At 45.1% G+C, this 72089-nt stretch overlaps 1 pseudogene; it reads left to right on the top strand.

Annotated features, from left to right (window-relative positions):
• Positions 1 to 28765: 28765 nt before the first annotated feature.
• Positions 28766 to 64948, top strand: LOC130206668 (uncharacterized; annotated as a pseudogene).
• Positions 64949 to 72089: the final 7141 nt, after the last annotated feature.

Below are 72089 nucleotides of genomic sequence, written 5' to 3'. Positions count from 1 at the left end.
ACACTCTACCTGCACCATCAGGGCCTGTGAAGCTAGACACACTCTACCTGCATCAGGGCCTGTGAAGCTAGACACACTCTACCTGCACCATCAGGGCCTGTGAAGCTAGACACACTCTACCTGCACCAGGGCCTGTGAAGCTAGACACACTCTACCTGCATCAGGGCCTGTGAAGCTAGACACACTCTACCTGCACCAGGGCCTGTGAACGGCTCTTCAGCATCGCAGGACTCGTCTTCAGCCCCAGAAGAGCGACACTGAAATCTGTCCATTTTGAAAATCAACTTCTTTTGAAGATGAACAATACATTTTTTACTTTAAAGTGATGATTCTGGTTGTTACTTTTGGTTCTGCTTTTTTCTGTGTTAATCGTGTTTTTATATTTTAGTAATTTCATAGTATTCATATTTTGCTAAGTTCATCCTAGCTCATACTCCTTGTTCATGGCGGCCACAGCACCCAAACAAATAAACTTCATAATTCTAAAAATTCTGACCCTTTGTTTTTTTTATTAACAGCATTTACTTTTACTTTTACTTTCAATACTTAAGTACATTTAATATCAGAAAATTACTTTTGATACTTAAGTACAAAAAAAATCAGATACTTTAATACTTTTACTCAAGTACTATTCTCATAGGTGACTTTTACTTTTACTTGAGTAATTTTCCAGTCAAGTATCTTTACTTTTACTCAAGTATGACTTTTGGGTACTTTATACACCACTGGGCAGAACATACACACTAAAGTGCAGCCCAGCAAGAGTGTGGTGCCGTGATGAGAGGTTTGGCTGAGGCTTCACACAGGCTCTGGTTAGATCCGGTCTGGTCCTGAGACACAAACCCTCCTCTAAATGTCTCAGGAACCTTGTCATCAGTCTCTCTGAGCGCCGCACTGTAATAAGTGCCAACGCCGTCCCCTCCCTTACATCCAGTTTGCTGCCACCACTCCCAGGTCAATACGCACTGATGATGGTGGTGCCGAGGAAAAGCTGCAGTGGTTTGTGAGCGTGCATGTGTGTGTGTGTGTGTGTGTGTGTGTGTATGTGGGGGAGTAGTGTGTGTGAGAGAGAGAATTGGGTCGAAGCCTCCAAATCATCAGCCTTCCACACCCTCTCCCGGACTCTGTTTCTCTTCTCCACTCTTTGAATGGAAATCAGAGGAAGCGGCTGAATGAACAATGACTTTATACAGTAGTTTTGTTTTTTTAAATAGCTCGTAAATCGACATGAGACATAAGAGTAATATGTTTTGCGTGGTAAGGGGATTTGAGTTTCCATTCTAAATTGACTAAATGAGACTTGGGTATTGTTTTTTTTCCTCATTTTTCATTGTTCCTTTGTACCTTTAGTTCTTATTCAAACTTAAATTAAACTTTATTCAAACCCCATATGCCCTAGTATCCAACCCATTATTCTAATTCTCGCATATGGTCTGTAGGTGTGGTGTCAGACACACCATGAAGTCTGGGGTTCTTCAACCAGACTAAAACCTGTTAAAGCATGTGCACAGATATACATATTAACATGGACAACAACAATGTTTGATGAAACTGGTTTCCATGCCTTTCATAAGATGAACAAAGAATTGCAGCCCACAGTTCCGTATTATTATTGCACTGAGCCTGTTGATGATATACAGTAGTTTAATTGATGGTGTGGTGTATTTTCATGTGTGAAAACACACGAACGCACACACACAGACACCTACCCCCCCCCCCCCTACACACACACACGCACACACAGACAAGAGTTATAAACAGTATGTTGTCTTTGATGTGAAAAATATAAATAACATAGCAGTGTCATTCTGTGGCTTTAAAACAGTAAACCAAAGAAGAAGAAAAAACAATCAAAAAAGTGCACGTGCGCGTGCGTGCTGCACGTAAAGCCGGTTTTTGGATCGTCCCAGAGCAGCTGTTACGCGCGCAGATATCTCCGGTGGGGAAGGGTGGATTTTAAAGGGGACATATTATGAAAATTACACTTTTTTAGTGCTTCTATACGTTAATTTGGGTATCTGGCATGTCTCCCAACACAAAAACGCTGGGAAAAAACAACTCATGCGGCTTGTTGTGGTTCCTCTATGTCAGATACAATATGCTTGAGTGCGTCCAAAGGGATCACCACCAACGTCTACGTAGATTTTGAAGCACGCCCATGTAGGGAGTCTGGCTACATGGCCTTGGACCGCCCCCCACCACAACTTTGCAGGTAAAGTTTATTTGAAAGTTGTGTTCATATTACAGACATGAGTCATCAAATAAGTCATAAGTCATCAAATACAACGATTTAATAACTAAACAAGGTTTAAACGCTAATTAATGGAGGTAAAAACGTTACCCCCGCCCCTGCTTGGTCACTTACTGTTGTCAGATAACACTTTAGTTTACAGATGGAACTTTACTCATGTAGCATTTATATCTTTATGGCGTTCCCGTTACTTGCATTTACACAAACACTTTCACAAACAGTAACTTACATAAACACACTATATTTGCTACATACTCATACATGCACAAACTATTCACGTACTCGAATCTCTAGCACCACTATGCTCTCAAAACCGCTAACAAGACTGTGAGACCTTAGCCAATGTACAAACAAACAAAAATGTAGAAGTGACATTCAGAAACGTCCTGTTGGGCCCTAACTTCTCGAACTTGTTCGGGAGCCTCTTCTTGTTCAGGGTCTGACTCTGGTTCAAAACGATATGGTTGCACGACGCTATCTTCTTCTGCAGTAGCCATATTTCTACAAAGGTATTGGCTAGCTGGGCAGGCAGCAGCTAGGCGAGCGCATCTCGTGGAGGAGGGGGAGGGGGGAGCTGGCTCATTCACATTTAAAGGAACAGGCACTCAAAACAGGTAAATCTGTGGGGAGGTGTTTTTGACAGGGTAAAAAGGGTGCTGTTTGAAATGATTATTGTGGTATTTTGACCAAAATATGTTACAAACATTTCATTAAGACCCCAAGGAACCATATCAACTTGTGGAAAAATGGGCATACGATGGGTCCTTTAAAGAACGACATGTCTTTGGAATCCTTAGAGCCAATACAATCGACTGGTACCAAGAAAGACACGATTGACAGCACTGTGAGCCAATAGGAAACAGAAAGGCGTCGCCATATTTGGAATGTAAAATCCGATTAGCTGAAATTGAACTTCCTGACACACCATGAACAGCTGACTATGATGCTTCCCCAAAAGTCCGCCTGGTTTTTAAAGGAACATACACACACACGGCGTTTCTCAATTCAAAGTATACGAGTACAGACTTGTGTTCTTTTGGAGTCTGGACTTGGGAGTCTTGTCTTGGGAGTCCAGACTCCGGAGGACGAGAGAACGGGAGGACGGCCTTTCTGCGATTGGAACAGCAGCTTACTTGATGACGTCACCACATCAGCTGTTCTTGCTCCTGAGTTTACTCTAATTATTCACTGTAAATTATTTTTTACAGTCAAATAAACAAAACATCCTAAAATTACATTCCGTGACTCAACAACAGTAGTATTTATAAAAAGTCATCTGTCAGTTGTTTATTTTCTCCTCCGCTATTGTTTCCGGTTGCTGGTGAAATGCATTCTGGGATATCTGCTGGTCAAAGTACGCACAAGTCTCCTCTGATGCATCCTCCGGAAAGTGGGAGGATCAAGTCACATCCGGGCATTTTGATCTTGCTTTGCGAGAAGCGAACTTTGAATTAGAACATGTACTCGGGCTGAGGCCACGTTTACACATAGCCGGGTATTTACAGAAACGAATATTTCTGCCCCTCCGTTTTCAAAAATAACGTCGTACACACAAGGTCGTTTTCAAAAAAGTTTCTGTTTATATGAACCCACATAAATCGCCCGGGCGCCGTCATAACTATGCCAAACCTGTAGTCGGCAGTGTAACAAGAAGGATAAAGACATGCAAACCAATCAGAATTCTCAAGACCCGAGACCTCCGAGGAGTGTCCTCATGTCAAGGAGGAAATAACTCGGGCGCACCTGACAACGAAAATGAAGGCAGTCGACACTGGACGTAGGAGCCAGTGTTGCCAGGTCCGCGGTTTTCCCGCAGAATTGGGCTACTTTTGAAGTGTTGCCGCGGGTTGAATTTTTTGTCCGCTGGTTCGGGTAGACCTATTTTGCATGCAAATTACATGAATATCTTTAAATAAAAATCCATATTTTAAATGAAATAATTTATTTATACACAAATCCTACCAAACTGACTCCAGATCAGCACGTACACACATGGACATTGGACACGTCCACATACACACACTTTAAAAGCAGTGTATATGGTTTGGCACGGGCATATTTTGAGTTCTGATATTGGGCTGGTTTTGTCAGACCTGGCAACCCTGGTAGGAGCGGCCAAACTAACTGTAAACATAGGACGCTCACATGACGTGAAGCATTTTTAGTCGCATACTGTGACGTTTGACAACATAAAACTCCGTTTGACCTAGTTCACACGCAAACACAAAAACAGAGTTTTCAGAAATCTCCACTTTGGCCGGAGTTTTTAGAAATGATCGTTTTCCGTGATAAAACCTCCGTTTTTGTGTAAATGAAAGGCCAAAACGCATGAAAATATATGCGTTTTCCCATCGTGTAAACGGGGTCTGAGACTGATGACCTTTCACGAGTCACGAGGACACGAGGAGAGGAAAGTACGCACAAGTACACATATTGAGAAACGCCGACACTGAAGCCATGCCAGCTGGAATGCAGGGCAGAGAAACGTTTTTTATTCTTCTCAAGCACAAACGTAAGTTGAATTTGCTGGCTGTAAAGCTATGAAGCGATTACTATTTCTGTGTCCTTTGGCTCATATGTCAAGATTCAAGATTCAAGATTCAAGATGTTTTATTTGTCACATACACACACAGGGTGTGCAGTGAAATGAAAGTGGCAATGCTCAGCAGGAATGTGCAAGGGCAACAAGTACACACTATTTACAATAAAAAACAACACAATATTTACAGTAAGTGTGTGTGTGTGTGTGTGTGTGTGTGTGTGTGTGTGTGTGTGCCTAAGAGGGCAGTTGTGTGGGTCTATGTGGGGGTCCTGGTGAGGTCGGAGTTCACAGTCCTGATGGCCTGAGGAAAGAAACTCCGTCTCAGTCTCTCTGTTCTTGCAGCGTGACTACGGAGGCGCCTGCCTGACCGCAGCAGCTGAAACAGTCTGTTGTTGGGGTGGTGAGGATCCTTCATGATCCTGCCGGCTCTGGTTCTGCACCTCCTGGTGTACAAGTCCTGCAGGGTGGGAGTGTAGTTCAATAGTGCGTTCAGCCGAACGCACTACTCTCTGCAGAGCCTTCCTGTCCTGAGCGGAGCAGTTGCCAAACCAGGCTGTGATGCTTCCTGTCAGGACGCCTCTACAGCTCCAGAGTAGAAGGACTGAAGGATCCTCTGGGAAACTTTAAATTTCCTCAGCTGCCTGAGGTGGTAGAGGCGCTGCCTTGCCTTTCTCACCAGAGTGTCTGTGTTTGTTGACCATGTCAGATCCTCGGTGATGTGGACTCCCAGGTATTTATACCCGCTCACCCTCTCCACAGTAGTCCCGTTAATCCCCAGTGGTGAGTACGTCCTCTGTTGTTGTACCCTCCTAAAGTCCACAATCAGCTCCTTAGTTTTGGTGACATTCATGATGAGGCTGTTGTCCTGGCACCAGAGTGACAGATCAGCAACTTCCTCCAGGTAGGCCTTCTCGTCGTTGTCGGAGATCAGGCCCACCACCACTGTGTCATCCGCAAACTTGATGATGGTGTTGGATGGTGTTTTTGGATTTGGCTCTCGACGAAGGCGGTCGCAATTTTCTCCCCCTCTCCTCCCCATGACCTTCCCTTCCCTGCTTGGCTTCTCTCGTCATGTCTTGTCTGTCTCTATACTGGAGAGACTCTCTACGCATCGCTCTTCGAACTAAAAACCATGGACGTAATCAACTGGTCCTTAAACGCAATTGACACCATCTTCTCGACGAGAAGCTCGGGTTCGGGGGAACCTGCCTGTCCTGCTGGGACGAATGTTGCTGGATACACGATGGACGCGTGGCAGTGGCGGGTCTTGTGCTTAGCACCACTCCCCGTGGACGACCGACAAGACATCTACCTATTCGGAACTATGATTACAGGATTTCTGCTGTTTGGATTTGGCGCTGCCCTGGCTTATCGGAAAATTAAGGAAACGGTGACAGCCGTTAAAAGCCCCTAAGGCTGCCCGACATGATTGACGCGTTGGGCAGAGTTGTTGGCACTCAGACTTTGGCATTAAACCGTCAGAATGACAACATCGTGGAGAAGCTGACGGCTCTGCAAATGAAATTGGATCGATTTGAAATCCTATTGGCAAACGGGAGGAAATTGGAGGAATAGTGGGTGCGCAAAATTGAATTGCAGCTACTGGAAGACCAAACAATCCCAATCTTATCTGCTTTCGGCTCCCTCTACCAGGACGGGCCTTGGCCTTGTCCAAGGCCGTGACTGGAACAACAACTCCCCCGAAGATCACTGAAGCGAGACTCTCTCATTCCCTTCCCCCTATCCACAGACACCTGTGGTTGTTTTCTCCCCAGGACCCTTCAAGGCCATCTCCATGGCAACGACCATCTTGTGGACTGAGAACTTTGTCTGTTGTGGACTGGGGGAGGACGATACACCGGCCACTCACACACGAACTTCAACAAATTGAAATGCGCTCACTACCCGCCACTACCATCCCACGCCTTCGCCTGCTTTGCCCCAGGGTGACAGGACGGGTCTGCGTCCGCGCCGTGACGGCGAAGGACCGGCTGGCTGCTTGTCGGTGCTGGTTATCTTCTGCCCCAATGACGGGCTATCGCCCAGTCTTTGGATTACCTCCCTCCCCTTCCTACTCGTTGCAAGTCATGTCTAAGATGTATGTGCTTATGTGCAATGGTGTTTTTGTTTCTCCTGCTCCCACACTGTACCCTCTAGGGCATAGTCGGGGTGGCTTTTCTTTCTCGCCTCTCTTCCCTCATGTTATGCTGTCATCTTCATCCACCCTTTCCTAGATGGCGCCATGACGGCGCCGGTGTCTTGGTGCGCGATTCTTGCACCTTCCGCCAAAAAAAGTTCCTCGTTTGTTTGTGAAAACATTCTTTGGCAATAAACCTGTTTCTGATTCTGATTCTGATTTCTGATTCTGAGCTGAACCTGGCCACACAGTCATGTGTGTACAGGGAGTACAGTAGGGGGCTGAGGACGCAACCCTGGGGGGATCCTGTGTTCAGGGTGAGGGATTTGGAGGTGTGTCTGCCCACCCTGACCACCTGTGGCCTGGCGGTCAGGAAGTCCAGGATCCAAGCACACAGGGGGGTGTTCAGTCCCAGCTCAATCAGCTTGCCAGCCAGTCTGGAGGGGACTATGGTGTTGAAAGCTGAACTATAATCAATGAACAGCAGTCTCACATAGCCCCCCTTCTGGCTGTCCAGATGAGAGAGTGTGGTGTGCAGTACCTGGGAGACAGCATCATCTGTGGATCTGTTTGGGCGATAAGCAAACTGCAGCGGGTCCATGGAGGAAGGGAGGAAGGCGCAGATGTAGTCCTTTATCAGCCTCTCAGCATTTCATGACCACCGAGGTGAGGGCCACCGGTCGGTAGTCATTCATACATGCTGGAGAAGCATTCTTGGGCACAGGGACAATAGTGGATCTCTTGAAGCAGGCGGGGACCACGGACTCAGCCAGGAGAGGTTGAATATTGTGGTGAACACTGGAGCTAGCTGGTTAGCACAGGTCTTCAGTACTCGCCCAGATATGCCATCTGGACCTGCAGCTTTCCTGGTGTTCACCCTCAACAGAGCCCTCCTCACACTGTGCTCGGTCACAGAGAGTGTGTGTTCATCCCCAGCGGTAGAACTCACCTCGGCTACGCTAACGGTGTTGTTGTTAGCCGGCGAGCTAGCGCTGTTGTTGCTAGCCTCAAACCGTGCATAAAATGAGTTCAGGTCGTCCGCTAGGGATGCGTCGGCACTCACCATTGCGCGGGGTCTGCTCTGGTAGTCTGTGATAGTCCGTAGCCCCTGCCATAGGCGCCTGGTGTCGCGCTGCTCCATCTGTGATTCCACTCTGTCTCGGTACTTCCTCTTGGCTTCCTTCACCGCCCTCCTCAGTCCATAGACCGCTGCCTTGTACTCGTCCATGTTGCCGGATACAAGACCGGAGTTATAGGCAGCAGTGCGGGCGTTCACAGCTTCACGGATGGATCTATCAACCCACGGCTTTTGGTTAGGAAAGACCCTAACTTTTACCGTGGGGACGATGGTGTCCGTTAAGCGTTGCTATGAGGCTCATTGCTACTTCCAAAACTCGCTGACGTCACTGGAACTGGATTGGATCATGTCCCAGTCGACGACACGCAGAGCGCCCTGTAGCTCAGCCTCTGATTGGTCAGACCACCGCTTCACGTTCCTCGTCACTACCGCTTCCCGCGATCTTTTGCGGTATCCGGAAGCAGAAAAATGGCGGCATGGTCTGATTTTCGAATGGAGGAGAGAGACAGCCTTGTAGCCTCTCTTGAATGGCGTATAGCAGTGGTCCAACGTTCTTTCCTCTGGTAGCACACGTAATGTGCTGGTGAAAGTTCGGCATGACTTTTTAGGTTCGCCTATTAAAGTCCCCAGCCACCACCACAGCCGCGTCGGGGTACTTGTTCTGATGCCGACATAACACATCATGTAGGTCCGATAGTGCTACGCCGGTGTCCGCTTGTGGTGGAATGTAGACGGCTGTGGTGATGACCGAGCTGAACTCCCTGGGAAGGTAGAATGGACGGCATGAGATCGTCAGATGTTCCAGGTTCGGCGAGCAGGAACGAGAAAGAGTCTTAATGTTCTTGGGGTCGCACCACATGTTGTTCGTCATGAAGCAGACCCCTCCACCCTTAGATTTACCAGACTCTTCCGTTCTGTCTGCACGGAAAACAGAGAAGGACTCGGTTGGGCATATGACTCGATCCGGCACCAGCGGGGTCAGCCAAGTTTCCGTCAGACAAAAGATATTACAATCCCTCATGTCCCGTTGGAATCTGATTCTTGCCCTAACATCATCCATCTTATTTTCCAGAGACTGGACGTTAGCAAGAAGGATGCTGGGCAGAGGTGGGCGGTGGGCTTGAACTCTCAGTCTGTTCCGAATTCCGCTCCGTTTCCCTCGATGTTTTCGTCGTCTCCCCGTAGTAGCGGCTCCACTGTTGTTGATGTGGTTCGCTCGTACGATCTCTGCCGGCCACGCTGGATCGATGGAAAAAGTGGACAAAAACCCTTGTTTTGCGCAAAAGTTTATGTCCAAAAGTGTGCTGTGGTCGTATGCTGTTAGTGCCGATGTGTTTGTGGCAAAGAAAACATTAAAAATAAACACAAAAACTAAAAGAGCGCACAATCTCCGCGGAGCTACCTCGACGGCGTCTGGACACAGCCGCGCCATCACAAAAGCGGCCCGTGATACTTTGGTGCGGCCCGTGATACTTTGGTGCAGAACGATTCTGTAAAGATATTTAGAATCTGTGTGAAGTCATCTTGCATTCTAACATCTCATTTTTTATGATTGCACAAAGCTACATGTCGCAAGCTCCGGAAACGTTCTGAGTGGGCCGACACCTGACAAAATTATGATTATGATATTTGTATTTTTTATTTCAGTTGGTGTTTGAGCTGTGTTGAAATGGCTCACTGATACTTGTAGCCCAAGTTTTTTTGTTTTTGTTGATGTACAACAGGGCTATTCAACTTCAGTAGCAAGTGGGCCGAATAAGAAAATCACGGGGGGTGTGAGGGCCACACAGAATATTGATCAAATAATGGCTACAAATTAAAAACAGTAATGTATAGTTCCACAGGTAAACAGTCACACACGAAAATGCGTCGGTATTGTGTGGCAAAAGTGTTGCGAACAAGCATCACTTATAAACATGTTTCAAAGTGTAAATATCCGCTCAAGGTAACCAGTTGTTTCAGGTCCCTTCAACCAAACTGTTCCCATGAAAACATAAGAAATGTGACTTAATGGATCAATATATAAATGACTTGGGATGAAACTAATATCTGGTGGCGCAGCGCACAGACTGCATGTCTTTGAGTGCAGACTCCTTTTGCGTGAAAGGGATCGAAACCAGGTGGGGCGATCTTTTTATTTTTATTTTTTCTAAAATGTATTTCTTCCTCCGTGGCTGTGATGCACTGCTCACTTATACAATCGTAATCGCCGAAATGGATATGAACGGTGGCTTGAAGATCTCCAGCAATATGTTTGTCAATGTGTGACGAATCTGGTGAGCGAGACAGAGCCCCGCTGCAGATGTGAAGAGAACACAATGCACGCACGCGTCGGGAAACCAGTAGGTTTGAAAACCAGTAGGGGTATAACACCGGCAACCAACACGGGTGCGTAACATAAAGATGTAACCATACAAGTTTGCTTGAGGCAACAGTGAAACTCAATGGCTCTGGGTTAGATGTCTCAATGCATAAAAGAGGCGTGTCCGTCAGTTTTATTTTTTCTTACCAAGCTATACTGATTTGCAGGCAGTCTTGCGGGCCATAGTTAAACTCAAACGGGCCGCATCCGGCCCGCGGGCCACTAGTTGAATAGGCCTGATGTACAACATCAATATTTTTGCTCATGTTTATTATAATGTTATAAACGGTTTATAACACAATATCATAAACGCACCCAATTGGGTGCGTTGGGGCTAAGTTATAATTTTGTGAAATCAAACTCCAATCTATATCGTATTTATGGGAGGCACTGTTTTGTGCAACACCCATTCAATGTATATACATTCTGTAATTACCCCTCTATATGGCGCTGTTAGTGTCTGCCATTTCTGTGCATGATTGTAATTGCTTTCTTATTCAATTCAATTCAATTCAATTCAATTCAGTTTATTTGTATAGCCCAATTTCACAAATTACAAATTTGTCTCGGAGTGCTTTACAATCTGTACACATAGACATCCCTGCCCCAAAACCTCACATCGGACCAGGAAAAACTCCCAAATAACAATAAGATCATAAACAGGAAATTATGCATGCATATAACCCAGCGTTACTATGTGCAATTTAATTTTATTGTATTTGTTTCAAAAACATGCATTAAGGAGAGGAAGTTGTAAGTGGTGTATAAAAAGAAAAAGTAGAATTTTGAAAGGCGTGGGGGGAGATATACTCCCAGCTGCTCCTCAGACAGACTTGTGTTCAATGCCAAATGAGAGCTTCATGTTTCATGAGATATTCAACATGAATTCATATCAAAGGATTAATGACAACATTCCCTGACCACGACGTCGGCATCATGTGAGACATCGTCGTGCTGTTTGCCCACATACAACACCAACGTGAGATCTGAGCCGCTGGTTAAAAGCGCGGCTGACTTTAACCCTCTGACGCAAACAAACCCAGTCATATTGGAGGATTATCTGCTCTTAAGAACGAAAGTTTCTGCCCAATTCATCAGCATTAAAACAAAGCTCTTGTAACAAGGGTTGCCGTTTAAAATGACATCTTGCAGAGAGCTGAGAAGGAGAGGAAAAGGGTCGTCGACAATGTTACGCTTTCAAATCATCAGTGATTTAACAGATGCAAACATTTGGATGAGGTTAATAATAAGCCCTAAATTGAGGGGAGATCCTGACAAGAGTAAGTGATGCCCCTATGTTTCACAAGTATATCAAATTGTCCGGGTAAGCGAAGCCCGTAGAGCGCTCGCAGCCATTTTGGCTCCAGGACGATGCCTGGTTTCCCTGTGCTCACTGAGCCGCCGTGCGGCTTTAAATGCAACTGCCTGACACAGGTTCATAGGGGAAGCCTGCCAGGAGCTGCAACTCTTCCGCACAGACTTCATTCCAGTGGGAACTGGAGACGAGACCATCAATTATTTTTATTCTGGGAGATTTAGGTTTCTTGGAGTTCGAATAAAGGAGGGGGAGGAGTTGGCTGGAGCAGCTAAATATAAATCTATGAAAGTATGCACTCTGTTCCACTGCAGCAAGGAGATTCCTCTTTTTCTGTTTCTTATTCGCTTCTCTCATCATGTCTCCTGGTTGATTATTTTCTTATAGTCTTCAATAGTAGCACTAATGGCATGTGAGAGTTAGGTAACTCAATCAAGTTTGTCTGCTTTTTTGGCCCACAAACTCAGAGCTAGCTGCGTGAACTATTTTTCATCCCCAAGACGCTGATGTGTCATGTCTGGGGAGGGCATATTTTCTAACTACAGTTTCGGGACAAACCAGGATGTCCCTGGAATAGACCAGAGCAGCCTCAAGGCGAGGATGGATGGACAGAGGGAGGAAGAGATGGCCGAAAGAGAGGAGCGTTTACGATTAGTTTCGCGGTCACACCGTCAGTAAAATGGGAAAAGGGCCGCTCTGTCAAGCCAAGACGTTCGTTCGGTTAAGCCATGGTTCAGTCCCGTTCGAGGGACTTCCTGCAATCGGTGAGCCAAGAAGAAGAGGGGGACAACATCTCAGGAAGGGAGGGATGGAATCAGCGTGGTGCTGCCAGCTGTCCACCATCACCTACAACCCCCACCCGCTGTCAGTCCCTGACCCATGCCTGGTGCCACTGTGCAGTTTCCACCTAAGCAAAGACACTCCAGCTAGTACTTAAGACCAAGAGACCATTTTTTTTCCTTATTCATCCATCTATGAATGCAGTTAAGAAAACACCAGTCAGAGTGAGGGTGCCAATGCTGACACATAAATGAATGAATTTCAAAAATCTGAACCGCTTTCTGTAAAACGTCGAGAGACTTCTCTCGAGACGTTATGCAAGCGACCTTGTGCTCATGAATCCTGACAGTCGACGCATGATGCAATGACTAAAGTGGCGCCTTCATTTTTTTCCATAGCTGCTGGAAACTGACGAGCTCGGGGGGGCATGTGGAGTAGAATATGGAGCTGGTTATTATAAAATGTTGCTACAGTACAATATAATAATAATAATAATCATTTATTTTATATAGCGCTTCTCAAGTCACCCGAAGTCGCTTTACAGAGTCCAGAGTCCAGTAGTCATACACACACAGTCATACCGGTGGTGGTAAGCTACATCAGTAGCCACAGCTGCCCTGGGGCAGACTGACGGAAGCGTGGCTGCCAATCAGCGCCTACGCCCCTTCGACCACCACCAACATTCATTCACATCCATACGACCGGGGTGAGGCTGCGGTGCATGTCTTTATGATGTTTTATATTTAATAGGTTTATATTTGAACGTGTTCAGTATGTATTAGAAGGGCGGAATGAAAACGGCTATAAAATGTTCTTAATTAATATCCTGATTTTCATAATAAAATACAAGGAAGTTTAATTCCGCAACAAAAGTTTGTGGTTTAGGCTTTGGAACAGATTGTGGATTTTAATCAAAATTGGTACGTTTGTTACATACATACACGCTATGTAACATACGTAACAAAACTATGTCACAAACAGCGGCCACCTGGGGAAAAGTCCAGAGTTTGCATCCACCCAGTCATCTTCCCTCTTTATACTATCTCACTAGCTGTGGCCATCTAACTATGATTCAGATGGGTTAACATCGGAGTTAGTTAGTAGTCTCATACATACGCTAAAGTGTACGTGCACAGAATTACTTATGTTTGTGAGTTTGTTGCGTGCACATTGAAAGTAGCAGCTATTCTTATCATTTTATTTTGGGGGGCCAGGGGGTCTGGAGATAAAGCCTCTCTACCATGGGGTGTTGCTGAGCTTCTACAGACCTACAGTATCAGCGAACATTCTGCTTCCAATCGTCTTCATCCACTTCAAGCTCCTTCATATTCTCTCTCATGCTAGGCACTCCAGACTCCTCCTGCTTCTCTATCTCATCCACCTTCCCTCCTCTCTATTTTTTACTCTCAACCCTATCTAGCACTCTGCTCTTTGTCCTCGCCTTCCAGCCTTTGTGCCCCACACTTCGTGCATCCCAGAATCCACTGTGGCCTCAACCATGCGACTTTGGCAGTGAGATTGATGCACAAAATGTTGTTTTGCTCTCAATGTTGTTTATGACAAGTTACAATCACACCAGCAGCCAGTCGTGTGGAACTTCCTTCCTTCCAGTCCTGCTCTTCAGCTTATCATTTACTGCCACCTCCAAATTAGCACTTGAACCCCAGACATGACAGATGGGGTATTATGAGTGGGAACAATACCAAAAGGAAGGGTTTGCATGGATATGTCATTGGAATAGAAAATGATTTATCGGTGGGGCAGACCATATCCTGGAAGGCCATTTCGGGCCCAGAACTTAGTACATACTGAAGCAGCTGCGTGTGGCTTCTGAACCAAAGGAATGATTAAACTAAAGGAGTAGACAGAATTCTCCAGAAGCGTCGCCTCATCCCGGCAGAACCGGGGCTACGAGGCCTGTCGTCTGCAACAATGCCAGAAGGAGATGATAGGTCGCAGTAAAACCAGTCCAAAGCGTCTAATTTAGGAGCCCTGGATGGCTCACAATATACTGAGAGGGTAAAGAGAATAGCTCCCGACATGGAAACTGTCTGGGGGGAGTCAGAGCCAGTTAAAACAAACATGACAATAATTGCAGATGCCTCTCTGTTGGACAGATATAATTGGTGTTTGCGTGGCGACTGTGAAAGTGTTTGAGTGGCACTGCAGCGGGCTGTCATATCTTGCTGTCAGTAAAGATGCTGTCGTACCTGCATAAGTGTTGTGTTATCGGGAGGTCTCAAGCCTCCCCTTGTGCGCCTTAAACCTACCATGCCAATTAGCTGAGCCTCCGTTTGAGGAATGGCGAGGATGCTGCCCGGCCCTGTGATGCTTTCCACTTCCTGTTTGCGCTCCCTGGCTTGTCCTTTGCTCGCCTCGCTCAGGCACATCTGGGGAACACATTCAAGGTAGCCCTGCTGCCACCGAGCAAACCGAACGGTAAGTAGCAACACACACCAGAGGCAGAAGGAAAAGCTCGTTGCTCTTCTTGTGCTCGTCTGCGAGCGTTGCATTCCCTGCAGTGTTCAGGGCTATTATTCCAGGGACCATTGACCTGTGGTCATGGCTGATAGAGAGGTCAGAGATGAGAGTGATAGGAAGATGAGATTAGGGGGAAAAAGTGGAAGGCCAGGTCAAACCAGGGGGACCAGTGGCCCTGGGGACGAAGCGAGGAGAGCTCTTAACAAGACTGCCATAGGGGGGTAAGGGCATTGTTCCTAACTAGACTGGCAGCAGGGACGAGTCAGCTCCCAAAGGACATGAGTGCACACACTACAGCTGATAGTGCAGCTTCACTAGCCGAGTCCTTATTAATTTAGATGATCCAGGAGAATCAATTCCGGCTCAGGGCTTCCTATATTATAAATGTGATTGTATTACAATCCCTCAAGGAATTTATTTTCTTGAAGAAATTCAAATTCAAACGAGTGCTGTGCGAGATCTTCAAGCCCCTGTGATTATGGAGGGCTGGGAAGAACACTCGCCAAATTCACCAGTCACTGCTGTTTTCCACATTAAAATAATTCAATTCAGAGCTCTCTTTTGAAATGGCGGGAAATACTTTGTTTCGCTGAGCTGTCTTCTTCAAACTGCCCACGCAACATGTCTTATATCTGACACAAGACCACTTTTTTACTTCGGACCAAGTATAGTGTTTAGGGTTTTGATCATACGCTTTATACTAGTTCCACTGTGACATCTCCTATTGGTTGGTGGACTGCTGCTTTGAGCCCAAAACACAATGTGAATGGGTTAAAGTTGTAATATTAAAACAGGGACAACTCCGGAGGAAGCAACCTGTCAATCACAAGGTGGCCACACCCTAAAGTATTCACTCAGTGGTATGATTCAGTTTTGAAGAAGACTTGAAACTAGAGATTTAGACCATAAACTCATGTGTATAATGTTTACTGAGGGAATAAATCAGTGGAGATGACGAGTCAATTATCATAGACTTCTATACAACCAACCTTCTCTTTGCAACCGGAGGAGTCGCCACCTGATGGCTAGTAGAAAGAATGCAAGTTAAAGGCACTTTGACATTGGCTTCACATTTTCAGAATCAGAGGTTGCTGCCTGCTTTCCACCAGAGATGGCAGTGAAATATTGCTTTTCAGATGATGATCTTGTTACTCCAATGAAAAAAAGGGGTCAACCAAAGGGGGTCCACTGAACGTATTTGTACCAGAGCCCCCTAGTCTGTGGATTCGGTCCTGTTGAAACGTATCACAAAATTGAATGTTGTAAATATTTGTTTGTACATTTATTATTGCAGTCCATTATATCATAAGACTAACATAATCATATCATATCTATTAAGAATGGGACAAAGATCAAAGAAGTAATTTTGGGAAACGGGTCCCTGATTGGCTGTCACATTATTTCAGTTTACAAATTAATTTCCTCAACTATGGGCATCAATACTACAGTCATACAATAATGTTAATTAAGCTTTTTACTATCCAGAAGATAGCACCATGTGCAGATAGTTGAAGCACATTCCTTCCCTGTGTTTTTAATAAGATAATTTAGAGTCTAATTGCAGCTCGTTGCCGGGGAGAACTGGACTGGTTCTGTAATTATATTTCTCAACATCAGTTTTTCCTCATCTATTATTCGGTGTGGCTATGCAAAGCAGCCAGGATCTGCCGCACTGACTGTTGTCCTGCAGGCTTTATATTATTATTCTTCCGCCAGAACTTTGGACCACTAAGGTCCCGCAGCATTGCTCGCAAATGCGTCAAAATACATCGAAACGTGCGGCTAGATTGGAAATCATGTGGAATGACTTTTCTAAGAGATCTGACCGGCGCTTAGCCTCCAAACACCCAAAGAACTGCGAGAAATTGTTCCTTTCATTTGAATGGGTTTAAAACGTAAAAAAAAGGTTGGAGTGTATTTGATCAAATGGAATTTTTTTCATAGCTAATACAGTTTTCATGAAATCTTTGTTCGGGTTTCAGAAGATTTCCAGGCTCTTTCAGAGTTTATAATTGTTGGGTGTTGCACGGAATGTTCAGCGCTAGAGTGAGAGAGCCAACTGCCAGAGTGAGAGGGAGCAAGTCTCACAACTTTCACTCTTTTTACATCATTTATGGATCAAATCGTAGGAACTCTTGTGCTCGTCCTGACATGTGTTCATGGAATCCACAATGTTTACCACATTTGTCAATAGAAGCCTTAACGAGGGAGGAAGTCTATCTCTGTGCCCCATTCGAGTCAATGTTATTTTTGTAGCTCCATTTCATGTCTTGAAAGAAACGAGAGCACTTTGTAAACTGCGATTAAGCTGTCATATCTAAACCCAAAAATACATTTAAGGACATGTAAACGTTCACCCAATCCTTAACAGTTCTGTGACATCACTGTTATGTCACTAGTATAATTTTCAGTTTGGCAAGTCAAAGACGAATTCTAGTGACGTCACTCAGACGGACCGGGACGAAGTGGCTAGATACGTCACATGATTTAAGCCCTTTACACACAAGTGAACTCAATTATTTTACATCTGTGTTCTCGGCTGGTTGAATTCTTAATTTAAAATGAAGAATTAAACCGATTGACATCTGTGTTGAATTCTTTAAAATGAAGAATTGAGGTGGCTAGATTCTGTGAACAACTCTCCACCGGAAAATGTTAGTTGCAAGATCATTGAGCCTCTCAAATCGTAAGTCTTGTCTGCTTCCTGAAAAGGACCGTTAAATCCCAGCGTGAAGAGATAGATGCTTCACCAGCATAGGAACGCCTAACCCTGTCTTGAATCAAGTCACTATGGACTCAACAACAAAAATAAATGAAGTCATTGGGCTCTATTTAGAAACTCTATTCTGTGACACTGTGGTGTCACTCGTATAATGATAGGTGTTTGCTAATTTTATCTCCACTTTAAGCCTGGCAACTGTCTTGCCTTTGAAGTAATCACTATGGCAACCTTTGATGTTTGCATCTCACAGGTGTTCTCATTAGTGCAGTTTGACAGAACCAAAGACACACACACCCTGCAGGGGATCTGGGAGCAGCAGTGGGCCCCAGAGATGTGGTGTGCAGGCCCACCACAAGGTGGACACGCCCTGGCACCCATCAACCACCGCCCCAGCTATGGGCAAATAGCCCCACTGCCTTGTGGGTTAACCTCTTGAGGCAGGGCTAAGGGAGCAGACCCCGACAGAAAAGCAATGCGCTGGCGGTGCGCAATAGGCGGGCCTAAACAGAGCCAGGATCTGGCAGCCTCCTGCAGCCAGGATGGAGAACTGGTCATCCTGGGCTCACCCATGCCACCAGATTTACCTTACCATGGCGAAGATAGTGCTACTGGGGATAGCGCGCCTCCAACGGCACTCTAAATAATCTCTTTGCGCAGGTATCCACCTCTGACCACGGTGTATACTCTGGATCCACATCTGGTTGAAGACTGGCGGCGTTGGGGCAACTGGCGACGGGAGCAGGTTTGAATAGACTGGGAGCTTCTAGTCAGAGCCCTGTACGTCAGCTGCACAGGGTATTGGCAGCTGATCTCACCAGCAACCTGTGTGACTGAGCAGCCCCTATTTAGGGACCACACTGCTCACCTCAATCTGAGGAGGGGCCTAGAAAAGGTGGCCTAAAAAATGACCACTCAACTCACACCTGGACAGGATACCGCACCTGTCGAGTCATTCCACTTCTGAGGAAGAAAAACAAACCCAAACCTAAAACTGGCAACATGGAACGTAAGAACTCTCCTGGACTCCTATGGCATGACCGAAAGACCTCACAGAAGAACAGCACTGATTGCGGCTGAGCTGAGGCGTGACAACATCGACATCGCCGCACTTAGCGAGACCAGGCTCCTTGATGAAGGGTCGCTAATAGAGGAAGGGTCCGGTTACACCTTCTTCTAGAAAGGCTATCCCCCAGGTGGACAACATCTGCACTGTGTGGGACTGGCCATCAAGAACACACTGCTACCAAGACTCACTGAAACACCTGTGGGTATCAGTGAAAGACTGATGACCCTCCGTATCCCCCTGGCGAAGAACCGCTTTGCTACACTTCTTAGTGTGTATGCGCCAACACTGCCATCCGACACCGAGGTTAAAGACTCATTCTTTCAGTCACTGGATGAGGCTCTCCACCGGATCCCCAAGACCGACAAGATCCTCCTACTTGGGGACTTCAATGCTCGTGTGGGGCAGGGTGACAGGATATGGAAAGGAATGCTTGGCAGGCATGGTATTGGTCAGGCCAACTCAAATGGCATGAGATTACTTACTCTCTGCTCTGAGCACAACCTGACTATAACCAACACCATCTTCCAGCAAAAGACCAAATACAAAACATCATGGATGCACCCACGCTCTAAACATTGGCACCTGATTGACTATGTCATCGTGAGACGTTGTGACATCAAAGACGTTCTCATGTGCCGGGCCATGAGAGGTGCAGAATGCTGGACAGACCACCGGATGATCATGGCCAAAGTCCACATGAGCGTACACCCCCCCATGCGGAAATGTGGGGCCAGTGGGAGACGCTTAGACTGTGCCCGTCTGAAAGATACCAGCACAAGAAATGAGTTTCGATGCTCCCTGGCTGAAAAACTTGAAGAGCTTGAACTCATCTTGAGTGGAGGGAATGACACAGACCAGCAGTGGACCGCAATCAGTTCAGCCCTTCATGAAGCAGCAGCCCACTCAATCGGCGATAAGACCAAAAACCACCAGGACTGGTTTGACAATAACTCAGACACCATCTGTAACTCACTGAACTCCATACACAAAGCACACCAGGCAACCCTGAAAAACCCCTCATTGAGCACCGCCAGACAGCAATGGCAGAGGGCGAGGCGTGAAGTGCAAAAGACCCTAAGGACAATGCAAAACAAGTGGTGGACAGAGAAGGCACAGGAAATCCAGTCTTTCGCTGATAGAAATGATATGCATAACTTTTAAAATGCAGTCAAATCTATCTATGGCCCAACAAACCACTGCATAAATCCTCTTAAAACCGCAGAGTCCTAAAAGACCAGAGCAGTATACTGGAGGTGGGCTTAACATTTTAATACACTGCTTAATCAGGACTCTGAAGCAGACCACACCATCCTGGATCAACTGCCTGAACTTCCACCGATTGACAACCTTAACCTACCCCCGACCTTCCTGGAGGTTCTGTCAGCCGTCCGCTCTCTGAAGAACAACAAGTCTCCTGGCATGGACAATATCCCTGCGGAACTGCTTAAACAGGGTGGTTACCTCTGTACAAGAGCGCTACATAAACACATCACTAAATTATGGGCTGATTAAAACATCCCACAGCAATGGAGAGGCCAAAATTGTCACCATATATAAGAACAAAGGTGACAAGACCATCTGTGGCAACCACAGGGGTATATCACTCCTTGCTGTTGCTGGTAAGGTCCTGGCCAAGGTGTTGCTGCAGAGGCTACTCAACAACATCACAAAGTCATTGCTCCCATAATCACAGTGTGGCTTTAGAAAGAACAGGAGTACAGTCGACATGGTCTTCACAGCCCGGCAACTTCAGGAAAAGTGCAGGGAGCAACATCAAGACCTGTTTATGGCTTTTGTCGACCTCTCCAAAGCCTTCGACACTGTGCAGAGAGACCTACTGTGGGACATCCTGCTCCGGTATGGATGCCCTAGCAAGTTTGTCAACATCCTCCGACAGTTTCATGATGGTATGAATGCTAGGGTGACAATAGGAGGACAAGAGTCTGCCTCCTTCCCTGTGTGCACAGGGTTCCGGCAGGGGTGTGTACTAGCAACAGTGCTCTTTAACATCTTCCTCCTATGCGTCACCCAGCTTCTCCATAAGGAAATTGAGGACAACAGCGGGGTGACAGTAGTCTATAGGCTAGATGGCAACCTCTTTAACATCAGGAGGCTGCAAGCAACCACCAAGCTGCACAGTGAGGGTCCTTGAGCTGCAGTATGCAGATGACTGCGCTGGATGCAGCTGTGAAGGCTTACAGCAGGATGGGGCTGACCATCAACATCACCAAAACAGAGGTAGTCTGTCAGTGGAGCACCAACATCCCACCCACGCCACCCATCTTCAGCATCACTGATAAGCATCTGTCTGTAGTACCATCATTCAAATACCTCGGGAGTATCCTCTCTGAGGACATTAACATCGACAATGAGGTCCAGAACAGAATCAAACAAACATCAGCTGCCTTTGGGAGACTCAGGCGCCGGGTCTTTCAAAACAAGAACTTATATCTCTATACAAAAATCTTTGTGTATCAAGCAGTTTGCATCACCACTCTCCTCTACAGTTGTGAAGCCTGGGTCACTTACAGCCGCCATGTGAAGTCCCTGGAGCATTTTCACATCCGCTGTCTCCAGCGAATGCTAGGAATCACTTGGCGTGACCGAGTGCCACACACCGAGATCCTCAGGAGAGCAGGCTGTAAGAGCATTGAGGCCACCATCACCCACTACCAGCTACGATGGCTGGGGCACGTTATAAGGATGCCCCTCAATCGGCTGCCTCACAAAGTGCTGTATGGCCAGCTCGCCCAAGGCCAACTCTCTGCTGGAGGGCAGAAGAAGCGCTATAAAGACCAGATAAAAACAGTGCTAAAGAAATGTAAAATCAGACCAGGGGACCTGGAGGGCTTGGCTGCTGACCGTAACACCTGGCGTCAGATGTGCCAAGACGGGACCAAAGCACTGGAGGAGGACAGGATAGCCAGGAGACATGAAAGGCAAGAAAGAAGGCATACAAGAAAAACAACCAAGGTTGCCAGTACCACCTCTACTACATACGCATGACCCACCTGCGACAAGACCTGTGGATCCAGGATAGGACTATACAGCCACCAGAAAACTCACCGTTGAAAGTCAGAAGTGGACGTCATCATCGGCCTCGATGGACAACTACAAGCAGTGTGTGAGAAAGTGTGTGTGTGTGTGTGTTTGTGTGTGTGTGAGAGAGAGATTGACACCTTTGGACCAAGTTTAGTGGGCATGTTTAGGGTTTGGCTCATAGGCTGTTTATAAAAAGTGGATGTCGTCACTGTGACGTCTCCCATTGATTGGTGGACTCCCGCTTTAAAGCCTCAAGTTCAGTTTTTTGGGCCATTGCCATCTTGGTTTTTGAAACCAGAAGTGACACTAGAGGGATGTAACAATACTGAATATGATTAGTTTCAAATAACAATGTTTACTGAGGGAATACATAAAGAGAGCAGTAGAGTCATTTTCTCGTGGATTTCTATACAACCATACTTCTATTTGCAACCGGAAGATATGCCCCCTAAGTTACCTCCTCATTGGCTTCACCTTTTAGAAGTTAGTGCCTGGTTTGGAATTAGAGTTAGTGTAATTGGTTAAAAGGGGAAATACTTCAAATTAAAGCTTTTAAAATAGATAATTATAATACAATAATAATAATATACTTCTTGAATCCCATTTTTATAGACTTGTTGTCCCTTTATTACTTTTTAAGTGTACATAGTTTTTTTACTTGTTTTGACTACTTTTGAGTGTTTCTTTGTCAATTTGTATACTTTGTCTTCTTGTTTTGAATTGCACCTTAATTTAATCAATTGAAGGATTTGGTCCATTTTCATCTCGAAATATAGTTTTTTTCTGTGCACAATCGGCAGTCAATTTATATCAACATGAAATGTAGTAGAAGATCTATTTCATTTGTTATTTTTTTTTAAACAACATTAGGCATTTACCAGTGGAAAGTAGCATTGTGTAGGATTAGCATTGTGTAGTATTGTCTTTCTCTTTTCAAAAGAGAGAAAGGGAAGAAGTTTGCCCTGAGGGTGGCACTAGAGGGAAGACCATTGGGTGCTGTACATCAAAAGATGTGCGTGAAAGATCCTTCTTAAAAGCTATCTATATTCACAAATACCATGGCAATCGGCCTATTAGACATAAAATGTTCAAAAGAAAAATGTAATTTATTTTATGGATTAATAACCACACAGTATCTCACAATAATATGCCAAGTAGTAGTATTAGTGACAGTAGTGGAGAACCCTGCTCTGCGTCACAGCATTTGACTGACCAGCATGGCTTTACGAGACATCCCCAGATAACTTCAGGAATTCTCTGAAAAAGCAGTGACTAAAGATAACAGGGGAAGATGGCGACAATCAAGAGTCCACTTTAAAATGAGTTTCGACGGACAAAAAGTTTGTGAAAAGAAGTATGTAACATGTATGAAGTTCCTTTGCATGTGCCCCCCCCCCCCTTCTTCCAGCAGATAGCAGTTCCCTTTGAACCAGCGCTGTGATGGGAGATAACGCGCAGAGCTGACTACTGGCCATGCGGACAGGCCCCGGCACGCTTCGTCTATGAGCCTGTGCATTTAACAAAAATCTAACTTATTTGACGGTCAAACAATTTAAAAAAGCGGGTAGATGTTCCACCACTTTAGCATCACGCTCAACACACACAGCTGGATGCAGCAGAAACAGACATATTGTCTTTTTATCATTTTTTATTCCACGCTATCTTCTTACCTGCCTAAACCTGGCACCAACATTACCCACAATGCAAATTTACCGCTGACAGTTCGGACAGCTGATTCGGGCGTGTCATGCTAGTGTGGAGGAGTGGGCCACAAGGGTCTGGTGAGCTCACTTCTTCCTAACTCCACAGCTCCCGATTTTTTAGCATCACTTAAGGACATCTAGCAGACTTCTCGCACAGCTTCCCCACAAGACATGATAGGCTTAAGCAACCTTTGTTTGTAGTTAAATCAGTGGAGTTTCCCTAAACACACAAATGTTAATCTGCACTTGTAAATTCAATTAGTTTTAGGTTTCAATTAATAGATGAATGACGTGTGACATGCTAGCTTCTTTGTGTGTGTGTGTGTGTGTGTGTGTGTGAGTGTGAGAGGCAATGGATTGACTGGATTGGAGGCAACAGTTGGTGCAGATTCTTATTTTCCCTGGAGCAGAATGCGGCTGTGTGACGGGAAGGTGAACGGTGGGGGGAAACAGAGGCTCTCTGTGCACAGACAAGACTCCCACTGCCCACCACCCTCCAACACCCCCTTACCACTCTCTGTAACTCTAACCCAGAGATAACCATCACACCGTGGGCCTTCAACGTACCCCATCTGCCCAGCCTGAACCCCACCCCCTCTCTTTGGCTCCAGGGTCACCGAGGAGGGAGGGGCGACACTTTCACATCAATATGTGCCTGTCTGGAGGCCGCACATAGCTCTGCTGGAGCCGATAACTGGCTCACACATTCACACCATCTTTGTTCTAAAGGCCCGCTCCTATAAAAAGGAGCGGACATGACCAATATATATATTAGCAAATAAATGATTCTGATTCTGATATGAGGACCTGAGCAGAACCGGGCAGTTGTCAATATCTGTGATTACGTGAAATGGTGGCTGAATGAGGGCACTGGCAATAAAATGGTACGCTATGGGTCGACTCCCAGTGAGAAAAAACAGTCACAGCGATTGGGCTGATGTGAAGGGATAGCTTCCTTTGAGTATTTATCAGGCTCTCGCCAGCATTTGGACACTGCGATTAGGTATCACTGGGGTCTATATTTTAATATTTGTATCACTGGGCACTCATCATACATAGGGAAGGAGCTTTTTCTGAGAAAAGTTAGTATGTTCGAGAGAACACTTGGAAGTGGCTGACCGACGAACCCTGATGTGAAACGTGCGTGGGCTTCTGGCAGTGAAACACATTTTCACATCAGTTTGATAATCGAATAAGTGTTCAACGACAAGGTGTTAAGTTGTGAGTCTTTACAAATACATGGAGAGACTGTTATAATATCACTGTCGAGGGGATTTATACTCTTTCGCTGTGGGCGCCGTGAGGAGGAAAATACCCGATACTTGAATCCTTTTGAGAAAGTAAAAGACACCCTCTCTCTGTGCCTGCTGAGGCCTTTTACATGAATCTGGTGGCATGCGTTTAAATTGCCTATAACTCCTCATGTGCCTTCCGCCACGTCATCATTTTTCACGAGCTTTTGGTTCCTCTTTGATGACCAATCAGTGCATTTTCATTACACTGCTAATACACTCAAGTGCACAGAGGGTTGCAGTTGAGAAAGCTATTGCATCGAATCGAAGTTAGCAATGGGAGCCTCTGGTACGTTCTTGTTGTAGCTAAAGGCCCATACAGAAACAGCAGACTTGTCAGTGCTGTGCGGGAAATGGAGAAATGGTGGAAACCAAAGGGAAACACTCCCAACAAAGGCAATAGAGCGGGGAGCCAGTTGAGGATGATTGCACATTAAACAGATCCATAAAGTTTGATTTTCATGAACCACTAAGTGAAATCAGATGACAGATGGCATTTGGCGGGTGAGGCGAGGTCTGCACCCACTCTGACAAACACAGGGAGGGACCTGCAGGTTGTTTGCCGTACAACTGTTAATTGCTTTATTTCCCTGCCATAAAAGCCATAAAGCGTTATCGCCAGATAAATAAAGCTGACTCATTAGCGGCCAAGGAGTGCTGTAAATATTTCCCAATTATCAATAATCCAGCTAGGTGGCGTCCAGTTTGCGCCCATTTCCCTGCATGTCATCATAAAACCGATGCTATAGCAACCAATGATTGGCGGATAAGATAGTTGTGCATTCCTCGAGCTCCTCCGATATATGATTCCTGTTTTCCCTTAAGGAGCTTAAGGGACAACAGGAATCATTTGTCGAAGGAAATATAATGTTGTTTTGCCCTCACACAAACACACACACAAGCACGGACGCAGGCACACACACACACACACACACACTGGCTCCCTCCCTCTCAAGTTGGATGGACAATGAACCACTCAAAGGGGTATCATGTTTCTGTTTGTGTTGGTTGCATTGTGTGCTACATGGGATTGCCGTGTAACTGCTCAGGAACAATGCAGTGAGTTGGCTGAATAAACGGTGTGCCGGTTTGAAATGCGGAAACCCTTGTGTTTAGATCGCGCCGCCCGCCCTCAGTTGAAGCCGGGATGGAGATCGTAAATAGGCTTGGTCACAAGGCAAACAGAAAAACCACAGAGAAGTGCTGTCTCCCACCTGCCAGCTCATCTAATGCAAGCAAAATGTTTTCTCTCAAAAGAGTCCTGCTATTGCGCTTCTTGAAAAACTCCTATCATTGTGAGACTTGAGTAGATCTTTGTGTGTGTGTGTGTGTGTGTGTGTGTGTGTGTGTGTGTGTGTGTGTGTGTGTGTGTGTGTGTGTGTGTGTGTGTGTGTGTGTTTGTGGGGGGGGGGATATATTTAAGGAGAACAAAACCCAAGAACTGGTAAAGTTAGGTTTGAAATTCCCACCATGGGGAGGTCATGGTGACAGGGGCGATGGACATAACCGACAACTATGTAGAAAAACAACTATATATTGGAAGCAGGAGCATTCCCCGTTTATTGTTGGAATTTTATTTAACAATTTGGTACAATACAGACAAATTTGACAAATCACAAATTGGCCATCATCTGTGCCTCGCTGGAGAAATGTTATATAATATGAATCTAATGTTAAATTTACGAAGACAGAGAGATTTTGATTACATGTAAACATTGACGAATTGTCTCTTTAGATTTCAATCATAGCTAAGAACATCCAGAGAATGTGAAAGAGAACATTTATTGTGGACCATGTCTCTCACTTTGTGTATACTATTTATTTTGGGCGGGACCAGCGGCAGGGCGCTAGTAGTTGGTCTGTTGGTCAAACAGTCTGTCTGCCCCTTTGGTTCTGACTGAACAATCTTTTGGATCAACATTTTTCACAGGCGTTCGTGGTCCCCAGAGGACATTTCCTGCTGACATCGACGATCCCCCTGAAATTTCCTCTTGCACCACCAGAAGATTATCCTTTTTTAATTTTTTTTACACACAACCACGGTCACCATAGGATGAATTGTAGAATGTCACTATGCTTAAACACTCAAATAAGATGGGGAACATGGTACAGATTTTCACATCAAACCTTGCTCACATACAGCTCTTCATTGACGTTTATTGATTCTTTCTGAGGTCCAGCATGACCTAGCAACAGCAGCATTTTCTAATATTTATTTTCTAACCTTACAGTAAATGTTGGATCACAATTTAATTGGTGCATGAATCATGCTTGTTAAGCATTCCCAGGGCTGTGCATTAAATGCTTCATAAGACGGGCCAAGTGAACATAAGTTTCCAAAATCCTTCCTCTCCCCCCAGGCGCTGGAGTGTGGGTGTCTGATTCTCAACCCTGTATCACAAAAATTACGTTCCCCCAGACCTAAAATGCAATTTGCAGTTACGTTTGACTGAAATGTATTTCTCTCCAAATTACGTTTGACAAACGTTTTTCTCTCCAGATTACGTTTGTATTTGACGTATTATAATTACAAATACGTCTCTGATGAACGTATCTTTGCCGTTTGTTATCTCTCTTAACGTAATTTTTGTGATACAGGGTTGCTGATTCTGGCTGCAGGCCCACCTGTGTCTTATGGGCCGACAGAAAAAAACGGTCTAATTGTTTATTCCTATGCTTAAATGTCAGGAAACCTTTCATTCATATTTATTTTGTACTGAAGCTATTATAAAAGGCTGGGTGAAACTGTTCTGCCTTTTGTTCCTTAGGAAGTACCGTCCCCGAAATCTCCCCAGGCACTTACAATTGCAACCCTGCAACAAAAGTGAATGCTGCTCTCTGTCGATGTGCGTCACTCTGGGAGTGTTTTCCTGCATCAATATAACAAGAAGTGGTGTTGGGCAACTTTCAGAAGTAATTTGTATTAATTATCGCCACCTCTTGTTAGCGCTAATCACCACTCGTCTCTCTGCCAGTTGTGACATGAACGGATACAATTCGCATTTCACACATAAGGGAGAAAGGCAACTTGTGAAATGTCATCATATTACAAACCTAACCAAGAGCACATTTAGAAATAGACTCCCCGCGAAAGTGTCTTCTCTTAAACCTGAAGACCCAGCAGGCAGCTTGGCAGCGCAGTTGGTGGCCTTTAAACTAACATGCATAATTACACTTTATTTTTCCTCTGTAATATACAATAAAGACGCTAACTGGACCCACCCTTAAAGCATGCCCAGAAACCAGTCAGACTAAACAATCGTCTCCCATATAACGGAGGCTATGTTATCAAGTTAACATGACTTTGTAAGGCCCTGCTCTGTGTGTCCTCTGTGTCTACTCTATCGGCATTTCTCAATTCAAAGTACACGAGTACAGACTTGTGTTCTTTTGGAGTCTGGACTTGGGAGTCTGGTCTTGGGAGTCCAGACTCCGGAGGACGGGAGGACGGTCTTTCTGGGATTGGAACAGCAGCTGACTTGATGACGTCACCACATCAGCTGTTCTTGCTCCTGGGTTTACTCTAATTATTCACTGTAAATTATTTTTTACAGTCAAATAAACAAAACATCCTAAAATTACATTCCGTGACTCAACAACAGTAGTATTTATAAAAAGTCAATTGTCAGTAGTTTATTTTCTCCTCCGCTACTGTTTCCGGTTGCTGGTGAAATGCATTCTGGGATATATGCTGGTCAAAGTACGCACAAGTCTCCTCTGATGCATCCTCCGGAAAGTGGGAGGATCAAGTCACATCCGGGCATTTTGACCGTGCTTTGCGAGAAGCGAACTTTGAATTGGAACATGTACTCGGGCTGAGACTGATGACGTTTCACGAGTCACGAGGACACAAGTAGAGGAAAGTACGCACAAGTACGCATTTTGAGAAACGTCGTATGTATTCTCTGTCTCCTTGATTGTTTCATTCCCTGCACCTGGCCTCAGCCACTCTCGTCTCGTTACTGTCTCATGTCGTACACCTGTTCTGTATGGGATGGCGATGAGCCACGGGGAGCAGGAGTCGGACGGGAGGCTGACTGGCCACGAGGAACCGGGAAAGGGGAAGCCAGCGACAGAACAGCCGGAAGCAGGACAGTGGGAGTCAGGGGCGAAAGAGGGGGAGCTGGAACCGGCCAGGACGGCGGCGGAACCAGGGGGACTAGGGCCGGGCCGGGACAGCAAAGGGGCACTGGGAACTAGAGCCGGCCGGGACGACGACGGGTCAGGGGGAACTGGGAATGGCAGGGACGGAGAGGGGACAGAGGGAACTGGGACCGGCAGGGACGGAGAGGGGACAGGGGGGACTGGGACCGGCAGGGACGGAGACGGGACAGAGGGAACAAGCAGTTCACCAGGATACAGGACCGACCGGGGCGGCAACGGGTCACAGGGAACTGGAGCCGACCAGGGCAGCAACGGGACTTTGAAGGGGTACTGGAACCGTCAAAGGGGCACTGGAAACTGGAGCCAGCGAAGGAGCACTGGGAACTGGACCCGGCCAGGTCGCCGGGGAATGGTGCCGGCGACAGGACTCTGGTGAATGGAGCCAGCGACCGAACACTTGGTGATGGAACTGGCAATGGAATACCGGGAGCTGGGGTCGGCGGGGGCTGCGAGGCGGCAGTGGGAACTTGCGGCACGGAGGCTGCAGCGGGAACCGTCGTGGGCTGCCATGGTGGAAAGACCAGATTGTAATACACGCCGGTGGTAATGACGCCCGTCGGTCGGAAGTCACTAAAATTAATGTGGAATCGGTGTGTGCTTATGCCAAGACGTTGTCGGACACCGTAATTTTCTCTGGCCCTCTCCCAAATTTGCAGACAGACGAATTGTATAGCCGAATGTCGTCTTTCAACCGCTGGCTGTCGAGGTGGTGCCCAGCGAATAATGTGGGCTACGTAGACAACTGGAAGACTTTCTGGGGAAAACCTGATCTGATGAGGAGGCGGCATTCATCCCACGTTGGACGGAGCGCGTCTCATTTCTGCGAATATGACCAAGTTGATCACCGGACTTAATCTATGACAACCCAGGGTTCAGATCAGGAACCGGGAGCAGAGTTGTAGTTTAACACCCTTCTCTGCTCTTCCATTCGAGCAGTTACCCACCCTTGACTTTAGAGTAGAGACTGTGTCTGTCCCACGGCCACTTCAATTAAATAAATCAAAAGTAAGCAGAAGAGGAGTCGTACACAATAACCTTATACAAGTTAACACCATTATTTCAGCAGTGCAACAAAATAGGTCTATTAAATGTGGTCTCCTAAATATTCGATCTCTGTCATCTAAAGCTGTGTTACTGAATGATTTAATATCAGATAATCACATTGATTTATGTTGCCTAACTGAAACCTGGCTGAGCCATGAAGAATATGTCTGCCTGAATGAATCGACTGCTCCAAGTCATATTAATACTCACATTCCTCGAGGCACCGGTCGAGGAGGTGGAGTAGCAGCCATCTTTGAATCGAGCCTATTAATTAATCCTCAACCAAAATTACACTACACCTCATTTGAAAGCCTTGTTCTTAGTCTTTCACATCCAACCTGGAAAACACTACAGCCAATTCGATTTGTGATTCTGTACCGGCCACCAGGTCCATATTCAGAGTTTATATCTGAATTCTCAGAATTTATATCAAGTTTAGTTCTTAAAACCGATAAAGTTATTATTGTTGGAGATTTTAATATCCATGTGGATGTTGATAATGATTGCCTTAGTGCTGCATTCATCTCCTTGTTGGACTCGATTGGCTTCTGTCAGAGAGTACAGAAACCCACTCACAGCTTTGGCCACACGCTTGATCTTGTTCTTACTTATGGCGTTGACATTGAGCATTTGAACGTCTTCCCACAGAATCCTCTTCTGTCAGACCACAACCTCATAACTTTTGAATTTATACTACCGGAGTGTACTCCGTTAGTCAAAAGTTTCTACACTAGATGTCTAACTGATAGTGCTGTAGCTAAATTTAAAGAAGCGATTCCTTCTGTATTTGATTCGATACCACGTCTCAATATAACAGAGGACTCCTGGTCTAACTTTAGTCCGTCCCAGATTGATCATCTTGTTGACAGTGCCATAGGCTCTCTGAGAATGACACTGGACTCGATAGCCCTCTGAAGAAGAAGACAGTGAGGAAGAGGAGGTTTGCTCCTGGTATAACCCTCAGACCCGCAAACTGAAGCAAGCGTCACGAAAGCTTGAACGCATATGGCGTTCAACTAATCTCGAAGAATCCCGCTTAGTTTGGCGAGATAGTCTTAAAACATATAAGAAGGCCCTCCGTAATGCCAGAGCAGCCTATTACTCATCAATAATAGAAAAAAATTAAAACAACCCCAGGTTTCTCTTCAGCACTGTAGCCAGGCTGACAGAGAGTCACAGCTCTGTGGAGCCGAGCATTCCTATAAACCTTAGTGGTAATGACTTTATGAACTTCTTTAATGAAAAGATTTTAACTATTAGGGACAAGATTAATAATCTCTTGCCCATAACCAGTGCCAATCTGTCCTCAAGTGGAATGGCCTTGGAAACCGCTGTATGCCCTGGTGTATATTTGAGGATTTTCTCCTATCAACCGTGACCAATTATTTTCAACGGTTTCTACTTGAACACGTCTACCTGTCTCTTGGACCCCATCCCGACGAGGCTGCTTAAAGACGTTTTGCCTTTAATTGGCGGCTCTCTATTAGATATTATCAATGTGTCTCTGCTAACAGGCCACGTACCACACTCCTTCAAGGTGGCTGTTATTAAACCTCTCCTGAAGAAGCCCACTCTGGATCCAGAGGTATTGGCTAACTACAGACCGATCTCTAACCTCCCTTCCTCTCCAAGATCCTTGAGAAAGTGGTCGCAAATCAGTTGTGCGACTTTCTACATCATAATAGTTTATTTGAGAAATTTCAATCAGGATTTAGAAAACACCACAGCACCGAGACGGCACTGGTGAAAATTACAAATGACCTCTTAATGGCAGCAGATAAAGGACTCCTCTCTGTCCTGGTCTTGTTAGACCTTAGTGCTGCATTCGACACCATTGACCATGACATCCTGTTACAGAGACTGGAGCAGTCGATTGGCATTTCAGGCACGGCACTAATTTGGTTTAAATCCTATTTATCAGATCGATCTCAGTTTGTATTTGTAAACGATGACGCCTCGATAACCACCAACGTTAATCACGGAGTTCCACAAGGTTCTGTGCTTGGACCAATTTTATTTACCTTATACATGCTTCCTTTGGGCAATATTATCAGGAAACACTCCATAAACTTTCATTGTTATGCAGATGACACTCAACTATATTTATCGATAAAACCAGAGGAGAGCAACCAACTCTGTAAAATTCAAGCATGTCTTAAAGACATAAAAACATGGATGACCTGCAACTTCTTGATGTTAAACTCAGACAAAACCAAGTAATTTTAATCGGCCCTGAGCACCTCAGAGATCAATTATCTGGTGATGTGGATTCTGTAGACGGCATTGCCCTGGCATCCAACACCACTGTAAAGAATCTTGGCGTTATCTTTGATCGGGACTTGTCCTTTAACTCCCACGTAAAGCAAATCTCAAGGACTGCATTCTTTCATCTACGTAATATTTCAAAAATCAGGCACATCTTGTCTCAAAAGATGCAGAAAAATTGGTTCACGCGTTACTTGAGACTGGATTACTGCAACTCCTTATTAGCAGGCTGCTCTAATAAATCTCTTAGGTCCCTCCAGTTGATCCAGAATGCTGCAGCTCGTGTTCTCACTAAAACTAAGAAAAGAGATCACATCACTCCTGCACTAGCTGCTCTGCACTGGCTCCCAGTAAAATCAAGAATCACTTTTAAAATTCTTCTCTTAACCTACAAAGCCTTGATTGGTGATGCTCCATCATATCTTAAGGAGCTTGTCGTACCATATTGCCCCACTAGAGAGCTACGCTCACTAAATGCGGGACTACTTGTAGTTCCTAGAGTCTTAAAAAGTAGAATGGGAGCCAGAGCCTTTAGTTATCAAGCTCCTCTTTATGGAACCAGCTTCCAATTTCAGTCCGGGAGGCAGACACAGTCACCTCGTTTAAGAGTAGACTTAAGACCTTCCTCTTTGACAGAGCTTATAGTTAGGGCTGAATCAGGTTTGCCCTGGTCCAGCCCCTTGATATGCTGCTATAGGCTTATAGCTGCCGGGGACGTTTTAGGATGCACTGAGTACCTATCTCCTCTTTTTCTCTCCTTAAGGATGAATTTTCATCTCTCAATCACACGTTACTAACTCTGCTTTCTCCCGGAAGTCCTTTTGACTTTACGTCTCATGGGGTCATCGGACCCTATGAGACGGCATAGATCCCATCTGCCTGATGGATCGTCTGGGTCGTGGAATTCCTGCTCATGACTACGCCACTGTCCTGTTGAGACTCCGCCCACTCCTCCTCCCCACCGCCATCTGCCTGATGGATCGTGGAGGTCTCCATCGTGGAATATGCCTACTATGAACTATTCATACACTCTGTCATATTCATTGAATGTATTTTAACTCTAAATCTGTCCTTCTGTACACATTACATCTATTGCATCTGTCCATCCTAGGAGAGGGATCCTCCTCTGTTGCTCTCCTGCAGGTTTCTTCCCTTTTTTTCCCCCCTGAAGGGTTATTTGGGAGTTTTTCCTGGTCCGATGTGAGGTTTTGGGGCAGGGATGTCTATGTGTACAGATTGTAAAGCACTCCGAGACAAATTTGTAATTTGTGAAATTGGGCTATACAAATAAACTGAATTGAATTGAATTGAATTGGGTAGAACGGCTGCAGGGGCTTGGGCTGATAGCCAGGCTGCTGGGGCTGGTATACGGCAGTGATGTATAAAGTACCCAAAAGTCATACTTGAGTAAAAGTAAACATACTTGACTGGAAAATTACTCAAGTAAAAGTATTAAATGATCTGATATTTATTGTACTTAAGTATCAAAAGTAATTTTCTGATATTAAATGTACTTAATTATTGAAAGTAACAGTAAAAATAAATGCTGTTAATAAAAAAAACAAAGGGTCAGAATTTTGAGAATTATGAAGTTTATTTGTTTGGGTGCAGTGGCCACCATGAACAAGGAGTATGAGCTAATATGAACTTAGCATTATATGAATACTATGGAATTACAAAAATATAAAAACACAATTAACACAGAAAAAAGCAGTACCAAAAGTAACAACCAAAATCATCACTTGAAACTGACAAAATTCTTGTTCATCTTCAAAAGAAGTTGATTTTCAAAATGGACAGATTTTAGTCTCGCTCTTCTTGGGCTAAAGACGAGTCCTGCAACGCTAAAGAGCCGTTCACAGGCCGCTGATGCAGGTAGAGGTGTGTTTAGCTTCACAGACAGCTTGCCCACAGTTGCGAAGGATATCAGCAAGTCAATGTGATCTGCTGAACAGGTCAAGTCTCCATCCAGCTGTTTGTTGCTGTCATGCACTTGAGATGACGAAGAAGAAGTCCTCTTCATCAGATGAACAGGACCTGGTGGCATCACCTAACTGCAGGGAGGGTTCTTCCATGTGCTGCTTGATGTAGTCCATTCCTGAAATAAAGTGAGGGTATTATATACATGATAGAATTAATAACACTTCCTAACATGACATGACCCCAACCAAAAGTTTTGTACAAAATAGTTTGTTTTATTTGAGGTTTATACATTTAGTTTCATGCACTGTCCGTGCATCCAAAATTGATTTGTGAATATGCACTTGTATCTCTGACAAGACAGTTCCAAATCAATATCGTCACTCTTATAATATTAATACAAATAATAATAATAATGCTGTAATGATTAGCATTATATTATAGCTAAGATGACTCAAATCAACAAATTCTCAGAACTGTCAACACTTCTTCAGCTCATTAACTCGCTAGCGATCCGTCGACTACACTAACGCTAATTGTCTCATTTAATTGACGATAGCTAGCGAACGTTAGCCTAACATACAACATGCATAGGAAAATCAGACACCTGCCTTCCCCCCCTCTCCTGCCAAAGATATATCTTATTCCAATCCTGAGGACAACACTGCTAGATATCTTAACAGGTTTATGATAATTATCGAAACTAAACATTAATGTTGCGGCTCATGGGATTTCTCTTAATTTACCTCAATGTGTTTCCTGAGGTTGGATGGTGAGTTTTTGAAGGCCAATATCTCCATAGCTTTCGGTAGTCATAAGAAGCACTTCATCCGGTCGGAAGAAACTTTTACTCCGACAAAAGAAAAGAGTTCGCCCAAATATGACCACGGACGTTGATCTTGGTCACCATGGTTGTTTGAGTAGCCGGTGCTTCCATTGCTGCTTCAACATGAAATGAGTCGTATCTGTAGTCGCTCGCTCACTAGCATCCTGGGCATCACTGGGAATATAAAAAACGCGGCAAGGACCACTGATTCCCACCCTGCTTGTTCATGCTGCGTTCAGGTGCGGTGCGGTGTGTTCCACCACAGTCCCCGATGTTTGTCTCATGATTATTTTTTTACGTAGTAACGAGTAACGATACTGTTTCAGGGGAAATGTATCGGAGGAAAAGTACAAGTTTTCATTGCAAAATGTAGTGAAGTAAAAGTAAAAGTAAACAGAAATATAAGTAGTAAAATAAAGTACAGATATCCAAAAAAACGCCTTAAGTAAAGTGGCAGTGGTGTATAGTAACGAAGTATTTCTACTTCGTTACTATACACCACTGCCAGCAGTGCATGAACAGGTGAGTGACATGTCGTGTTAAAGTGCTTTGAGTGGACCGGATGGTTTTCCCTCAGTTAACAGTTTATTTGTTTGCGACTAAAAAGCTAAAACGTCTCCACATAGCAGACAAGTTCCCAGATTGCACTTCGGCCAATGCTCTCCACCGCCATATCTTTACACGGGCTGTTTACATGCAAAAAAAGCCATCTCATTACTACTCAGACTACAAATAGAAAACCAGAACTCCCAATATCTTGTGTTGTTGCTTACGGAGTCTGCATTCATGGGCTGATATCTGTAATGTAATGGTACTACTTTATAGACATGCGGAGTGATACGAAGGTATGTGTTATCAGAGGGGGGCGTGTACAGTCGGCAGTCCGCTCTTGGAGTTGCCCGAATCTCAGTGTTGTGTATGGTTAAGCTAAAAAGAGATACTTCAAGGTACAACGGTCTCAAACCCTATTATTCCAGAACACTACAATATCTGATTATAGTGATAATAATGCTAGTGTTAGCATTTAGCGCGAGGCTCTGCCTCAATGAACAGCTGGACTTATGGTGCGTTCACACCGGACGCGGCGAAAAAATTCTCGACGCGTCTGACGCAGCAGTCTCGACGCGCGTCGAAAAAAGTGTGTTCACACCAGACGCGTCGGGGGCGGAGTAATAAATGGGTCGAGGAACGACAGGACCGCAGAGTACTTCCACTTTTTAGTGGACTGAGCTGCACTCCCACTGCGCTTCTCGCTGCTCTCTCTCTTCTTCTCTCTTTGATACGTGTCGAGACTTTTCCACCTACGGCGGCAGATCTCCTCTGCCATGAAACACATATGCCGGCGGTTGGTTAATAGTAAAGTACAACAAATAGCTAGAATAAAAGCAAATACATACATTCAAAACTTACCAGGTAGTCCAACGGCTTCTCCGACCTTCTTCCACGCTACGGTTTCGGTAAGTAAAAAGAGTTGTGTCATAAAGTTCGGGGTGCCCACAAACGGCGAAAATAATCTTTTCCTCCATTTTTTCAACCGGCAGGACGATGATGAGCGGAACTGCTCAACGCTGATTGGCTGACGCAATTATGACTCACGCGTTTTTGCTGCCGGAGTTGGGAAATTTCAACTCGCGCGTCGACGAGCTGCGTCTGTTCGCTCTGTTCGCCCCGCGGCAAACCCTCTGTTCGTGCTGCTTCAAACGCGTCTGACGCGCTGCTCGCTGGAAAATACGCAGCTACGCAGCTTCTACGCAGCTGTGCATTGACTTTGCATGTAATCTCGACGCGCGAATATGACAGAGTGTATGAATAGTTCATAGTAGGCATATTCCACGATGGAGACCTCCACGATCCATCAGGCAGATGGCGGTGGGGAGGAGGAGTGGGCGGAGTCTCAACAGGACAGTGGCGTAGTCAGGAGCAGGAATTCCACGACCCAGACCTCGATGATCCATCAGGCAGATAGGATCTATGCCGTCTCATAGGGTCCGATGACCCCATGAGACGTGAAGTCAAAAGGACTCCGGGGAGAAAGCAGAGTTAGTAACGTATGATTGAGAGATGAAAATTCATCCTTAAGGAGAGAAAAAAGAGGAGATAGGTACTCAGTGCATCCTAAAACGTCCCCCGGCAGCTATAAGCCTATAGCAGCATATAAAGGGGCTGGACCAGGGCAAACCTGATTCAGCCCTAACTATAAGCTCTGTCAAAGAGGAAAGTCTTAAGTCTACTCTTAAACGAGGTGACTGTGTCTGCCTCCCGGACTGAAATTGGAAGCTGGTTCCATTTTCAACATAGAAGTTCATGTGTCTTTAGCTGCTGACATTTTAATATAAATCATTGTACAGACATAGCTTTTTTTTACTCACCCCAAACAATCACGCACTCTCTCTCTCTCTCTGACACTCTCACACACACACAGCTGACTGAGGCAGACTAAGAGGCTGAGGTCGGTGGTTATGTTGGTGCCAGAGGGGCCCGGCGGGTTTGTTTGTGGTTTGCTTGCCGGAGGGGGGGGAGCGGGAGGTTTACCCACAGCGCTTTCTCTGGCACCAGGCTGTTCCAAAGGAGTAGAAAAACAGCCTCTGTTCCTAAACAGATGCTGCCGCTTTGGGGATGTGGCAGAGCAGAGATGCGAGAGGAATACAAAAGGGTTTATGAGACGGGAGACTTGGTCACTTAACATGTTTAGTGATTAGAACTTAAGACACCACAATCATCCGTGTGAGGCCTTCTAGTGCCCTCAGATACACGCTTTACACATCATGTTGAGTGTGATAAAATGGGAAGTCTGGCTTTTCAAAAATAAAACATAAAAAAGCAAAGTGCATTGCTTGCCCATTCACGACACAAAAATACTGCAGAGTGCGAGAGAAGAACAAATGATTGTGTGTGGGAATTAAGCTATTATTCCCTTGGTCTGCCTCCACCATGATGTATTATTCTGTTTCGTAAAAGGACCAGACACGGCTCCACAAAATAGACTTCCTAGTAATGTTCCCCTGACATGAGAAGGCCAAGTCGGCTTCAGAAATATAAATAGGCAGCAATAATTACAAAATGTACTTATCACAGAGGCATCATAAGGACTGCAGCTGACGCGACAGCAGAACGAGGGGAGGGGAGGGGGTTGAGAACAAAGTGAATGCAAGTGAGAGTGAGAACAAGAGACAGACATCCGACACGAGGAAAACTGTTTGAGAAAGAATGCAAACAAGGAAGTGGCAGACAAGGAGAGCTTGTATGGGCAAATGAGTAAAGCAGTAAACATAAATTTATATTCGAAGGAGCCAATATTGTTTTCCCCCTTTTCTCTCCATTCCAGCCTCAGCAATAATAAAAGCAATCTTGATGTTAAAGTTTTGACTTGTAGAAAACCTGAAATCAACTCTGCAGTCACATGTCCACCTACAGAGGAGCCTACTGTATATTCCACTTTCATTTTTGGACAAAGCAAGCTTTTCATTTATTGAATAAGATATAATATGAGATTTGATATTAAAGTGCTGTTTGTTCAGTACTTGATTTTTACTTGCATTTATGTTTTCATGTCACAAGGAGGGTCAGTTCAGTTCATGTTTTTATTTATTATTCAACACTCAAAGCAAATAATTCTTGTCTGACCACAGCAACTATCTATTGCTTATATGGGTTGGCATCAGAGAAACTGATAAGACAAGATTATATCATATTTGTCAAGTACCGTTGTTGTTTACATGCTTCCACCGGGAGCACACCGGAGCCTTGGCAAATAGATGTCACAAAAAATATAACATGGATGACAATCGTCAAAATGGTCCAAACAACGAGTTGCCTGTCAGCGTGAATAACTTCATGTTCACTTCTGTCGGAAAAAGAAAATCGACGCGACCATCAACCGAACTAGAACTAAGATGCAACAATGTATTCTTTTTTCCGTTGGTCTGGACCAAATCAACCGAACTACCAAGCTCCCAACTTGCCAAATATCAACCTCTTGGTCAGTGCCCCTCATGGGTCCGATGGCAGCGCATCACGCTTTCAACGAACTCCAATGTAAACCCACCCGCATCATTATTATGGTTAAGTGACTCGTTTGACACACGTCACAGGAGAGTCACGCTCTTTTCATAAACATACGTAGTTTTGTTGCCTCAGCCTAAACTTACTTTGGAGACGGTAGTTTATTTTGATGAGAGCATGGCACACTTCCATGCCACGTCCGTACCGAGAGCGTCATGGTTTAGGGCCACTGACTAAGCGTCGGTATTTGACAAGTTGGGTGTAAGACTGTGTTGGACTACAGGTTGGAAAGCACCCTTTATTGTAATTGGCTGCATCAAAGGTTAAGCCAAAAAACAGTTTCACAGATTGTTTTCAACTTCAACAAATTGAAAGTGATCAAGATTTTTTTAAGTTTTATTTTTGCTTTTAGTATATTATGCTATTTTTGTTTACATTTTTCATAATTATTTTAATGAATTAAATTGTTTTTTGTTTATTCCTGAAATTGTATTTTGTCTTCTTCTTATCAGATCATATTGGACCATGATAAAAAACCACGTCCTCATGTACATGGTTCCCTGTGCTATTCCCATACACACTTGCAGTTTAAAACTTCACTGACAGTTTGGGAAAGGTGGATCAAAGTGGATACCTCAGGACGGGCGTGGATGCTGAATGAAGGCAGAATCATGGAATCATCGTTCTGTGCACCTGCTCCATTGTAAACACGTCAATCAAATCACACCGCTAATCCTGCGTGTTCAACACCCTTCAACAACTCTGGCCTGCCCGGCTTCAAAATGAAGCTCACAGTCAACAAAATTACCAAGATGTCATTAACATTTTGTGGCAGAGGGTTTTATGTTAATGGGGGGGAACTCGAGTGCGTATGCCAGTGAGATGAATTGCTGGGATAAAAAGATACTTTCTTCCAAACATCATTCTTTCAACACTGGCTGTATTTCAACCCTGTAGCTAACATTGCCGAAGCACTTTCACGTGAGGAAATAGGATTAGCAAAAATGTCTCTATTCAATTCGAAATGTCAACCCAAATAGGGCTGTATCTTTAGATTTGACAAATAATCCAAACACGGGAGTCTATTTCTATACTCTAAAGAGGATGTTTTTGCCCTGCCTGCCCAATGAAAACTTTCCCCAAATTAGTGTTAATCATGATTTGCTTCCCCATTGCAAGTCTTGTTTTCTCCCTTTAATGTTGAGAGGCTATCGTTAGGTTATAGTAGGTAATAGTTTATTTTGATTCTGTAGCTTTAAATTAATACATATATAAAAGATATTATAATAGAACATATACTCTATGCAAATGTCAATGGCAAGAAGTAATGTTATGAATGTGCATGGAATTAATGTTAGTCAGTATTTCAGAATCGTCGAAGTCGGTTGAAACCTGTGAAGTGACTTTAATGCGGACAATAACAGACGGGACCTTTATTGTGAAAATACTTGTTTAGCAGCTTGACCGGAAGTGATGTTTTGACCCAGGGTTCGTGACGTTTGACCCCTCCATTTTGATAGCAGACTTTTATCCAACAGGAATTTGTTAAAGGGTGAATTAACTTTGGAGAGTAGGTGATTGGCTGATTTGCGACTAACACTTTTTGTACTGGGGGAAATCGCTCTTTCGTCTTAACCCGGGTTAGACAGCAACACTTGCTTGATTCAAGCTTGCACCTGTGGAGCCCCCGTATGACCACGGAACCCACGATCGTGAGCTTTTTATCGCCAGATATCACCTCCCAGCTGTCTCCCACACTGCACACCTCACTCTCATCACACTGCCAGAGGGCTAGCTGAGACTGCTGTTTGGAGATTATAGTTCAGCTTATATAGTTCAGCCTCCACCCTGATCCCTATTGAGCTTGCTGAAGCTTTCCCCCTCTGTGTGTGTGACCCCCTGTTGACCTGACCTGCCAGGCCACAGGTGGTCAGGGGCCACAGGTGGTGACCTCACCCCCCCACCACAACCCCCCCCCAGGCCCACAGTCCTCCCCCCCTACCCCCTGTACCCTCTCACACTCCTGTGTGTGTGTCACTGCTCCAACACCATCATCCATCATGCGGATGACACAGTGGTGGTGGGCCTGATCTGGTGGCTGGATGACCGGCGGCTGGGAGGAAGTTGGCCTCTCTGTCACTCCTGATCGGGGACTCACGCTCATCACCCTCTGTCACCAAATCTAAGGAAAAAACAAGGGAGCTGATTGTGGACAAAAGGAGCGACAACACCACTGACCTGGGGACCACTGGGGATTACTGGGGGGAGAGCGGAGAGGGTGATGGGGACCCCACCTGGGAGGGATCATCTGTGGTCTTCAACAACACAGACACTCTGGTGGAGAGGAAAAAGGACACTACCACCTCAGGCAGCTGAGGAAATTTAAAGTTAAATTTAAAGAGAGGATCTCTTTCCCTTCCTTCTCTGGAGAGTCCGTCCTGCCCTGATCACAGCCTGGTTTGGCTGGTTTGCCGCTCAGGACAGGGGGAGGCTCTGCAGAGAAGTGAGTTAGAGAGCTGTGCTTGGAACTACCACACTCCCCCCCCACTGACTGCACACACAGGACAGCAGAACCCAGAACCAGAGGCAGGATCATGAAGGATCCTCACCACCCCAACAACCAACTTTTTGCTGCTGTGGTCAGCAGGGGGCCTCTCGTAGTCACGCTGCAAGAAGAGAGAGACTGAGACGGAGTTTCTTTCAGGCCATCCATCAGGACTGAACTCCGACTCACAGGACCCCCACATAGACCCCACACAACCCCCTCTTAGGCACACACACACACACACACACACACACACACCACACAAATATTGTGTGTTTTGTTTTTGTATTGTGTGTACTTGTTGCCCTTGCACACATTCCTGCTGAGCATTGCCACTTTCATTTCACTGCACACCCTGTGTGTGTATGTGACAAATAAAACATCTTGAATCTTTTGGTTGTTTGTTAAACTTTTGTTTATACTTCTTGCCATTAAATATTGTTAAACTTAATTCATCGCATTCTAGTCCTGATTTCCATCGAGCGCGAGGGGCCCCATCATAACTCACGCTTTACTATACTGTGCCATCCTGTTTGAGAAGGGAAATCTTTTAATTCAGGACCACAAACTCAGTGTTTACCCAGCGCGGCAGATGATTAGCTTGATGCTAATGCCAGCCAATCTTTTTTTTCCTTCCTTTTTGGACCAGGCATTGAACTTGCTAATGTTGTGTTTATCTGCGCATGCCTGAGCATTAATGGCACATTAGCTCAAGTCCGATCCAGAGGTTAAAGCCCCCCTCTCTCCCTGCGGCCGGCTTGTCGACTGTCAGTTCAAGTGACATTTGTTGCGCCGCTGGTTTCAAAGACTTTTCCATTCAATGGGTGTTCCTGGCCGGGGAGAGGTGAAGTGGGTTCATGTTTTCATTTTTTTACTTGGCAAAGTTTTCCATCCGACGAGAGAGAGAGAACACATGACTTATGAGGAGGGAATTAAAAGCTGCTTCCTTCCTCCCTCCATCATGATCACCCAGGGGCCACGGCCCTCAGAGCAGCCTCGGTATATTTAGCTCTAATCGGAGGGGAAATGCCACCTCGGGGTCCTCCGGGTCGTTGGGGAGCGGGGAGGGAGCAGTCCAGCATTTCCTGGCCCATTCGGAGCCATACCGACAGGGACAACGTGGGCCGACCCTGGGCCCTGCGGGACGCCACAGCCCGGGTCAGAGAATGCCAGCTTTTAGTGTGGCCCCTGAATTATAGATATTTCACTTCTTAGAGCCCTGGGAGAGGTTTTTTTCAGGGGCCTATTATTGTATAGCAGAAACAATATGTCTGTGCATTTTCTGTGTTCTATGCCAGCAAAACTTAGATTTTCTGTGTGTATATTTGCATTAGAGTAGGCCTTTGTAGTGGTGGAAGTATTTTTTAAGAGCTATGTATAATTATAATATGTTATGTTAAATTGTAAATTGGCCGAGCGTAACCTTCTGTGAGGAGATACATACATGCAAATGCTGTTGTTGTTGTTGTTGTTGCTGTGGTGATAGATGGAATGATACCCTTTGACTTTAGAGACCCGCACACGTCTGAACTAAAAAAAAAGGATTTAAAGTGACCTTGGTAAGACAAGACCTCCCTCTCTGCTACTCTTTTATTTATTTTATTTTGGGACATCCATATCCATACAATCAAACTGTAACCACACACACACAACCCCAGAGTTCATTAATCGGATGGAGTTGCTAATCTTTAATCCAGATATTGAAAATTAGAGGCAGACTTTTTCCGTCTCTCTCCCTCCCTCTCTCTCTCTCTCTCTCTCGTTTGAACGAAGAATCCCTCTCATAGATCCTCTGGTTCGGAAAATGTTTAACGGTCAGGGCCATGCTTCCTGTAATTACTCCCTTATTCACATCCCACTGGTGGGGAGAGACACTAGGGCAGAGGGCGCCCGGGCTTTACCCAGAGTTCGGCAGGGACTTCAACACAAGAATGTCAGACGCACACAGCGCTCAATCAACGCTGCTGCAAAAGTTGCTGCACTTTTTTAAACCTGTTTAATGCCGGGCTTAGATGATTGAGAGAAATTGATTTGAGTGCCCAGCAGCAAAATGTATTTGGTTATGCTCTGCTCTCTAAAGGACAGAGCGCACATGCGTGCACACACACACACACACACACGCCCCAGTGCAGTTTTAATGGAGTGGTCAGTCAGACGGAGAGTGAGCCAAAGCAGCGAGGCAATCTCTCTATTGAGTTAGAGCAGACATTAGCACCAGGCCCGTCTCTCTCGCCTCAGACTCTGTCTCCTCTCTCTCTGCTGTTCAGTACAAAAAGGGGCCTTCAACGCCCAATAGCAGCGACTGATCATAACCTAATTGGATTGATGTAACTTGTTTTCCGGCTCATTCAATCTAATTTCACTGGAGCCAGCAGCAAAGAAAAAGAAAAAGGTCAATATGATCCACTCATTTTGCCCCGTCTCCAAGGAAGGATGTGGGATCCAGTTGAGAGGCTGAACAGTGCAGGAATGTATAGCTACAGACAGCAGTGCTGATGGGTGTGGAGTTTAACTCTGCATTCTAAGAGCCCAGAGGACCTTTTGTAACAACACAAACTTAGGCTCTAGGCAAAAAGTCCTTTTTGCTTCGCAAGGTTCCAAACTGAGTGAAATTACTTGTAAGTCTCCTAAGAGGCCGCCATGATGAGCTGTTCGTCATTCATCCATCATCATCACTTCGTGAAAACCATACTGATGCTAAATGCAAAGACAGAGGCCCCCCATAGATTCATCCCCATAGAGGGGGACCTAAAAGACTGCCAGTGACTGTGAGAGGCCATTTTGAGCAAGGAAAGGTCTCCAAAAGATAAACAGTCCAAAACATCTTCAGTCTAAATCGGTCCAAATCGAGCCCTCGTCCAAACCCTGCAGCCGAGGCGAGCACCGGCCTAACGTAATCACAGAGCGCTCGTATAAATTAGTAAGCACTCACCCAAATTGTTAAACTCTGGTTGACATCTGCGAGCGTCGTTAAACGCCCTGCATGGAGACAGAAGCGCTTGTCTCTCTTTATGTGTGTTTACGCAGGGTGTTGGCATATGTACGTCTGTGTAAACAGACGTGACTCCTTCAGTGTACATTCAGCTGGGTCAAGAGGTCACAGCCAAATTCACTTGTCAACTGTGTTTTTTTTGTTTTGTTTACCCGAGCGGTGTAAAATGGTGGTTGGCAAAGAGCTGACAAAAGAAACTGATCCGCGAGCACTCGAGTAATGAAGTATCTCTCGCCGCTGCCTTTGTGTGGACCCTCACAATGGTCCGTGTGATATGGATCCCTCTCAGACGGGCAAAGTGGCCACCTATTGTGAGAGTCGAGCGCGCGGGATCCGATGCCCCCCTCTCCCCTCAAAAAGGCCGGAGTAATTACGATATAATTTTTCTTCAAGATTTCAGCGGGTCTTCTCACTTTACTCAAAAGGCCTGGAATTGGGATGGAGTTGGGTGGCGAAAGCTCCCGTTGCTGGAGGGTGTCAGTCATGCAGAAATCCTGCTCTGGGAGCTTTTGCGCAGTACTAGTCTCAGGTTCAAGATTGTACAAAGCTACAAGATGTTGTTCATTATCAAAGGTGCAAATCCACCCACATAAATGGCCAATAATGAATTCAATCAATTTATATTAGACTCATATGTATGTATTCCTTTATGTTTACTGTTATCTTGGGGAGGATCCAAAGAATAGATCTCTAATTCCATTTTCTTTCAAAAAAGTGAAAAGGTATACCCGACCTCCCCAGCATAACAACAATTGTCCATAATAGTCCGTAAATGAGAAACTAATTGCACAATAGGGAACCAAACCTTGCAACAGGTCTCAATCTATTTCCGTTGCGATGCCCAGTGAATACACAGCAGTCACTTTGTCATTCATGCGTAGTTATCAGAGGCTATAGCATGCAAACAGAGATCATCCTAAACATGTCCCCCCCGCCCGAACCCCACAGTGAACCGAAATTATATCATCACTAACGTCCCACAAGGTACTGACATGTGGCCAGCAGCCAAGAGGTTGTTCCTGCTGTTTACACAATAGGTTGTCTCCGAGATGGACCGATAGCGGCGGCTCCACGTCCTCCCGCCTCACCACACAAAGCCAACCACTGCACGACAACATTTCTATGCAGAACGCCGAGTAGCATATGGGGTAAATAGGGAATCTCGGGCCCCCAGTCCCTGCACGTACGGGGAGGGGGGGGGGGGGACTTGAGAGATGGCCCGTGTTTACCCAAAGCAGGCGAACTACAGTGCATATGATAGCCTCGGCCTCTGAGGTTCCACGTCAACGAGGAACGCCAGAGCGCCACTCTATTGATTCGACCCGCAGGGAGAGATAAACTGTCGCCACTTATGAAGTCATTTCATAGGTTCCATGCTGGGAGTTTAGGGAAAGAGCCCAGTCTAGGTCGACTGTATACATACACCAAGCTATTATGTTGACACTGATAAAACAAGACTCTGACGGCAGCTGGTGTGCTGAGGTGTAGTTTTCTTATTCACACACAAGGTTGAGTAAGTCTGGTTATATTCTATATGTTATTGCCATGTCAATAACTCCAGTAAAAAATCCCAACACAGCTATGAATGCATATACTAGTATTATGTTCATATCACAGCCTTGTATATATTTGTTCCTCAGTGAGCCACACTGTTGCACTGGATGATTTGCTCCTTTATCACCAAGAACACAATGTAGTCCTTCTGTACACATGACATATATTGCACCTGTCCATCCTGGAGAGGGATCCTCCTCTGTTGCTCTCCTGAAGGTTTCTTCCCTTTTTTTCCCGTGAAGGGTTGTTTGGGAGTTTTTCCTGATCCGATGTGAGGTTTTTGGACAGGGATGTCCATATGTACAGATTGTAAAGCACTCTGAGACAAATTTGTAATTTTTCAAAATGGGCTATACAAATAAATTGAATTGAATTGAATCGTGTATTTTCTCTCAATCTCGTTCTTAACATTCCCAAGTTGTATTCACATCATGTTGCGCTCAAGGGCATTTCTACAACTCATTTACAGAGCTGTCGTCAGGTATATTGAGAGAGACAACTGACCTACGGAGTTTTAGCTGTGGTTGATACAATCTTAAAGCTGGAGTTGTCATCAAAATTCATGGTTGTTGATTGCAAATAAAAAGCCGGCTTTCGTTGACTTCTTTGTGACATTGAAGACTCAATTGATTCGAGAAAAGAAATGACAGCCAAATTTGATTCTTAAAGCTGCAAGTTCACTGTCCGGATTCAGCTAGGAAGTTAGCAGCTGAAACACTAGATAGCATGATTGCAGCAAAATTCCTGTAGCGAAACATCCAGAGTTAGATTAAGGTGGCTGACGGCCAGCCCTCATTCTAGTCAATATCCTTTTAACACAAAAGATAGCGTTTGGGCTATTTATGTCACGGGGTGAGGCTCAGGTGCAGAGAACCAAGGCTGGACTCCAGGTTTAAATAGAAACAAAAAAAACTCAGCGGCAGGTACAAAGACAACTAGAATGGGCACTCGGTAGAGTGCATACCTTCGCATATCACAAGATTGGGCATTGAATTATGAACATTTTGGCATTAGTTGCATGCCAATTGGACAAAACTGTATCGTGCTATGGTAAAAAAAGAGTTTGACCTTTCCATGACCTTGACCTTTGACCCGATTGATCCCAAAATCTAATCAAATGGTCCCCGGATAATAACCAATCATCCCACCAAATTTCATGCGATTCGGTTCAATACTTTTTGAGTTCTGTGAAAGATTTTGACCTGTTCATGACCTTTGACCTTTGACCCGATCGATCCCAAAATCTAATCAACTGGTCCCCGGATAATAAACAATCATCCCACCAAATTTCATGCGATTCGGTTCAATACTTTTTGAGTTCTGCGAAAGATTTTGACCTGTTCATGACCTTTGACCTTTGACCCGATTGATCCCAAAATCTAATCAACTGGTCCCCGGATAATAAACAATCATCCCACCAAATTTCATGCGATTCGGTTCAATACTTTTTGAGTTTCGCGAATAACACGCATACAATTAAATAAATAAATAAATAAATACACGGCGATCAAAACATAACCTTCCGGCATTTTCAATGCGAAGGTAATAAATACACGGCGATCAAAACATAACCTTCCGGCATTTTCAATGCGAAGGTAATAATCCAGACAGAAACTAGGAGACTAAAGAAGACCACAATCTGACAGGAGACGAGGGAAAGACAAGCACAATATATAGGGGGGAAAACAGGTATACGGCATGAGACAATAACGAGAAAATAGCGGCAGATGGCAGCTGGAGGGCATGAAACAGTGAGAGGAACAGGAGTGGCTGAGGGCAGGTGAAGGGAATGAAACAATCAAGGAGACAGGAGTGGCTGGGGGCAGGTGAAGGAAATGAACAATCAAGACACAGAGGAGACACAGAACAGACACAGAACAGGGCGTTACAATTTCATGGAGTTCGTCGACAGAATATTTACAAAGACATTTCTGCATGAAATCCGGTAGAGATCCCCAATGTTTAAAGTTCAAGAACGTACAGATTAAGTTTCTTTGCTGAAAAGGGACTTAGGAAAATAGAAGAAAGAAAGCGCTATTGAATTTCTTGAAACACTATTCCTGCAATTCAAAATTCATGAACATGACAAAGTGCTCAAAGCATTCATCAACAATAATTTAGCGGTCGTGTTAGTTTTGGTTTCTGAGCAGACCACCATTCAGTTATTCCCCAAGATACTTTGCCAATGTTTTCGGAGCTGTAAAAAGAGTTTGTGGCCCTGTGTGAGGGGTGAGGAGGGGGTTTACATCCAATGACTAACTTTCCCTTACCATGATTCCCTCACTCATAACTCTCATCAGGGGCCAGTTTCCATTGCAATGATTATGGGAATGCCTGGGATTATTTATTTTTTTCACTCTGGATCAGATGTCATTTTAGAATTAAAGAAAACTAGTAGCTCAAAATAGTAGCTGAACTACAACGCAACACATCGTGGGCATATAGTAGAGCCTAATGGGTTATGTCTAATTAAAGGTCATCTTTAAATGTTTGTACTGTTTCTTCTTCTTCATCCATATTTTGTATGCGCAAAAAGCCAAATGTCCTGCATAATCAGTCTGTGATAGATAACACTGTCTGCTCCGTCTCCTGTCGAGTCAGCCCCCTCTCCCCCCGGTTTTGCAACACACAAAAGAGAATGACTTGGAGAGTCAAAAATCTATCTATGGATTTCAGAGTCCTGTTGCTCTCCCCTTCTGTCCCCACTTCCAGTCTCCCCACTTGCCAAATCAATTCTGTAGAGGGACTTTATTGACTCAGGTAGAGGTTTTGTGATCCGGCAGTCAATGTCTGTGTCTGCACCGCGGAGGGAGGGCTGGAGACGCGCAGGGAGTGGACAGCATTAATGCAGCCCTCTCACTAGGGGGTCAGGGGACCAGTGCGTGTTTGTGTGTGTGTGTGTGTTTCTCTGAATTTACATATTCTATGCATGCTCAAATGTGCATAAAAACAAACACACGTGCATACTTTCAATCTGCAACTGTGTGCGTGTGTGTGTGTGGGGGGGTGTAAGTGTGTTTATGTGTATCAGGCATCTTTATAGGAGCTAAGAAGGCAGGCCTCGGGGTGCTGAGAGGCAGACATCAATTATCAGGCTCCATGGAGCCACTGGTCTGTCTCCACTGGTGGGAGGAAGGCTGGGCTGATTTGCTGAGGAGCTCCTATGGCTGGGGGCTACAGAGATGGGCTGGGTGGGGGGTGGGGGGGTAATGGTAGTTGATAGTTGGGGGTCTTCCTGCTTATTTAATGATTAAAGGTGGATGTGACACCCTCCCTGGAGTCACAAGAATCCACCCTGAGGTGCTTTACTGCTACTGACCGTTGTCACAGGGCTGATACACTGTTATGACCTCTCCACTGGAGCCTTGATGAAAATCTTGATCACACCTGGGGAGACACTCCCACTCATCACACATCTCCTGGCTCTTGACTGAGGCCCCGGAAACTTGCCGGAAGTGCCAGGGACCTTTCAACCGTCTTCCTCAGAAAGAGTAATGTGGTTCCTGGGGTTAAGCCCAATCAAGCCATGACTGTTGCGGTAGCAGATAAAGAGACATGGCTCATATTGTGATTTGTGCTGTATAACTTTTGGAAGTTACTGTTCCTGCCAACAGATTAGAAAACACCAACATGGGTCGTTTTTTTTAAAAGTAGGGATGCACCGGGCCAACTTTTTTAGTCCCTAGAACAACAGCGATGCCCTGGCTTTGTGTAACGTCCGATACCAGTGTTTACTTAATAAATTGTATACCTCACTGTGTGACTTGGAGAATTCTTTATTTGTGAGGAAACATCAGGCTTGATTTGAGCATTGCTTTCCTAACTTACAAAACAAACAGACAACAGCTGCATGCATATAAATGCACTCAACTGCTATTTCATTTTTTTTTTAATGATTCGATAAATGCGATCGTATTATTTGACCCAATTTTGGACCAGTATCAATGCATTTCTTTTTTAAAGGTGGGGAAAAGGGGAAAAAAATAAGTATTTTTTCATTTTGTTTTGAAAACTTATTGTAGGTTTTTCAACATTTGAGAAATATTGTTTGTTGTGGTCTTTTCTACAATGTACTGGTCTAGACGAAAGAAGGGAGCACGCACCATTCTGTTAAGCAAAGCTATATAATAGAGGCTGTATCATCAGTCATTTGTGTTGTTATATATAGTGTACTAACTTAATTTTTTCTCAAAATCTGAACATTTTGGTCAGGTTTTGCCTGTCTCTTGTTTTGATGATCCTTATTGGCCTAGTTTTTGGTCCCTAAAAGGCCTATTCCTGAAACTCCTTCAGTGCCGCACCAGAGCTTTAGTCCCGAGTAGACTCTTGTGAAGGCAGCGTAATGTGGAGAGCATCCTTCTTGTTTCCCTGTCTGCAGCCTCTGTACTGTACAATAGTGCAGGTCACCCTGGTGCCAGCCTACCTCCAGCAGCCCTTTGATCAATATCTGCCCGACTGCCTCTCCCCCCCCCCATCATGCATTCACTGCTCTTCAGCTCGATCTGCTCTTTAACCTCTCCATGACTGGAGCCTCATTAAAAATAGATCACATCCAAATTTCATTGATCTATTTTAGTCTTTTCATTTACTTTCACTGAATTGCTGCCCCCACTTCCTTCTCCCATTCTGCTGTCATGATAAGGAATCGGAGAGCTGATCCCCCACTGCGAAACAGTGTCTTCTTTTCTCATCCTTGTGCACATGCTGAATTGGATTTATTTTTCTCCGTTTTTTGTGTCTTTATTGAGAATAACTACTTTTGTGAAAATATGTAATATGACCACATCCCTTCAACCTGATGGAATGCCCTTTACGTTTTTCCTATTTTCATACAATACACTTGAATTGTTTGGATATTCTTTCTGCATTCTTGTTCAAATTGCAGTTCCTCCATCTGACTAGGGTGGCATTCCTCTGGGAGATAATAATGAGTATAGCTGAGGGCTGCCAACTCACCTGGGGACTGCAAGGCGAGTCTGTACAGGCCGCTTGCCTCCATCCCAGACCGACCTCACCGTGCGATGTGCTGATACCCAGCCAGCCAGGGTGGCTCTCCCTGCTGCACATATAAGCTCATTTTACTGTACGGTGCTGATTCTGCAGTCACTCTCATTCTAACGGCCTGGACACAACAGCTTTCAAAATAGCCGAATTTCACCTAAAAAATCTATTCATTCCAAGGGAATTGCTCAAATGCCAATCAAGGGGAGTAAAGGGCCCAGTACACAGTAAAAAAATAAAAAAAGCTTGGAAATCTGTTGTGACTGACTAGTGCAAGTATGTTAGCAATTAGCGCAGTACAAGTACAACCAGTCAAACTCAGAGCTCCTTCTCTGGTTGTTTTTTCAGTTTTGCATCAGATGGTCATTTTAAGGTTTCCAACAAAAAGCTGATGTTTTCTGTTACCTCTCAGCATCTTAAGGTGAAAAGCGTTGTCTATTTTGAACAGAATATGTTGCAGTCTTTAAAATATTTGTGTTCTACAATGTAACTACTGTCTGAATGAGAACACTAAAACGGAAAATGTACAGCAGCCTGGAGGAATACAGTAAGCCTGGAGGAACTGCGCTCTCATTGCATAAAATGTTTGAAAGTAGGAACCTGAGCTCTTCCCTAATCCCACGTTTATACACTGTGCTACAGGTAAGCCTGACCCGAGGTTATCTCTCAGACAAAAATGTGGGGATATGTTTCTTAAATCAACATCAAACTATTGACAACATTTAAGAATCCAGATGCCTTCTATATAATCTGTACTGTGGTCAAATATTAATTGCGTTCCTATATATATGGTAAATTGGAACTCCGTTTATTGTAAACTGAAAACTGCAGCTATTGCATGTTGAATTTAATGTTACTTAGGGAGCTTTAACAAAGTGGTGTGAGTTCAGGTTTTAGAATTCATATTCTGGACCATATGGGAACTTGATTCCAGTATTTTAGACAATATTAAAATGTAACAACCTTTAAAGCCTTCAGAGATTACATTTTTCTCCACCAACATGTGTTCATCATAAATGTGTTGAAAAAGCATTTGAATGGTCCTCAAACATTGCTATTTGGAACAATGTGGGGTTTAGTATCTTGCTCAGGGAATCTTTGACATGAAGTAGGAGAACCGGGACAAATTAAAAGTTAAAAAAACGAGGACAATTTAAAAGTTTTAATGAACATATTAAAGACGAACCATGATCAAGGAGTAAGTGATTAATTTGTCATCGTGATGCAGTGCCAGATACAGAAAATGTTAATGAAAAAAATATTTGTGTAAAGTGCTTAAAGGGTACCTGTAGTGCAAAACAACAACGTGCTACATCCATTCGGCGCATCAAATAAATCATATTTACCCCGCCGCTATTGTCAACAAGTCACGCATAGCCCGAGGATTTACATTTCTTTGTCAACATTCCGAGTCCGTGAACGCTTCAGGGCACAGCCATTTTGCTAGTTATTTACTCATGTCAAAGCTAACTATGACGTTGAGTCGTTGAAAGGAATTCAGCCAATCCGGAGTATGCAGGCAAATGTTAGGCCTCTCGCTTATGGGAGAATAAAGGTGAATATATTCAGAATATTAGTAATAATCACACCAACTCTGGTGATCGCAAATTAGCCTACATGAAACAACTGGCAAACTTATCGATTTGACAGTTCTCCCTCGGGTGCAGGCCCCCGAACATGTCGGCCGATCATTGCATCAATGAAAGACATCTCCAGCGCTGGCTTATGCGCGATGTAGCTATCAAGCTCACTCTTGTGTGAAGCAGATGAGGTCTAATGACACTATATCATCGGACATAAGTTCGTGCTCTTTACAACAAATGCACTCTATGTCTGTGGCACACATTTCCCACAACTGCACCAAACGTCCGCCGACTTGCGTGCACGGTCCGCACGGTGAAGCATCTGGACCGGCGGTCCTTCGGCATCAACTTCATCAGAATCATCGCTATCATCGCTGTCACAATTCACTAAATGGGGATAGTCTGCTTTTAAAGGTTCAAACAAGTATCCAGTTGCTGAATCAGACAATCTTTCATCGTCCATATTATCAATCTCTCAGCATTTGTTTGCGAGCGCTCGACGTTGTTTATATTGGTATCTGAACACATCCGCTGTGGCTGGCTGTCGATCTCTCAACGATTTGACGTCACACCACCCGCGACATATTCAAGCTCCAGTGCAATGTCGCATGTCGGAGTTGAGGACTTTGAACAGCCTAAACTACGTATTGTTATTGAATACTGGACCGTCAGTGCATGAATAACCTTTAGAAACACATTATCTTTTGATCTGGCTACATATTCGCTTTCACTACAGGTACCCTTTAAAAGGAAATGCATTTTATCTGACGATTGTGAATACTGCGAGAAGAACAAAGCGGTGGAAATAAGTTGATCAATGATGATGAATTGAGGTGATGAGAGGGTTGAGGGAGCGATGGACTTAGAGCTCAGCAGAGGGTGCTCTTTTCTTCTGTGTGTGTGGGGGGGGGGGGGTTGTGTGTGTGTGGGTGTCCACACATTCATGCATACAGTACAATGTGGCAACGTATCTACACGCAAGTGATGAGCTTCTTTTAAGGAGAACCTGGACCTCTGAGCGGCAAATCCATTGCATATTATCACTACTTTTAATCTTCCAAGATCTTCCAACTTCCTGCAGGGTTATGTAGTGGGACAGAAAAAAGACGAAGAAAAAATGACGCCTTTCAGGAGACACGGCTCCATGTCTGCAGGGTCCCCTGTTCGAAACCCCCTCAACCACAGTGACACCTGAGAAATAAAAACATCTCTCGCAGACACTATAAAGAAGGAACCTTTGGCAAACCCTGGCCTTAATATGTAAAACATACACTCTCATCACAAGTCTTTGACACAGTAAATACCAGTGGCCAGATTAATCAAAAATAATGGACTGGCTGTGCTTGCTGATCCACTGAGTGGGCCCTTATGCTGCCTTCGTAGAGATCATAAAGATATTTTTCTCCAGGTTTTGCCGCCTGGAGCTGTTCCAGAGTCAAGAAACCTGATCCACACCCTCGAGGTTATCCATCCACCAGAAATGACCTGCTCCCAAAAGTTCATAGAGGGAAAAGGTCTCTGAACGTCACACTTAATATCACATCCACACACACATCCACACATACACACACACACACACACACACACAAGGGCGGCTGCTGACCACAAACACGAGAGCAATCAAGTCACACAGTAGTTGCAGTTATCAGAAGATTCAGCCCACACACACACACACACATGCCCACACACTTTGTTATTGGTCCCATCACTTCCAAACTGCAAAAAAAATTCCACTCATCCAAACACTGTTGGAGGGGGTCGCCTAGAGGTGATAAGGGGAGTAAGTTTCTATGGCGACTAATGAGCGAATGAGGTCGAGTGCAGAGACCCGGGGCTGCGATGCGCTTTGTGCCTCCCCTTTTGTCCCCATAACAGTGGAAATTAAGGGACGCAGGAACAACAGGATTGAGTACACATGACCTAATGAGGGTCCAGCGTGAGCCAGGCGAGGGGTTTGGAAGCTCAGGGGAATGTGGGTGGGTTTATGGGCATTATGTCACGTTAGTCTTTGTTTTAGCTTGCGAAGACATGATATATTGTGCAGTGTCCTAAAATAATAGCTATAATATTCATGTTCTCATGGATTGTTCTCCCAAACTTTCCTTTCAAACATTTCCTCTCCTCTTTATTCTCACTCTCTCTCTCTCTCTCTCTCTCTCTGTCTCTCTCTCTCTTTCTGATGACTGCCCTAAATCGAAGTGACAGCGTCTCTCATTAAATACGAAACACCGGTCACATGCAAAATTGACCCCGCAAGTGTTCGGGTTCACCCTGTCCGTCCCCCCGGAGGGTCAGGTATGAGGGGAGAGCGTCGGAACTGATTGTTTGGTTTTGTGTTTAGCAGCGGATTCATTGGATTTCAATGGAAGGCCTATTAGCTTTATTTCGCCAAAATAAATGTCCTCTTTACCAGAAAAGCCATGTTTGTGTTGACTTGCATGAACTCCGGTCAACAACTCTGACCAACTCCATTTCCCCCTGAGGTAAACACCGTTAGCTCTGTCAACACTTTAGTTGACGCTGTTAGCACCGCTAGCTGCAAGCCCCCGGCTCAGCTGTTGTTCTGGCGAACAACACCGTAATGCAATAAATTGCAACTTTAAATTATAAATTATATTTGCCCTCATCAAGTATAGGTGTCCATGGGAAATCTCCACTGTGTGATTTTAAATGCGGGGGTCACTTTGGGATTGAGGGGGAAACGTGTCAGAAAAAGCAGAGTCTTTAGTGACAGCGCCGATTAATCTGTTTTAGGAAGCCGACCAAGCCTGGTTGAAGAACAGATACTCTTAACTCTGGATTCTTGATTGTTGATTCTCTCTCTTTTAAACCTCCCATTCAGCAACTTTTGAAGAAGTTGAAGCTGAGGCTGGGTTTCTAAGTCTTGATTTTTTTTAATGCTAAAAAGTGACTTGTTGCTGCTACTTTTATGCCTGTGATTGATTTTGGTGATATCTTATATATGCATGCATCTTTGTACGTCAATTCATCAAAACGATCTTGGAAGCTACCATCTTCGCTCTATGACTCCTCTTGCTATCTGTCCCTAACGTCGGTCTAGAAATGGGAAAAAGAGGTTTTAGGTTTGCTGCTCCTGCGGCTTGGAATTTGCTACAGACTGATCTGGGTCTACGGGAACCGCTCTCTTTAGGTGTTTTTAAAAATAGATTAAAAGAGTTGGATTAATTAAGGTATATGTGTGTGTGAACTTGGTTATGATGACTTGAGTCTTAGTTTTGGTTTTATTCATGCTGTGATCTAAAAATATTATCGTTCTTTTTTTTAAATATTGTCTATCACTGTTTTTATGTTGTATTGTCTGAAAACTTGTGGAATGTGCTACTGCTGTTGTCTTGGCCAGGACAGTCTCGTAAAGGAGATTTTGAATCTCAATGAGGCGTTTCCTGGTTAAATAAATGTAAATAAATAAACCGAGAGGAACTTTGGGGGAAACACTATATGTAACCTGACCAGGGTGCCAGGTTTGTACGGAGGGATACGTTTCCATGGTTACTTAGGACAGACTCACTTAAACTTCCTATATAAAACATAAATCCCTGAAAATAAGTCTGGTTGAACTGGTATTCTTTGGCGACGGTACTTGTTTAGGGACTTGTGCAGGACTCGGTATGCGCCATTTAATCTTGTCTGTCTGTCTGCCCGTCTGCCTGTCTGCCTGTCTGTCTGTCCGTAGCCCAGCTGCTGTGTTATTGCACTTGGCTGCCTCTGACAACTTAATAGGATGTTTGATTTCCACGTTAGGCTTCCTGCACCCGCTGATGCTCAACATTTAGCCCTTTGATATGTTAGCTTCCTACTCACTACTCAAAACAAACACACACACACACACATAAATACACAAACACAATGCTGACCTCACTTCATCTTCAACAGACATTGCTAATTCCATTTGCGCAACCTTAAGCAAGGACAGAACCAAGCCAAAACACACACACAGAGTCCGTCAGCAGCACTTCTATTCCCATAGTTTCCCCCTGAAAGTACGTGAAATACATCTGGGTGGGGGAACATTTCTAAGACGGCCAGACATCTTGTTTGTCATCACTTACAGGCCATGAGGATGACCCGCTCTCCGCACAGCAGTATCACTTCCACCCAGAGATGGCTATCGAGCAGCCATCCACGTCTGCTCTCTATCTCTGTGCCATAAGATGATAAACAAAAGACATCTCCAAATTCCTCATGAGGTGGCCAATCAAGAGTTGTGGCCCTGTGTGACCTTTTCCAATGTATCCAAGTCTGCTCTATGTACAGGGAGGTCAATGTTGCCATGTCACTCATTCGGCTGCACCGCCACTATTTATGTCTCTGTTAGAATGGTCCTCTGATTAGATAGGTATAAATAGTGGCGCTGGCAACAGAATAACAGGCTGGTGTCTTAAGCGATGAAAGCGGTCAAGGTTGTTGGATATAAAATGCTTTCAAAATGGGCTGTTCATTTCCCCCCTGTGTTGTAACGATAATAACTTACACTCGTTGTTGGCAAACCCAAACCTGCTGCACCGTCTCACACTCATCCACCTTCACACCTCCGATGCCACAACGCAGTCAATCTATATGTTTGATTGCGTGTGCGGTAACGACACCATCGAGCATGTGTCAGTCACATCGGTAAAAAGCATCGTAAAGTGTTGGATAATTAACATGTCTTTTGTTTGGATTCCGTGGCATTTTAAAAGCAGACGTTTGGAGAGTTCTAATAAAAAGGGCCTACGCCTAGCGTGACATGTCAGAATGTGCCATCTTAACCTTCCTCTTGTGTTACGGTCGGCACCGACCCGTTTTCGGTTTTAAATGCATAAAAGAACCACATAAATTTGTTTATTTTCATCAAGGCTTTTTGACTTTGTCAGGAACCTCTATTTCAACAAAATAAAAATAAAACATTTTGTTTCACTAAATTATAAAATGCTCTGGTTGAAATTATGACCTTTGTGTTGTTAGGGTCGGTTTCGACCCGGTTATAAAAATAAGATTATAAAGCAATAATTAGAGCCAAACCTGAAATCATAAGTGCACTGTCAGCCAACACAGTGACAGCCAGCTCCTCTCCCAATCATGTGAGCTTTAGGGGATTCTCATTTTGCATTGTTATCTACAGAATCGACAGATTTACACAGGCAAAGCTGCGAGTGGCATCCCCGAGAAAAAGGAATACATGTGGTCCTCGATATGACTACTGGACTGCAGGATCACAATATCACTTGTGACAATTTCTTTACCAGCTATGACTCAGGCCACCTGATTCTAAAAGAAAGAGGTGTGAGGTCTGCCCAAGCAGGACAGAAGGACACACGTATTGTGCTTCAACTGCAAGAAATATCTCTGCAAAGAACACACTAAAAGTGTCACTTTTTGCCACACATGCATCTAAACACACACATACACATGCAAGTTCTTGCACACAGAGACTTTTACTCTGATTTAGTTTTTTATTAGTTTTGAAACTAGTAATTGATTTCTATTGGTTTGATTTGCTTGATTGGTTGTTTGTTTGACCTGGCATATCTATATTTTGTATTATGACTTCTTCTGCTTTTTATTTTGTGTTTGTATTCAAGTTCTATTGCTGAAAAAAATACTTTTTAGCCTTTTTCTTGAAGTAAATATATATGGGTCGAAATTGACCCTAACACCATAAATGTTACTATAGTTAATAATATTAAAATAAAAAAATAAATAAAACAATTATATTTCAGAGATGTGTTCTAATACCCCTCAGTAATAGTCAGGTAACACAACAACCCTTTATTTATTTAAATTATTCTCTTGAGGTTCATTTTACCATTTTTAAAATTGAAATATGGTATACTGACAAAGAAAAGGCCCAGAAGCCCACACAAAAAATATTAAAACCAATATGTTCATGGATAAGGAAGCCTAACAAGGTAACCAAGAGATGAGAAACAAATTGGATGATAGATAATTGTTGTTGGTGTATTTTACAGCTGATTTAAGACACGGGTCAAAACCGACCCGTTAACATAAGAGATGGTAACAGAAAGCTAACACATGTCGTTGCTCATATCTGGAAGCGTATTCTAACAACAGAAGTACAAAAAATTTGGAACTGGCGGCATTTTGATTCAGGTGATTGCAGAGACACATGTGGCTGAGATGCACAGTTTGCCAACTAAGAAGAGGATTAGAAGAAGAAGAGGATTAAAAGAAGTAGATTAAGATATATGTATTTTTTTAATTATTTCTACAAACCCTTCAGGCTGTGTGTGTGTGTGTGTGGGTGTGCGTGTGTGTGTGTGTGTGTGTGTGTGTGTGTGTGTGTGTGTGTGTGTGTGTGATCGGAGGTCATGCTGAAGATTATGCACATTTAAGTAAGCAGAAGAAGCAGACAATTAGGAATTTCAAAGGAAGACAAACATTCCCTGACGCTGCGTATGTTTGAGCAAGTGTCAAAAGAAGTTCATCCGTGTGTGTGGGTGTGTGTGTGAAAAGACAGAGGGAGGTCCTGGTTTACTGGCTCTGTGGCAATGTTCCCTCTGCCCTCATTAGATAGTTAACCAGTGTCCAGTCAGGCACACGCACTAAGAAAAATAAATAATTGTCCCCTCCAACTGGTCATCCATCTCATCTTCAGAGACAGTAAACAAACCTCCCCGCTGCATCAATCCAGCGCTCTGAGAAGGGAGGGGGCGCTACATATAACTGCATCCGACATGCATGCCGGATGCTGGTAGCTGCTTGCTAATTATGGACCGAATTCGCACTATAGGAGAGTTTGTTGTGTCACTGGGTCCCAGGAACAATCTGTTGATTGTTGTGTGAGTAGATTGGTCAGACAAGGGCTGGCCACTTTGCCCCCTACGCAATTATCCCCATTTAGTTGTTCTGCTTCAAGCTGCCTAGATGGGGCAGAGCGGGGAAAAGCTCAGGGGGGAAAGAAGGACGTCAAAACGAAAGACAGGAAGGAGACAGTGGAGAGTTGACCACTGGGCCATTTTGTCCATGCGAAAACTGTGGGGACTTGAACACAATGAGGTTGTTGATTTTCAGCGGTGGTTATTTTTAGAGAACGAACAAAGCAATGGTTTTTGGCCTAATGAGCTCAGCTCCCCCCTCCCACCTACCTAGCCAGTAGGTGCGAGAGGAGGGGGGCGAGGGCCGAAAAGAGACGATTATGAATTGAGTTAATGAGACTGGATTGAGGTGGGGGCGGGTGGGTTAGGAGGAGAGAATTCCCCCTTTTTCCCCTTCTATCCTCTATTTCCTTCCTCCCTTCCTTCCCTGGTGAAAACAGTACAATACAACTTTGTGTGATTCTACATGATGTATGTGTAACAGAAGAGTCTTGAAGAGTCAAAAAGTGTTTGTTCACAGTATTTGTATTTATTCACATTGTGGTGTTCAAACTGACTATTGAGATGAAAAGTGCCACATTTGTGAACTTAAAATGTACAAATTAAATCACCAGGACCGAGTGGCACTTCATACAAAGTGTACAAGAACTGTCCCAAACTCCTGCTGCGTCTGTGGAAAATCCTGCGAGTCTTCTGGAGAAGAGGGAGGATCCCTGAACAATGGAGAGTGGCTGAAGGGGTATGGATCCCAAAGGAGGAAAACTCCACTCAGCTAGATCAGTTCCGCATCATCTCCCTGCTGTGTGTTGAGGCAAAGGTTTTCTTCAGTGCTGTTTCCAAACGGCTGTGTACCTACCTGGCAAAGAACACCTACATCGATACATCTGTCCAGAAAGGCGGCATTCCAGGAATATCATGATGTCTGGAGCATACTGGTGTGGTGACACAGCTCATTCGGGAGGCCACAAAGAACAAGGGCAACCTGTCAGTGTTGTGGCTTGACCTGGCAAATGCATTCGGTTCCATTCCACACAAGCTGGTTCAGCTCACCTTGAGAAAACATCATGTACCCAGCAGGTGTAGAGATCTCATCGCTGATTATTACAGCAATTTCAGGACGAGGGTCTCTTCAGGAGCAATAACATCCAGTTGGCACAAGGTGGAGATCGGTATCATCACAGGATTTACTATCTCTGTGACATTGTTCTCCCTAGCCATGAACATGCTCACTAAGTCTGCTGAGCCAGAGTGCAGAGGGCCCCGCACGAATTCCGGACAACGGCAACCACCCATCAGGGCATTCATGGATTACCTCACTGGTAATCCCTTCTGGTTCGCCATGATGGCGCCGCGGACGGCCGCCTCGGTGTGTTGGTGCGCGATGTTTTTTGTTGTTTAGTTACTGGACATTTTGTAAAGTGTGCTCACCCACCGCCACGCGGTGCGAAACGCGGAGGGAGAAGCGCTCAGGGGCGGCGCGGCTACGGAAGCGGGGATCTCGTACAGCTGCGCCGGCATATCTCTCAACGTCCGCTCACTGTGCAACAAACTGGACGAACTCCAGCTGTGTGTTTACGGAATCATGGCTAAGTGGATCGATACCATTTCTGCGCCCAGCTCGCTGGCTTCCAGCTGTTCGGCGGCGGGACACACGGAGCTCTCCGAAAAGCAAAGGGTGGAGGAATCTCTTTACCTCAACAACGGCTGGTGCAACGTAACGGTGATCGACCTGGAATCTTTATCATTCACTGCAAACCTAAATATAGACAGTTAATTAAATGCCCTACCAGAGAGAAGAGCATTCTGGACCACTGCTACACAACAATCAGCAGGGCATCACACGTCCCTCGAGCTGCACGGTTCATCTGATTCTGGACCAGTGAGGCTCTGGAGGATCTCAGGCGTGCTTGGACTGTACTGACTGGGATGTCTTCAGGACTGCTACCAACAGCCTGGATGAGTACACAGAGGCTGTAACACATCAGCTTCTGTGAGGACAGCTGTATTCCATCCAGCTCCAGGGTGAGTTATAACAATGACAAACCCTGGTACAGCGGAGCTCAGGAAGCTAAGACTGCAGAAGGACCAGGCATTCAGGAGTGGGCAGATCACCAACAAATCACCCACTCCATGAACAATGCTTCTGGCAGGCAGGCTAAATGAGTTCTGAAAGACAATGGAGCAGTCCTGAGACCATCCCCACAGCCCCATCAACAAGCCACAGACCATCAGCCCACCTCCCCAGCCCATCAGGGAGCACCCTCCATCAACTCAGAGACGACCTCGCCATCCTGGAGAGACGTCAACAGGCTGTTCAAAAAGCAGAACCCCGCAAAGCAGCAGGCCCGACCGCCTCCCCTCCACCCTGAAGCACTGTGCTGACCAGCTGTCTCGTGTTCACCGACATCTTCAACACAGACATGCCACGTTCCAGCCTGCTTCAAGGCCTCCACCATCATCAAAACCCAAGATCACAGGACTCAATGACTACAGGCCCATCGCTGACCTCTGTGGTCATGAAGTCCTTGAACGCTTGGTCCTGTCACACCTCAAGACCATCACGACCCACTCTGACCCCCCTGCAGTTCGCCCACAGAGCCAACAGGTCTGTTCACTACATCCTCCAGCATCTGGACCGAGGAAACCTACGCCAGGATCCTGTTTGTGGACTTCAGCTCTGCTTTCAATACAATCATCCCTGCAGGACAAGCTCTCCCAGCTGCACGTGCCCGACTCCACCTGCAGGTGGATCACAGACTTCCTGACGAGGCAGAAGCAGCACGGAAGCTGGGGAAACACGTTTCAGGCTCCCGGACCACCAGCACGGGTTCCCCAAGGCTGTGTTCTTCCCTCTGCTGTTCTCCCACCAACAGCTGCACCTCCAGTCATCATTGGACTCATCTCTGGTGGGGCGAGACCGCCTACAGGTGGGAGACTGACCACCTGGTGACCTGGTGCAGCCAGAACAACCTGGAGCTCAACGCCTAAAGACAGTGGAGATGGTTCTCATCCTGTGTGACTCGTCCGACGCTGTGGAGTCCTACCGCTTCCTGGGCTCCATCATCTCCCAGGACAGCTGAACATCCGCTCCATCACCTAGAAGGCCCAGCAGAGGATGTTCATGCTGAGGCAGCTGAGGTAATTCAACCTGCCAGGGAGTATGATGGAGTCCATCATCTGCTCCTCCATCACGCACCCTGCAGCCACAGCCAAAGACAAGCGCAGGCTGCAGAGCATCATCCCGAGAGGGTTATCGGTTGCAATCTGCCTTCCTCCAGGTCCTGTTCACTTCCAGGTCACTGAGCGGCCGAAAAGATTGTCGCTGACCCTCCCACCCTGGACACTCCTTCGAGTCCTCCTCCTCGGGGGGAGGCTGCGTCCATCATGACCAAGACCACCCGCCACACCAAAGCTTTTTCCCGGTCGGGCTCATCAATGGACCCGGGACTGACTGACTGTCACCCCAGGACTACCACCTCTTCTTCCACCTTCCTCTCTCCTCCTTCTTCCCGCTCCTTCCTCTTCCTCCTCCTCACTCCTCCTCCCTCCTCCTTCTTCTTCCCTCCTCCACACACGTCACTTTAACATGCACTTTAACTAAAACACACCACTTGAAGCACACACCCAAACACTTCACATTATTTGTTGTCTTTCTGTCGTGTTGATTGTTGTTTGTTTGTCATGTCCAAATGTTGCACCTTCCACCAAAAAAAATTCCTCGTTTGTTTGTGAAAACATTCCTGGCAATAAAACTGTTTCTGATTCTGATTCTGATTCACAGTCATGACAGAATCAGTCCCAGGCTGCCGGTGGATTCTGAAGGGACTTGAGAAGCTGGTGGAGTGGGCCCGGATGCGTTTCAAACCCACCAAATCCAGATCAATGGTGCTGAGGAAAGGGAAGGTGGAGGACAAGTTCCATTTTAACATCACAGGCACAGCCATTCCAACTATCACAGAGAAGCCAGTCAAGAGCTTGGGCAAGGTTTTTGACTGCTCTCTGAGAGACACAACATCTATCCAGTCGACCTGCACTGAGTTGGATGGCTGGCTGAAATCCGTGGACAAGTCAGGCCTACCTGGGAAGTTTAAAGCCTGGGTCTACCAACATGGCATTCTTCCCAGGATCCTGTGGCCCCTCCTTGTCTATGCGGTCCCTATCTCAACAGTTGAGACCTTGGAGAGGAAAGTCAGCAAACACCTCCAGAGATGGCTTGGATTACCAAGGAGCCTGAGCAGTATTGCACTCTACGGGAACACCAACAAACTGCGACTGCCTTTCAAATCCTTGGAGGAGGAATTCAAGGTAACTAGAGCCAGAGAAGCAGGGACTCAAGCGATCCGAAGGTGGCTAAAGCAGGGATCCAAGTGAGGACTGGCAGGAAATGGAGAGCAGAGGAAGCAGTTCAAGAGGCAGATGCAAGGCTGCGTCACAGGAGCCTGGTGGGAGTGGTCACACGAGGTCGAGCAGGGCTAGGATCCTTTCCAACTCCCCGAATGAACACCAGGGGGAAGGAAGGGCGACGACTTGTTCAGGAGGAGGTGAGAGCAGCAGTGGAGGAGGCGAGAACCTGCAAGGCAGTAGGAATGAAGCAACAGGGAGCTTGGACGAGGTGGGAGAATGCGGTTGAAAGGAAAGTGACCTGGGCTGAGCTTTGGAAAGCCGAGCCTCAACGCATCAAATTCCTCATCCAGGCAGTGTATGACGTGCTTCCAAGCCCGTCAAATCTGCACATATGGGGCATAGCAGAGACACCAGCATGCCCACTGTGTTCCAAGCGAGGAACCCTGGAACACATCCTCAGTTGTTGTACAAGGGCACTTGGAGATGGTCGGTACAGATGGAGGCATGACCAAGTCCTCAAGACCATTGCTGAAGCCATCAGCGCAGGACTGGCGTGGGCAAAGCAGTTCCGACCCTCCAAGAAAACCATCGCCTTTGTCAGAGCTGGGGACAAGCCAACTCCTGCCAGAAGAACATCATCTGCAGGCATCCTGATGTCTGCAAGAGACTGGCAGTTGTTGGTGGACCTTGAACATCAGCTGAAGTTCCCCAGCCATATTGCAGTCACCTCCCTGCGACCAGCCATTGTCCTTGTGTCTGAGTCCACCAAGCAAGCAGTACTGCTGGAGCTGACAGTTCCGTGGGAAGATCGCTTGGAAGAAGCCTTAGGAAGCTCTACAAGTACGCAGGACTGGTCAGTGACTGCCAGCAGGCTGGCTGGAGAGCAAGGTGTTTCCCTGTGGAGGTTGGATGCAGAGGATTTGCAGCCCGTTCCTTGGCCAGAGCCTTCAGTAGTTTAGGCATCGAGGGTGAGAGAAAGAGGAGAGCCATCCGCAGGACCACCGATGCGGCAGAGAGAGCCTCAAGATGGCTGGGGCTCAAAAGAGGGGAGCCATGGAGTCATGGTAGCTAGCTAGCCATCTGGACACAAGCTGGGGTCTGATCAGCACAGGCTGGGTCACCTGGAGGAGGGCGTATGATGTTGAAAGACCCGAAACGTCCAATGATCACAGGAACATCACTGAAGATGTGTCCAGATTAGGCATCAGTAGATGTATGTACACAGGTCACATAAATAATAAACTGATAAATTCATGTATTAAAATCATAAAGAAAACCAAACTAATTTGATTTACATTAAACGGCTCAAAAAGTAAAAAGTGATTCAGTCTATTGGGGACTTGTGTGCATTGTCTTCATCCGTGTATGTGTGCAGCAGTCCACCTGTATTCAAACACACTGGGCCTGTTCATCTCCTGCAGGGACACATATCAACAATACTGTTATCAGCATTCAAAAATCTGTATAGTTTTAAACCCAATGAATATTCATATTATATGTAGCCCATTCATAAAATCAAAACAAAATGCTGCATTAGAAATCAATTTGGCTTAAGAGCTTCCTACAGGAAATTAGTAGCCTATATTTGCGCAGTTAAAAAAACAGCAAACAAATTGCATCATATCGAGTGGATGCTGCTGACACAACATTATCATAGTGTATGTCTGTTTGGGAAAAAAAACCATCAGACCAGTGTACTCACCAAATAGTTAAATCTCTATTTGTAATACTGGAGCTAGATCTGGCTGATGGCAGTCATAAAGACCTTGATTCTGAAATCCTTCAGACACGGGCCTTTGACACCAGGAGTAGACAAACATTCCATGTACCACCTCTTGGACTTCATGGTGCCCATCTGTTACTGTCCTGGTGCACCTCCACTGCAGGCTGCTTCGTTTTGCCAAACAAAGCAGCAGCAGGCACTTCCTAAAACATTAAACACATGCAATAAAACAACTGTTATACGGTCATAATCTGACAAAAAACACTCATATTCAATATTTATAGCTTGAATATTTCTAGAAATGGGTTAACATTTTCTCTGAATCACTGTATATACAACACTTTAACAACATTAGACATAAAGTACTAAGCTTTATTGCTTATTTTTAAAGACAATACACTAAGTATGTCTTGTTACTGCAGAGGGCATATGTCCAAAAATTAGAATTTTATATCAAACCTTATGATCCAATATGGTGCCTAAGTCCTCCAAGTCTCTGCTGATTGGTCAAATGCCACAAAGGTGGGTGTATTGACATAGGGGGATCTCTGCTGATTGGCTGGGTGAAGTCCATAAGATTATTGAACTCACTGAGGCGCGGGAAGGACACCATTAGTACAACGTGCAGAAGTGCCCATATACTGTATGATAGCGCGGCTCCCAAAAGGAAGACAAATATGCATCCGACTTGGCCGGACGGCGGACAGGGCATTGAACATCCGGACTGTCCGGCCTAAATTTTAGGCCGGACGTCTGGTCACTCTATCCTAACCTCTGACCTCTTTCAGGGATTATAGATGAATTTTAGCAATAAGAAAATGGCAGCCATTGTGCTTAGCGTTTACGTTCAGTTTTATTTTAGTTTTGTGATAAATTTGTGGAGACAGGATCTCATCGTCAGTTTAAGGCTAACTTTATTTCTGTGAGTTACGCTAAAGCATTTTGAAAATGTTATAGTGGAATGTCGATACTGTCACAAAGCTATGCAGTATTATGTTTATAACTCCAGTAACTTGCTAACACGTAGCTTTGTATTTCACTCGGAATTTGGAAGCACGCAAGCTATGCTAAATAGTTTCCATTCATAAAGTGAAGCTAATTAGCCTAGCTTGGTAATGTAAGCATTTAGCCAGCAAGTCGAGGGGCTCGGCTAATTTGGACATGTCCGTGAAAATCGCAGGACTGAGAAAATGTGGTAAAATGTTGTAACAACAACTCAGGAACAAGCTTCATTTAGCTAGCTAAACAAACGCTGGGCAAAATTTGATGGCAGGACTTGTCCACGAAATATATTCGCACATATTTAGTAGTAAAAATGTACCGTCATTTCAGTTTAACTTTAAAGCATTATGTATTTTTTCCCCAAGTCCAAGATACAATTCACCTTAAAAAGGCAGAAGCACTGTGTGTGATTTGTTTTCTTCCATCCCCTTCTCGGTACATCCAAACACACATACTGGTGTGGGAGTGGAGAGGTGAGTCTGTGGACACAGTGAACCCTATGGCCGATTCAGGATGGAGGTGGAAGGACAGAGAAAGGGGTGGAGGGAGACAAGGGGGGTGTTTGTGTTCGGCCCGGCCTACTTAGACTGATTTCAGCCCCAGCAGCGACCTGCCGGAGTTCCTGCACTTCACCCACTGAGCTTGCCTCAACACCCCGACTTGATCAGTCAACCATGTGACTCAGGCCTGGAGCCAAGAGGGCTAGAGCCAGACAGAATGGGAGGGGAGAGGCGGACAGAGAGAGGCTTGATCTCATCAGCTTGCAAACATAGCTTGCATTTAGCAATTTAATTTCCAATCTAATAGAGCCAAATTCGGTGGCTGAAGATTTGCATCCAACCACTTATCCGGACAATTTATCAAGCGTCCTCAAAGGCTCCGCCCAGTAGCCAAGGCCCACGGGGATGACAGAGGGTCAGAGTGGCGGACAAAAAGCCCCTTTCTGCGTCTGCCCTCTTTAAAAGCGGGCTGAACTTTTTCCACCGCAGATGATAGCAGACTGCTGATCTTCTAGCTCTGTATCAAAAGACGGCCGTTTCCCACACTGGGGCCTGTCTCTTTCCCACAGATGACCTCCAAAATGAGAGCAGATAACTGCGCTCTGTCGCAATGGGTTCAATACGAGCCATGCCAAACTTATTATCGGCACATTCTGACACAACTCTCCACAGCCCCCACACCGCAGTCACTCATTTGCTGTATTCATTCTCCTTCACCCCAAAATTGCGCATTGTTTGCTGCAAAAAGGAAGAAAAGAGGACTCAAACAAGAAGGCTTTTTGTGTGACATTCAGGCACCGGCTAAAATAAACGAAGCTTGATAATAAAAGAGCTTAGTTACATTGCTTTTTGTTTTTTGTACTTACTCCAGTCACCGTTTGCAGAGTCGCGGCAATTTCAAATGCCGTCATATGGTGCGACGCATGACACCACATGAACAGATGCATTGTCCGAGATCTGTCCGTAGCACGTTTGATGTTTCCATGCACCTCAAGCAGCGAGACTGTAGCCTATTGTTCAGGGAGACTTACCATGAGAGACAGACGGGCTGGACAGAAGCAGAAGGGGCCTGGTGACATTTAACTGGCGACAGCGGCAACAGACTGTGACCTTTCAGCTAGGGGACTCGCGCTGTAGGGCCAGCATTCATAGTAAAGATAGGACTCTGTGTGTATTTACGTAGGACACGAAAGAGCAAACACTGATGGCAGCGATGTCTCCTTGTCTGTCTGGTTGTCTCCATGGCTGCAGTGATCCATAGCCGTGTGTTGATGCCATTAAGATGTTCTTTTTCTGCTTAGCTTTAAAGTAAGGGTTTGTCTTTGTACAACCTTTAAAAAGATACATTGTAATTCACTCAACAGAACCAGTGTTGAGTGAATTTTCATCTTTTAAAAAAAAAAATTGGTTTTAGGGGGCTTTGTGGTGCAAACTTATTTAACAATGGATGGAATAAAATGTTTTCTGATATTTAATTCAGTTTTTTTAATAAAGCCCAATATCACAAATTACGAATTTGCCACCGCGGGCTTTACAATCTGTACACTTACGACATCCCTGTGCCAGGACCTCACATCGGATCAAGATAAACTCCCAAGAAATAGAAAAAAACTTTCACAGAGAAAACAGAGGAAGAAACTTTAAGGAGAACAACAAAGGAGAATCCCTCTCTCCGGACGGCCAGAACTTGGAAACTTGTCACCAGGGTGAGTATGCTACCGTACGCACTTTTTTTTCGGTGCGACTTGTCTTAAATTGAATAAATAATAAACCAAAGCAACAAGGATTTGGACAGTTATTACCTTCGCATTCTGCGGAAGGTTATGTTTTGATCGTTGTGTATTTATTTATTTGTATGTGTGTGTGTGTGTTATTCGCATAACTCAAAAAGTATTAAACCGAATCGCATGCAATTTGGTGGGATGATTGGTTATTATCCGGCGACCATTTGATTAGATTTTGGGATCGATCGGATCAAAGGTCAATGTCAAGGTCATGAAAAGGTCAACATCTTCTTTTTACCATAGCGGTCAAATGTTCATACATAATTATTTTGTGATGTTTACCACAATATCCGGTATCAATTTACAATTCCCCACACTCTCATGCCAAGTACCAAAAAAGTGGCTGCGGCGAAAGTATGCGCTCTACCGAGTGCCCGTTCTAGTTATAACTCATATCCTTTCCGCAAAGCCACCAAAATCCCATCAGACGACCGCACGGATCCACCAGTAGAAGACTGGGGTCTGTTAGAGGCTCCATGATGTCCCGCTAGCTCTTTAGCACCCAGGTGCCACATGGAGCCTCCTTTAGCATGTAGGCGTTAGCACAGAAAGAAGAAGAAAAAGATAGTTTCGCTATTTCTCTTGATATTAAGCCATTGATTCATATTATGTTTTTATCTTTTGTGCATTTATCCAACCAAATTTCAGTGCCTTTCTTTTAATTATCTTACACCTCTCAAAGGTCTACTTATATTCCAGCTCTCCCTCTCTCCTTCCTTAATTTCAGCCTTTACTTTTCTTTGATTAAAATGAATGCTTCTCTGGGGCGATACACAGAAGAAAAATTATGGGAAAAAGACCTCTACCGTCTCTTAGATGTGTTGTTGATGTGCCCCGAATAGTGTTCCACAAAAATGTTATTGTGCAGCTTAATTGCACCGAGTGGATCGTGACGGTGGCGGGCTAGTGAGGTAAGGGTGCTACCCGGATCGCGGATTTGGCTGAGGCCTTCATGCCCTTATGTTGCGCCGGTTCCACAGCTGTCATCACCTTGTTGTCCCGCCAATTACCCGTAATTACTCCTGGCAGCGGCATTTCAGCGGTGCTAACAAAGGATGCTACCTTCCTGCCTGTTTGATCAGGGAAAGTTGAGGATCTTGCAGTTTTGTCTGGAGGACTCAGAGAGGAAGGACATGCAAATAACGTGCTGTAAAGATCAGCGTTCTCATAAGTAGCTAACGGAGGATTCATTCTGCATTCACACATGTTTCTTACTTTCTAACATGCTAACATGAACATGTTAAGCTGTTCTTAGTCAGTTCTGAGACAATTTGAATACATAACCATATTGGGCCTTAGGGATAAAAACACATTCTGTGATTATTTTCTGGCATTTTATAGACAAAACAATTAATCTATTAATTCTGAAAATTATCTACAGACTTGCCCGAAATCAGGCGACCCATAGGTTCTTCTCATGAATGGTTTATCAAAGATCCATGAAGCCTCAATAAATGATTTAATGTCCCTTCGAGGCCCTTAAAACCTATTTTCCCAGTCGGGTAATGGGGTCATCGACGAACACAGGCGATGACAGTTGTGTGGTTCTTTGATTTCATAGTCCTGGCAACCCAACACAAACAAGCAAAACTGATCAAACCAATGATAGAATTTGAAACCAAGTCTTACTGACTTCAATAGATGTTTTATATATGGTGCTTCAATCAAAAAGTTATACGCATTGTGAAACCCTGTGAGAGATGAGATATTCAGTTCCCTTCCTGTTCCAGACTGTTCCTGCTGCATTGATTATCAAGGTAAATGTGACAACATGTCACCATGTGGATTCCTCTAACCCCGGCTCCCCGTGCTGTGATGTTATGTTAGTGCAGTGTAGCAGTGTAGATAATTGGCATATAACTCACACAGTGCTACATACTCTAAATCATCCACAGTGAAGCCTATTATATGATACAGAGTACACTGCAGATGTTTCTGCTCGCCTATTTACCGCAGCCCTGCGGATGTGTATCTGTCTGCTACTGGTTACCCAAACCAGGGGCTTAATCATTAAAGAGGGCCCAGACATGTTCCCATGCCGATTTCACTGTCATTTTTCATCCGCAAGAGGCTGGAACAAAGTTTACGGCCGCGGCTCCTTCACTTAATCATGTTTTATTGCTCCTGTGACCCTCGTTGCTGAGAGGAGATGGCAGAACACGGCAGGCCGGGGCCTTAAACCAATACTTATAAACCAGCACGCTCTGTCCGTTTACCAGACAGCCACTTCCTCGGATAATACACAAAGCTGGAACAGTGGCTCTTATAGAATATATAGGCGGGTAGACAAAATAATAAAAAAGACATAACTCTTAAGTCACCTATGCACAGTTGCAAACACTGCCAAGAAGACGGGTTGGCATTCGGCTACGACGTGGAACATGAAATGTTCTTGTTTTTTTAAAATAAAAAAATCTAGAATTAAACTGGAGCATGAGTTGTCAAAAAGTCAGTAATCCAGCAATGTTGCTAACACAGCGATATCATCCAAAATTAGCTACCGTGCACTAACAGCCACCGTGCGCTGCTGGTCATTCCAGAAGAAGTGAGGCTGTAACGGTAAAATATCTTAAGAGTGTATGACAAGGCTGTGTTTTATTGCTCATAAATTCAACTTTTCATATGCACGAAGGACGCTGTGTTATTTCTTCTCTCAAAAGCTACATCGTCTTACTTCAAACTCCCTTTACAGTGTTCGTGATATTTTGTCTACCACCCCCCCCCCCCCACCCCACCCCCCCGGTATTCCCATAAGTGCAGACATCGTTGCCAAAAGGCCGTATTTCTCGTACACACAAGCTCAGAAAACGGTAGCCCGTGGAACAAGGAAGTTCTATGAGAGTCAATACGAGTCCATGGCGTGACTCCACAGGTTTCACACCTCGCCGTGCCAGCGTAAACAGCCGAGCCCTCCAAACCTCAGCGTCATCGCATCCAGGGAAGCACGCCTGCAAACTCAACCGCAACAGTTTTGGAGAATTGGTTTATTAAGAAGACGTGGACCTTCGTGATATTTCTGTGAGGCCGAGGTCAGCTGGAGAGCCGTCGTTGAGCGGCTGCCAACATCGTCCACCACGTTGGGGCCAACATTTCTGACTGCGCGTGTAAGACTGGAAGCCTCGACTCTCCAAGTTGATGTCATGTGTTCTTGGAAGGCATTGGTGTTGCAGTGCCCGATTAAGTTTTCCTTCTGTCGATTAATTAGTGCACACCGGTATCTCCAATTTGATGTG

This window comes from Pseudoliparis swirei, chromosome 16 (genome assembly GCF_029220125.1).
Source record: "Pseudoliparis swirei isolate HS2019 ecotype Mariana Trench chromosome 16, NWPU_hadal_v1, whole genome shotgun sequence".
NCBI classification, from domain to species: domain Eukaryota; kingdom Metazoa; phylum Chordata; class Actinopteri; order Perciformes; family Liparidae; genus Pseudoliparis; species Pseudoliparis swirei.
Note: the sequence above shows the minus strand (reverse complement) of the source record. Positions and strands in the feature narration are given on the sequence as shown.